Genomic DNA, 64,277 nt, shown 5'->3' on the forward strand with positions numbered 1-64,277 from the left:
GCTTCTTAAGGGAATTTTCACTTTAATTTTCATTCCATGTCTGATATAAGAGTGTGGTTTAAATTTATTTTTTTTAAAATTTATTTTTTATTTAAATTAAAATAATTAATTTATATTATTTAATAATTTTTTACAGAATTTTTAAATATTATAATTCACTAATATTTCGAGATGAATTTATTTCGTATTACGGATAATTGATTTCTCTCGTGATATTAATTTTATACGATTTTTATAATCAATTCAGTCCAAATTAATTCAAATAACTTTTAAATTTATTTTTTATTTAATTTAAAATAATTAATTTAAATTATTTAAGAGTTTTATATTAATTATTATATATAATTGTTTTTTTATAAATTAAAGATGTGAAACGTGATAATTTATTTCTCTTTTATTATTTAAATATATATAAAAAATTATTTTTTAAAAAAATATATTCCTAAAATTTTTCTTAAAAATTCATTCATATTAATTAGCATTTAATGATACTATAATAAAATCATATATTTTAAAAATAATTTAGAATGATATTATAAAATTATTATTTTAGTACTATTTTATAAACTTAAATTCTTATGTTTGGAATTAAAATTTCGCAAGATTTCAATTTAATTAATTTTCTTTTTATCAATTCCCTTGTTTAAAATGAAAAAATTAATTTTTTTTAATTTAAAAAATTTTTATTTTATAAAAATTGAAATCTTCATAATTTTATTACGAGTTATTTAAATTTTTTATTATAAAATAAATTATGCTAAATAAAAAAAATAATATAAATTATATTTTATTATTTGAGTGTATATACTAAATACTTAATATATTTCCTTTCTCTCATATCATTTACACCCAAAGAACAGAAAGAAAGATACAGAAGTGCTTTCTTTATTGGTCCTATGATCTACCAAATGTACACAAAGTAAAATACAAATTAGGACTGATTATTCTATTTAATTTCTTTATTTTGTGCAATTTCATCCCTACCCAGTTTCTCTATATAGCTCCAAATAATAATTTATTTTAATTTTCAAACAGAAATAGAAAAAAGAAAAAATAAATTACAAACCAATATTGGTCATCCCACTATAGAAATGGAACCCATGTGAATGGGCACATAAATTAAGTTAATCAAAGAGGTGGCTGCCACAAACAACAGCTTCAGCATCTTCATCCATCCACTATCGGAAGATCTATATTCACAGCCCGGCCATTTTGTCTCAGACTGCTTCTTCTTCCTCATTAAGTTTAGTTTCAATTTGGAGATTTTTTTAACCCTCTTCGCCATTTCTTCATTTAATTTATAACCTTGCTGTAAAAAGAGAGGTTTAACAATGTCGTTACTGATTTTTCTGGTAAGAATTAAGCTTCCAGTGCCTTGTCTCACTCACCATTGCCCAGTGAAGTTGCAGGCTTGCTTGCTACTACCTCAAAACAACTTCCTCCTCCTCCCTCATCTTCTTCCTCGGTGTCTCCGTCGTTGTCATCATCGTCATCTTCAATATCGGCGTCGAGATCCATTAATATTTTCTCCTGCTGTTGAAGAGGCCACTGCTGCTCCGGCCGTGCAATTAAGGGCTCCATTGTGGTTATGGGATGATGAAGTGAAGCGTGACCACCATAGTTGGACAAATTATTACTCTCATTAGGCTTGCTTTTTTCCTTGTATAGAGCATCGAGTTGGTGGAAATATGGACATGTTTTAGAATCTTCTGGCCTCTTCTTGTTGCTTTCTTTCACTTTCTTGAAATACTTGTTTATATTTTCCCATTTCTCTTTGCATCTCTTTGAACTCCTGTTATATCCAAGCTTTTTCATCCCAGATGAGATCTCTTCCCATAGATTTCCTTTAGGACCATTTTCTTGATACTTAGTATCAAGATTGGTTCTAAGATTAATCAGAGCTTCAACTTCAACTTTCGGCCACCTTGAAGATCTTAATATATCATCAGTCTGTCCATTATCCTTCTTCATAACATCCCAATAATCCATTACTACTGATACACAAGGAGCTGGTGGTGCTGGCCTAGGCTGTGGTGGCGCCGTCGCGTTTACGTGTGTCGGTGCCGGCAACGGAGCTGGAGATGGAACTGGTGCCGCTACTGAAGTTGGTGGTTGTGGAATATCTAGAATTTGTATCGAGTTTTGTTGTCCCGATATCTTTTGCAAGAATGCAATAACAGCAGCATCTTTAGCAGCAGCAGTGGTCCGTTCATGGACGAAAATTTCATGTTCTCTAATAATTCTTGACATCTCTTGCATTCTCCAAGCTTCCTCGCGTGCCATTCTTTCGAGTTCGTGTTTCTCTACTGTTTCCAAAAACTTCCTCTGCAACTCTTCTTGCTTCTTGATAACATCCTTAGTTAGCCTCTCGAAGAAATACTTCCATTTTCTCTTCTTCTTTATCTTTCGAGTTCCCTGAAACCCTTCGTCGGAAGCTGTGGAGGAGGAAGTAGAGCTAGAAAAAAGATGGGAAGTAAGGTTTTGAAAAGATGGGAAATTTGTTTGAGAAGGATTTAAAGGTTGTGATGAAGATATTGGCATAGCATTGATTGCAGGGTCAGGTGATGGAGCTGTAAAATTATTTAATGGAACAGTTGCATGAGAAACACTAGGAGGATTACTAGACCAAGGCAATGTAGCAGCTGCTATGATCGGAGGTTGAGGTTTTGGCGGCGGCTGTGTTGGTGGTGATGGTAACTGGGATTGGTAATGGTGATTTTCGAGAGCCTGTAATTGATCGAAAAATTTATAAGTTTTGCCTTGGGATTTACCAGTTCGGCCTTCTTTGGTTCGCTTGTGATACTTGTACACATTCTCGAACTTCTCCTTGCATTTCTTGGCACTTCGATGATAACCAAGCTCAGCTAGTTTCCTGATCACAACATTTCAAGAACTCCATTTCTGATTTTTATTACAATGGCAAAAAGAAAATAATAATAATTCAATTGTAGAACAAGATCTAAAAACCATTGAGAGATAAAATATTCGAGAAAATAAAGAAACCCAAATAGAAAATGAAGATTTAAATGGGAAAGAAAAGATTATAGAAGACTTAACAAACTATGATGACATGTGAAACCACACCAACCATGTTGAGAGCAATACACATTTTATAAGCTAATTCCTTCTCTCTTCTAGGAATTAAACCGCAAAGAAGGAAAGAAAAAAAAATATATAAAATCAAAAATAGAGAAATTTCTTTTTTCTTTTATCATTACAGCTGATGAAGAAATCTAAATTGAAATAATCTTATTACACCACAAATTAACTTTTAATTTCACTTAATTTGGTGTCCATATTGATTGATCAACATCAACCCCATTTCTCAAATTAATTAATTATCTGTAAGAGATCCAAAGACAAAGAAAAAAGTAAATTGTCCCATCATGTATTAAAGATCCAAAAAAAGAAAAGAGAAAAAACCCAAAAAAAAAAAAATTCAGAAAAAGGTGAATTGAATTAGATCTCCATGCATGAGTAGAATGAAACAGCATGAACTATCAGCAAAAGAGATTAAAATGAATAAGAAAATGGAGAAGAAATTAAATTAAAGAAGAAAAATCCATCAATTAATCACCTGGAAACTTCTTCCCATAATGGACCTTTGAGGTTTGAGTCACGAAACACAGAATCCATATCAGACCTTATCTTCAACAAGGCCAAAGTCTCTTGTCTTGGCCACCGGTTTGAACCGTAGCTCATCTGGTCACCTTCATCAACCCTAATAATACTCTTATCTTCTTCACCTGATAAATTATTTGGAGCAGTGGCAGCAACAGCAGCGCCGACTTGGCCACCTTCATGGACCATAGTGGCGGTGACGACGACATGACCGGAGGTTGGTAACACAGTATTATTGGAGTCACCTTGCATAGGAGGAGTCCTCTATCTACCAAGAATATAAAATCTAAAGGAAAATAGAGCAAGATGGTGAATTCTATTAAGGGTTTTATGAAGATGAGTTGTGAAGTTAAACTTTGTTTAGTTTATTTGGTGGGATCTGCCTGTCAATATCCTTAAAAAAAAGGCTTATTTGAAGGAAATATTAAAAAAAAAAAAAGAATATGGAACATTATTAAGCTGTGGAATTTTTAGCTATCTATCTTTTTTTTTTTTTTTTCTTGGGTTAAAAATACATGTAAATTATAATTTAATTATAAAATTTAAAATGTAAAATAATTTTAATTTTTATATTACAAAATAAATATTGGATTTTTAAATTATGGCTAAGGCGAGGATCGCGACGATGGTGATAATAAAAGTTGGGCCCTGTAGGTCAGCTTTGCTTTTTGGAGTTCAGTGGCCAATGGTAGACTTTGGTTTTCTTCTTAAATTACCAAACTGCCCCCTTATTTAAATTTTATTAGATCAGGAGATTAATAATAGATTGCTACGGTAGCTAGCTTGGGTGTTACCTTTTTTAATGAAAATTCTCCATCTGGTTATTTTATTTTTGATTTGACCAAAATACCCCTCGTTATAATTATTAAAATACAGATAACATCTAGATTTCAATTTCATAAAAAAAAAAAAAATCTAGATTTCAAACTCAAACCGACCCATGGGGAGCAAAACCGTTGAGCCCGTGGAGCCACGCAGATAGAATGGACCAACTTTGAGGTCGATCATTACAGTTTTTGACAAGCTGTCTAATTGGCGAAATCACGAGTTTGACTCTTATTTACCTATTCTAAAACATTTATCTTTATGATGAGAGATAAAATAATATCTTTCATTGGTCAATTATATTCGATATTTTCCCTCATTTGAATTTTTTTTTTTAAAATGTATATAAATGTATTGCCTCTAAACTTTTTTAATATATATATTTCTTTATGTTAAACTTTAAATACTTAATTATTTATATTATATATGTAATTCTTTTTCCCAATTTAAAAACACACTATTCGCTATAGTTAAATATTATGATAATTTTAATTAAATTACTTAATTTTATATAACTCAATATAATTATATATATATAAAATATGACTTAAACAAAATATATAATATGATAAAACTGTACTGTGATTAAGAGAATGTGAGATAATTGACGCATACGATAATCACTATGACGCTCAAGTCAATAAGTTGAAAAGAATAGTGAGTGTAATATAATAATTTAAACTCAAAAGTAATTATGTATTTAATTTTTATATTGTCAAAAAATGAAGTTAGTTATCGCATTTTCTAAAAATTTAATTGGTGTCGGCTAATAGATAAAAAATTTCGCAATTATAGATGTAATAAAATATATTGTATTGCATTCTCTAGCGGTAATTTTTGATGAAGTCTCATTTCGTAGTTTGAGAAAACGAGTCTTAACGAAAAGTTGAGATTTAAAGTGTTTGAGTCATTTTTTCTATCGATGGAATAAATATATTTTGATCAGATGTCTACTCAACATTGAGTAATTATTATGGTACATCATTTTATATATATAAGAGGATGAGAGATTGAAGTATCGAATATAACAACAATCAACTGAATGCATTTATTATTTGTCTAAATTTATGATATTATTAATCGATATTTAATTTTTCTTAAATAAGTATTTCGGAATTATTTATTATAAATATATGAAAAACTTTAAGCAATAATATTTCTGATTATATGTTTTAAAAAATTTATAATTTAAAATTAAAAGGTAGAATAAAAGTGATGTGTACGTAACATAGGAATTAAAGTAGTTCGTTAGAGGAGGACGTATTTAGAGTGTATACAAGTTAGTGATAAATTAAATTTAGTTAGGTTGAGACCTACCATAATAAATACTATTCAAAATTTTATCACATTGAATTTAATTATTATATTTCTTCAATTTATTTTAAAACTCAAATAGTCACCATATATTTAATCCATTTTTATATTTAGTATAATTTAATTGGATCTTATTATTTTCGGGTCAGCGGGTGGATTTGTATTTTATCTACATATTAAATAATTTTTATAAATTAAAATGAATTTAACTTTTATAAAATTTAAAATATTAAATAATTTGTTCAAATAAAAATAATTTATTAATTAAATTGAATGATGTAATTATCCTTTATATTTTATCTAAAGAAAAAAAAAGAAGGAAATTAAAAAGGACTAACGTAGAGAAAAAGTATGTAAAGTCCAAGTTAAAGAAGTAACTTCTCCTAAAGGGTTAGAGGATTTAGGACGTAAAGTTACAAAGACAAGGATGATTCAATTATTGAGTATTGGAGAAAGAAAATGGATTGCCAACACATGACTGTGTGGGACCCAATATCAATCAACACCAATTTATTTATTTTTTATTTATATAATTATAATTACTAATAATTAGTTTCTGTAATAATATTTACTGAATAAAGACTAATCAGAGTTAATTTAGTAATTAAAGATATATTATCTCATTGACGTAAATTTACATTTCAAATTCCAAACCCAAAAGAATATTTGCAAAATTATTTAATGGTTCATTTTGATTACGGCAAAATTTGGTAATATTAATAGCATATACTTAGGCCATAATCAATAATATTAATTAATATAACACAATAATTATATCTGATAATATACGATTTCATTCGTAAAAAAAAAAAATTCAGATATTATAATTATCGATATGAGACGTTAGAAAAAATTATTGTTATAAAACATATTTCAATTGATTGCTATATGTTACACTTATAATCGTGACATTCTATAATCATGACATTCTATATTCATTAACAGGTGATAATAAAAATTTTAAGAGATTTAATAATTAAATTCACTTTCTTACCGCATAAAAACTCATGAATACAGAGGTTAAGATATACGATCTTATTTAACCACTCTTGAATTTAAGCAATTCATTATACTCACATTGTTTTTTAATTTATTAATTTGAGCGTTAGAATAGCTGTAATAGATATCAACTAATTTTATACAAGTAAATATTATAAAAAATAACTTTTTCATAATTTAGTCGCTTGATCTATAAAATTTAGGATTTTGATTATATTAAATATTATTTTTAAAATTATTATTTGATAATATATATATACATTGTACTAATTATTAATCAATATAGGGTTGGTAGTAACATGGGTTTAAAATAATTTATGCACCAAAATCAGAATACTAATCCAATGATATTATTACATGATTATGATGAATCAATAATACCTTATTTCAATAATAGACAATTATTGCTTGCAAATGGATGAGAATCAAAGATTAGATTTAGGTTAATCAATTACAACATTGAAGAATATGATTGAGTTAATAATTAATATTTAAAGATTTTCTCATATCATATGTTATGCATTGGTATATTTTTATGTAAAAATTTATTAAAAAAAAATAAAGAGTTAAATGATATATTTGATTGATTTTCTTATAAATATAATATTTAAACTTGTGCAAATAATAGATGCATGCTCTTCTCCTACTCTATCTCTTTAATTATTTTATCTATATAATAAATATTATCAGAATAATTTTTGTTGATAATAAATTATAATTGAGATTTCTAATTTAGTAATTTAAATTTTAAAATATTGATTGTCAAATAATATTTGCTTTTGGGGATTTTCATTTTAGATTATTTTTTAAATTTAGATTGAAAATTTTAATTAAAAATAAAAAATTTAAAAGCATCTTAAAATATGTTGAAATAATTGCTTCATATTCCTAATCAATCAAAGTGATCAACACCTTGACTTTCTTGGATTGGATTAGTAAATGGTAATTAAATATTGAATAATTTATCCATATCTTGTGAAAATTATATTATCCTAATTAAATTTTCTCTATCCTTCTAGTTTCTTGAATACCTTACCGAACTTTGACTTTTTTTTATGAATAAAATAAAATGAAATATAAATAAATTTGTATTAGAAAATTAATAATTAAATGAAATGAAAATGAAAAAATCGATAATTTAGAAATGGAAATTTAATTTCTTGATATTTATATGATTTTTTTTTTCATAATTATTATGCAGAGGGAGTATGAAAGAGAATACGTAATTGATGGTGATGAGAAAGGCCGAGTAGCTAAGTCAATCACTAGTCAAATTTTTTTTTTTTTATGATATATTTTAATTAAGATTTGTTTGTTTTCAAAAAAATACCTTTTGAATATTTTTTGGTATTTAAAATATTTTAAAAAATTAATTAATAAAAAATATTTTTTCATTAGATGAAAAATTATATAATTTTTTACCTTTAAAAAAATTTATTAAAATCTCTTTATATAAATTAATTAATATATTTTATTTTTTGAAATTAAATTAAATAATAAAAAATAAATTATTTTATTGAAATTTTTTTTTCAAATATAATTATTTTCTGCACTTAGTTTTCTTATAAAATAAAAAAATAATATGAAGGTGTATTTAGTTATAAAAAATAATTTTTTAATTTTTATCTCTAATTTTATTTTTTTGTTTTATTCCTTATAAAAAAATTGAAAATATATGTTCATTTCATACCATATTAAAAATTATTTTCAATTAAAAATTTATATTAATTTAAAATAAAAAATAAATTCATGCATACTTAAATATATACATATAATTATTAAAAAACGAATTTTATTTATATAAACTTATTTGTATATAGAATTTCGTGTTTTCCATTTTGAAAAATTAATTTTTTTAATTTTTTAATATAATAAACAAAACATAAAAAACAATCATTTTAATATTTTATATTTTTTTATAAAATTTATAAAACACAAAGTTTATTTTTCATTTTCTGATTATAATAAAAAAATAAAATAAACATGTTTTTTAATTAAAAAAATAAAAAATAAACATATTTTATACAATTAAACATGTTCTTATATTTATTGATTTATTTTTTTAATTTTATAGTCATGTAAATGAATTAAATTGTTTATGAGTTACTTAAAATTCGGTTCGATAAAATTTTAATTAAATTCAATTTAATTTTTAAATAAATTAAATTTGAATTTAATTTTTAAATAAATTAAATTCGAATTTAATTTTTAAATTTATTTAATAAATAAATTAAATTTGAGTTTTATAATATTCGGCTGTTTAGTAAATGAATTAAATTTGAGTTTTATAATATTCGGCTAGTTAGTGAGCTCGATTCATTTTTCGGTCTCGTGAACAGTCTCGTTAAACATGCTGAGATTAATATTATAAGAAAAATAAATTCAACCTATATATTTTCATCACATAAATTTAAATTTTTCAAAATTCAGCTTTACACAGTTAAATTACTCTTAAAATTTAAGAATATTCATATTGTTAAAATATAGCTAATTTATATATATTTATTTAATTAAAATTATTTAATTTTAAATTTATTAATTTTAAATTAAAATTCATTATATATAAATAAATTAAATTTTTCGTAAATTATTCAAGAATAAACTCAATAAAAATTTAATTCGTTTAAACTTAATTATTAAATGAGTCAAATTTAAATTTATTAATATTTTCAAATTCGAAAATTCGAGTTGGATTCGGGTTAAAAAACTTTCAGTAAATTAAATTTAATCTTTTCAAAATTTCACTCAATTCAGTTGAACTTACTTTTAATTTTAACAAATAATGTATATTTTTTTGAAATTCAAAATTACGTATATTGATCAAAGACGTTCACAAGCAATGAGAAAAAAAAAACCCTTTCCATATAAAATATTAATTTTCAATTTATTTTTAACTTATAATAATGAAATAAATTAAATGGCCCTAAATATAATATGTATAAGGAAATGTTTGATTTAGTTCTTGATATAATTAATAGCTAATTAATAAATATCTAATTAAATATATTAATATGTTTGAAAAAAAAATATAACAAAAACTGTAATTTATCAATTAAAATTTTATTAATTATAAATTTGTGGCTTCAAATTAATTCTTTTGGTATCAATAACTTATTTAAAATTATAAAAGCAATAAATAAATAAATAAACTATTAATATTAACAGAGAAAAGCCAAGTTGGTTAACATGGAGGACATGTGAAGGAATATATCAACCATGTGGGTTAAGCACCTGGAATTATCTGGCTCCCTCATATTAAAGCAGCCTCAACTGGATTATTTTTATTTTATTTTAATTATTTTTAAATATTTTTTTAATTTATAAATTCATTTTTTCGATTAATAATTAATTAAAATTATTCAATTATTAAAAAATAATTGTTAATAATTAGCAATTGACTGTAGCTATTCAATTATTGGGTATTCACTTTTTTCTTCAAATAATTTCAGAATAAAAAATTAATTGATTTAATTAATCTTTTAAGTAATAAAAAAGTATTTATTCTGTTATTCACATTGTCGGTAGTGTTAAAAAAATTATTAATAAGCTTTTTTGTTAAAGGAGAACACTTGGGTAGTGCTTTTATGGATTCTAAGCCGATCTCTGGATGGAACACAAAAGCAAGAGCACGTGCAACACATATGCCTTTATTGATTATTTGAAAAAAAAAAACAATAATTACAGACAGAGGGCATATGTTGTCTAATAATAATTTTTAAATAATAATAATAATAAATATGTGAATGCTTCTGGTATAAATGATACTAGGATGGATTGTGTGATAATTAATTGAATTAAATTAAAATAATTTATATTTTAAAATTAAAAAATAAAAAAATTATTAAAAATTTAATCATCGAGTCGAATCGAATTAATTTAATCTAAATTATTTTTTTTCTCTAATTTAATTTAGTTTGATTCATAAATTTTCGACTGAATGCTAAAAGAAATAAGTTCTTCAAGCCGTCGGGCAGACCAATCTGGTTGGGTAACGTCTTTTGGATCTTTTGTGGGCTCATTAATAAAACAATTGGGCCAACGAAGGATGAAAGCAAATACGACATTGCAACGTGGATAAATTTTATGCATTATTTAATCTTTGATTATCTTAAACGAAAATGAGGAAAATGGAGTATATTCTATTTGATATTTCAATTTTATCAAATATTTAATTATTTAATTTATTTGATTGGTGAAAAATATTATTGTAAATTACAACGTTTCGACTTTTTATTACAATTTAATAAAATTTAGAAAAACAATAGTTGTCGTTTTATTCAGAAATCAAAGGTTATTTAATTTAATAAATTTAATCATATTATTTTTTAAATAATATAATAATATTTTGAATTATATATATGTACATATATTCCCTTTTTAACTAAAATTTGAAATGGAGCATAATGCTACTTAAAGGCCCACAAGGTTTTTAATAAAGCCCAATTATCCAAGGATCAAAGAGCTAGGGCTGTAAATGAGCCAAGCTATTCGTGAGCTACTCGAGACTCGACTCGATAAAAACTCGACCGAGTTCGGCTCGTTTTTTAAACGAGCCAAGTTCGAGCTCAATTTTGAGGCTCGTCACTTAAACGAGCTGAGCTTGAGCTCCATAGTATTCGGTTCGTTAAGACTCGCGAGCTGGCTCGTTTTTAGGCTCGCGAGCTGGCTCGTTGAGAAAGCTCGCGAGCAAGCTCGTTGAGAAGGCTCACGAGTAGGCTCGTTAAATAGGCTCGTGAGTAATATTGTTTAAATAAATTGGTGAACCAATTCGTTAAATAAATTTATGAACAAGTTCATATATTATTAAAAAAATAAAAATAACTATAAAGTTATAAAATTTAAACTATTATAAATACTTGAAAATTATAGTATTGAAAATTACAAATAATTAAGATTAATTATTATAATTAATATTCTTTAAAATTAAATTATAAAAATCTTTTGTATATAATTATTATAATAAGATTCCATAAAATTAATGTATAATCACAAATAATCAATATTAATTATTATAATAAGTATTCTTTAAAATTATAGTACTACATGATAAATTGAGTTGTAAAAATTATATACATTTTAAAATTAAAATATAATTATAAAAATTTTTTTGTATATAATTAAGCATACAGTATAAAAGATGATAATAATTATCAAAGTATATTAATAATAATTAATTAAGGTTATATGGATGTTGAAGTTGAAATTCAAGTTAACTAATTGAACAAGCATGAAGATGATTATGAAGATAATTAAATTATATTAGCTTGTTTCAACTGTTGGAAGTTGGAATAAACTTTATTCGTTTGATATTAAACTTTGTGTGTAATCTAATTTTATTATGTCATTGAATTTATATTTATTTGTGTTATTTTAATTATAAATTGTGTTACGTAATTTTTTTTATGTACACTCTCTTTTTTTTATATTATTTAAATTAATGATGATTAAAAACTGATTAAAGTGTAATTATTAATTCGAGCTCGAGTCTGAACTTGAGCTCAAACCAAACTTTTTAATTTTGAGCTCGGTCTCGAGCTTTTTTAACGAGTTTCTTAATCGAGCTTTCCGAATTCGAGCTCGAGTTTTATTAACGAGCTTCTTAATCGAGCTTTTCGAGCTCGAGCTCGAATTAGGCTCGTTATTAAATCAAACGAGCCTTTCACGAGTCGAGCTCGAATCGAGCTCGATTATAATATTTAATTCTCGAGCCGAGCTCGAATCAAATATTAGAGCTCGAGTCGAGCTCGAGCTCGAGCTTCCAAACTTTTTTAATAAACGAGCTTGAGCTTTACAAAGCTCGGCTCGGCTCGGCTCGATTACACCCCTACAAAAAGCTATGAATCTAACCTTCCCCCAACTATTTATTTTCAGAAAAATAAAAGATAGTAATTCATTAATATAGAAAAAGATCAAAGGCTTGAAGCCTAAATAGGTATATGGATTAAAGATGAGTAAATCCAAGGAAAAATATGACAAATGAAAAATTATTTTAAATTATAAATCTGAATTAATAATTTAACTCGGTTAAAAATCTAAAAAAATAAATTAAAATAATATTACTATTTTTGATGTTGTAGCTATTTGATGAGAATAAATATGGTTTCTCCTAAAAGATATTGATCGAAAGAGTTAGCATTTAAACTCCCACTAAAGCATCAACGGAGACTATTACAGTATCTTTAAACCGCTCGCAATATAGAAAATTCTTATTTAAGGTTTCCAATGCCATAAAAAATCTAAAGGATCCACCTTAAAAAACGAGGCGTTCATTCTCATGGTCAAGATGGTAAGTTCACTCTAAGTTAAGGAGACTTTATATAGCCCAGAAGAAAACTCGTAGATAGATGTGATAACGAGATCTCTGACTTATTGACTTTAAAATGCGCTTCTATGAACTATTGTCTTATAAATACTCCTAAAAAAGAGACTATCAATGTGTCATGAGTTGAGAAATTTCTAGACCTATAATAAACAAAAAACAAATAAAATCAAATAAAGAGAATACAATACATCCAATAACCAAATCCCTTAACATTATGACTTGCTATCATAATCACCAAAATCAAGCTTTATTTATATCTCACCTAACTATGGAAGAGAAAACATATAATCGGGTAGAAAAGTCCTCTTATTGTTTAAAAGGATAGAAAAAAAGTCTTCTAAAAAGTCAAGAAAGAATATAATGCATCCAATAACTAAATCTCTTAACACATCAAAATCACCAAAATCAAGCTTTATTTATACTTCACCTAATGGTAGAAAAGAAAACCTATAATCGGGTAGAAAATGACCACTCATTATAAAAAAATCTTCTGAATATACAAGAGATGAACTGAATCTTAAAACAGAAGTTCTCTCTATCAAATATTCTTATTTTTGTTTTTCTGATCTTATAATTAGTGGTGTAAAGAATAGAAAATGTATAAGAGTGCGTATTATTTCATTTTCTTTTATTTCATTTATCAATTTTATAAAATTATATAAATATATTAATTTAACTATTATTGACTACTTAATTAATTATATTTAATTCCAATAAGTTTTAACTTGATAATATTAAAATGGTTTTAATAAGACTATAAAATTTTGAATTAAATTTTGAATGGATGTAATATGAAAAAAAAAACTTCTTAATACTATAATAATTTTAACACATTAACAAATTACATAATTTTTGTTTTTTCTTTATTTTTTTCATATATTTATTCTTTTACTATGTAATTAAATTGCGTTGAAAATCTAATGAGCAAAACAAACTAACTAAAGAATAAAACTAACAATCTAATGATCACTCAAAGTTTAGTCTGGTGGTAAGTTGTAGCAGTCAATTGTCTATTTCCATTGCGAAAGCCGTCCCACGTCGGAAGAATATAAAAAATCAAAATTATATATAATAACTAGTACGAAACTATTAAATAATTTGAATTAATCATTTTAGGTCAAGTGAAAAATGGGTTCAAAAGTTATTTGGGTCAGTTTAGGCCGAGTTGTTTCAATTGGTATCAGAGTCACCTTGAGTCAGACAAATTGTGCGGAACTAGTGGATCTGCGAGAAAAGGGCTACCCGTAAGAGACGAGGTGGAGCCGCCCGAGATATTAGCGAACCACAATACCCGAGAGTCCGGTCCTAATTAACAATCGTAACCGATTCAATTGTGACGAGTACGTCGCAAATTTAGTGGAATCGAGAGTAACAGTCGGATGCCTGCTTCCGTTGTGAAAGCCGTCTCACATCAAAAGATTATAGAAAATCAGAATTGTATATAATAGCTAACACGAAACTATTAAATAATTTAATTTAACCATTTTGAGTCAAGTGGAAAATGAGTCTAAAAGTTATTCGGACTGAACTGTTTCATAAATATATCTGAATAAATCTGAGAGGTGTCAGGTTTACCACTATTTATTACTTTCATAATCGGCTAAATCAAAGAACAACTCCTAGCAATTTATTCTCACCTAAAAATCGTCCATCGCCCTAGCATGTAAACCATTAATTTCTAAAAACCACCTAAACAATAAAAATATAAGGAAATTCCAATCTTCAGACTCAATCCAAACAAAAACTTGTTGCCCCCTTCACTCTTTGTCTCTCTTTTTTTCTCTCTCTAACTTTTCTCTCTATCGTCTAAGACTTTTGGCTATTCACAACTTTTATCAGAACTTGTGAAAGATGCCTAAGAGAGGTAACTAAGTAGGTGTCGTCATCATCATCATGATGACTATAATCAGACTTAGCCTTTAGGAAGCAATTACAATGGTAACTGGTAAGACAGAGACATGCGTATGCTAAGGATAGACTCCATTAATGCCACAGTTTGGGCTGTGGCCATTACTGTATTAGACTAGTCCCTTTCACTCAATACGTTCAAAGCCTATTTTCAACGTGACTTATTGTGGAAAATTTCAATATATTCCCAAAATTACTGAAAAAAAAAAAGCTTTTATATGTTAATTTAATTTCTTTTATACCCATTGTAACAAAGTTTCTTAATTTTATATAATTCTGTATATACTGTAGACCATCAATGTATAGTGAAAGAAAAACATGGGATTGCTCCCAAACACTCATACACGGGTTCAGCTGTTGTCTGACAATGGTAACACTTTTAGAGCACGAGGGAAAAGTGTTATATATATCTCTTTTATCTTTAAAAATAACTTTTTTAAAAAATATTTAATTTTGTTTTAACAAAAAAAAAATTACAAGACCCAATTGTCTTGGCAAATAATATAATTAAAAGAAAAGATATTGACTAAAAATCAGTAAAGATCAATCCAGATTAAAGTAAATTAAACAAACCAATCAAATCACCAATCCACAATAGTCCAGTACGTTTTGCTAGCTTATCAAGCCATCGCCACGAGGAGAAGCATCACCTATTCTAGCCACTCTGCAGGCGAGCCACTGTCATGATCCCATTCCACTGGATTGGGATAAGAATTGAAACACATTGTAAAATGCATATTGTCACAGCTGGAGGATTAGAATTCATGTTTCCATTCATTTAGAATGATGTAAGAGGAGTGGGAGAGATGTAGTACTATTGAAAATAGGAAGAAATAGTGGACCCACTGCAGGCACTCCTCCACTGTAATGGCAGGCCTCAATTTTCTCCCTTACATGTACAGTTGAGCACATGTACAAATGAAAATGAGATAAACCTGCAGCTTCTAATGTGGTAGGGCTTCATGATGCTGATTTCAAACAGCACACTACCCAAAAGTTTTCAAAAATGGCATTAACTTAAATTGATTTTTTTTTAAAAAAAAAAAAATCAGTGAGTTTCACATGTTTTTAAAGTTTCCTGAAATTTTCTATGAATTTTTTACAAGATTCTCATTTCAATGTACTTCCATAACGAGCAAAATATTTTTTTGATCGAAACCTTTTACCATATATTTTATAAAATATTCTCTCGAATAATAAAATATTTTTTAGATCGAGACCTTTTAATATTAAATGGAAAAACTCTAATACTATGTTAAATTTAAGTCAAATTTATTTCACCTCAAAAGTCAACTCAAAAGAAGAAGTGCCTGCAATACGTTACTTCGAATTCAACGAATATTAGGTCTAACTAGCCAATATCTTGGCTCCAATGGACTGCGACATTTTATCTGGTCTAATATAACAATGAGAGCACATGTTTATTTTCCAAGAAAAAAAAATGTTTTTTTTTTCTTTTCGTAGATTATAAGAATTTTGAGATCAGCCAACTGTGCATTCGTCAAAATCCATAAGAAAACAGATTCTCATCAAACCAAACAGCAAAAAGATAAAGACCTCATTCCAGGTATATGTCTTGTGTATATAATCATCCAATTAGTCATATCTAAATTTGTGATAATTACACATGTGATTATTCATAAATATCTCACTGCAATAACAAAAGAAAATTTCAATTATAACCTAAATTTTTATAAATCTTCATGATTTTTGTATTAGACTTCTAAACGAATGATGAAATTAAGACCGTTCAATAGTTAATTTGGATCAAATTTGAATCTAAACCATTAATCATTATAAAATTTGTTATTTGGATTTATAATCATAGTCTAATCCAATCCAATATCTCTTATTCTTTGGTTAATCATTTAATAATATCATATTCATTGACTATTAAAATAAAATTTATCTAATTATAAAATACAATAAAAAATTATTTATTCATATATTACCAGTAAATTTATTAAAATAATAAAAACATAATTGAAAAAATATAAATTAAAAAATATTATAATAATTAAATTTATTAGTTTGAATTGGTTGAATTTAATGAATTAATCTAATCTACGAACACTCTAACTGAAACGATAATATAGTTACGATAGTAAAAATTATATTGTAAATTTTTTGAAAGTAATTTTTATTTATACGGAGCAATATATCTATCTAATTAATATTTAGGTAAATTATAAAAAAAAATATTTTATAGTTTAATGTCTTTTTTCAAGTAGGAACGCATGATTCGATTAGTGATAAAAAAGATTTTATAATTTTACAGTATTAATAAAACGAGACGTTTTACTTTTTATATAAAAATCAAACAGACTCGAAAATTATTTTAAACCATTGTAAGAAGAAGTCAAGGCTAGTCAAGGCTAGGGGTGAGCAGTATTCGGTTCAAACTAAAAAAATCGTTCGAATCGAATCGATTTGAAAATTTAGTTCGGTTTTTTATATATTTCGGTTTGATTTTTAATTTTAAAAATTTCGATTATTTCGGTTCGGTTCGGTTTTCATCAGAAAAAACCGAAAAAACCGAACCGAACCGATTAGTGATATTAATATATTTTTTCAATAATATAGAGAAATTAAATCATATTAAGATTAAAATATTTTAATTAAATTTTAAAATATTAAAAATAAAGTGTAAAAAATAAAAAAATTATTAAAAATCGAAATCGATCAAACCGAATCGAATCGAACCGAATCAGACCGGTTCGGTTCGATTCGATTCTGATCAAAATCGGTTCGGTTTGATTTTTATAAACACTAAAATTTCAGTTTTTGATTTATTCGATTCGGTTCGATTTTAAACCGAACCGACCGAATGCTAACCCCTAGTCAAGGCTAAATTAGCTAGCCCATCAATAACACATTACTATTCTACAAGTTAGTATTTATGTCAGTTTCCAAAAACGCAATCTCTTTGCACTGCTTTTATCAAAGTTACCTTTGATCGTACTATCGAGCACTTAGTTACTTAGTTTTAAAGAAACTATAAATAATTAGTATTTATAAGCTATGGTGGGGTATAAATTATTAAAATATTTTTTTTAATGAACTTTCATTAAATTACACAAAAATTTAAGAAAAAGGCAATAATAATTAATGTGGATCTCAAAGTCTAGTCGCATGCTTTTCACTTTTGCGCGATTGATCACTCACATGCAAAGCAAAATGCCTGATCCTCTGAAGAAGAAGCTTAAACCAGACATAATTTCAAAGACAAGGGATATGCTCTGCTATATATAAAAGAACAAACTTTCACATGTAATTGTGAAGTGAAAGCACTTTGGATTGCCAAAGTTCCAACGTTGCACATTGTAATCTGTTTTGTTGGCTAAGCTCCAAGCATGACATTAAAGGAAGAGACCCCTCAAAAAGCTATTGTTTTGGTGGCCATTTATGAGATTCTTAAGCTGATATTTTGTTCGTACGTAGTGCAAACACACTCAACAAAGCTATAAGCTAGTGCTCGCCAACACCCAGCACAATACTTCACCACCTTAATTATAAACAGTGGGTTCTGCTAGTAATCTACAAATGTACTTCATGTCTTTTTCTTATCGTCATTAGCATAATCGAAAATCTTTGTTCATAATAATCTTTATTCAATGAAATTTTAATTTATAAATATAATAGTTTTAATTGAAATCTCAAATTTATTTACCGATTATGAAATAATTTTAATGTTTAAAATCAAATTATAATAAATAAATTATATATAAACTATTTTATGAGTAATTAAATGGAAAACTCAAAAGGAGTCTATTCACAAAAATATATATATACATATAATTTATTTATAATTTCTAAAAAATTATGGTTTAATGTCTTTATTTTAATAAAACAATAACGTTTAAAAAAAATTACTATTCAGTCTATATTTGACCTCAAAATTTATTGATTAGTTTTTTAGTTTTAAAAAATATATTAAAACGTTTTTAATGTTTATATATATTAATTAATTTTTTTTTGTTAATTTTAACTATTAAATATTATAAAAAAGTTTAAAATATTTTTGATATAGAGAAACTAATTAGTAGATTTTTTTATAAATATGAGAAACTAATTAATAAGTTTTCTAAATCATATAGAGTAAAGAGTACAATATTTAACGATTAAAATTAATGACGAGTTTAATTAATAAATTTTTTAAAACATAACAGTTAAAATATTTTTTAAATAAAAAAACCAATTAATTAACTTTTTTACAATATAAAAATCAAATAATAATTTTTTTAAAAAATGATTGTTTAATCTCTTTATTTTAATATATTAACTATTTAATCTTTTTATTTAAAAAAAATACATTAGCTAATTAATCTTATAGTTTTACTCCCTCTAATCCCAGTCTATTTTAAATCTTTTATGCTAGTAAAAATATTAAAAGAAAATAGAAATTATTATTATGAGTAATAATTTTTTTTTTTTAGAACTGACACTTTTCATCTAATAACCTTACTATCTGACTAAATATATGATTACAGTACTAATTTAAATTTAAACCCTACAAAATAAAGTATAATTATATTTTCCACATTATAGGGAATTGCATGAAATTCAAACTGTCACCTCAATGATAGAAGGGACTAAGTGAAAAAACCAAGATAAAGATTATGTAATTTACTTTTTCAAAATAAGTATTTATAAATATACTATATAAATAAAAAAACCTAAAATATAAGAAAGGCTTTCTCAATTTTTTTTTGTTTTAATAAATAAACCAATAATAAGATAAAAAAATTTCTACTTTGTGAAATCCAAAGTTACTATATTTTATTTTTCCATTTTAATTTGATCATTCAGAAATTTTCAAATTACAAATTATAATATATTAATTAAATCATGTATCATATATACTTCAAATATTTAATTAAATTGATAGAGAAAAAAATTAATTAAATTAAATTTTTTTAAAAAATTACACTTTAATATTATGTGGGACCAAAGAAAACAAAAGAAACTAAAGAAAAAAAAAAGAAAAAAAGAAAAAAAGAAAAAAAAAAAACTCCTCTATATATTGAAGAGTTTGTGATTCAAAAGAGCAGAGATTACCAAAAATAGACAAAACATAGTGAGATATGAGGAGCATAGTTGAGTATGCAAATGTAGTGGAGAGCCATAAGCTTTACATAGCAGTGCTCTTCATACAGTTTGTTTATGCAGGGATGGCTTTGCTCTCCAAGGCAGCCATTTCCAGAGGAATGAATCCTTTTGTTTTTGTTGTTTATAGACAAGCTTTTGCCTCAGTTGCATTGGCTCCCTTTGCTATCTTCCTTGAAAGGTTTGCTTCATTAATTAATTTGCAGCACCTTCTCTAAGCTTTCTGCCTCTCCATATGTTTGATTTCTCATCAATTCTTGGAGGATTTTCCTTGCAGAAAGAAGGCACCTCCACTGTCAAATGTTTTACTTTGCAAGATCTTTCTGGTTTCCTTTTGTGGGTATGGGCTACTTGAAATCATCTTTGCTCAGAGAAGAAGTTTTCTTATGTATGCATTAATTTTTGTTTTTTCTTTTTCAGATTAACTCTGAGTTTGAATCTCTACTATATTGCAATTAACAATACAACTGCAACATTTGCTGCTGCAACCACTAACATAATTCCTGTCATAACCTTTATAATGGCAGCCCTACTGAGGTGACTCTTTATTTTTTTTTTCTCCATATTAAAAAAATATTTTATATTTTTATATAATGTTATGATTCGTGGGTTTTAATAATATTTTCAGAATGGAAACTGTTTCTATAAAGAATGTCCCTGGAATTGCCAAGCTGATAGGTTCTGCTACAGCTGTTTCTGGTGCTCTAGTGTTTGCTTTTGTAAAGGGACCTCCATTGAAGTTCATGAACTTGAATCAATCCACTCCTGATGATCATATTCAAGACTCATCAATAAAGGGTTGTTGCTCTAGTGGAGAATGGATCAAAGGTTCTCTCCTGATGATCTCAGCCAATATATTATGGTCTTTGTGGTTTGTGTTGCAGGTGATTCTTCCTCCTCCCACTCAGACATGTAATAATATGTGTAAAGCTTTGTTAATCTTGTCTGTGTGTTTTAGGGTCCCATTGTGAAGCAATATCCAGCTAAGCTGCGTCTTACTGCTTTGCAATGCTTCTTTTGCTGTGTACAGTCAGCCTTTTGGGCCATGGCTGTGGAGAGGAATCCTTCAGCTTGGAAGCTTGGTTGGGATCTTCATCTTCTTGCTGTAGCCTATTGTGTATGTACTCTCACTCATCATAAGATATAATTTTGCTTCCATTTTTATAAAAATTTTCATTTTTGTTCAATTACAGCTGATTTTTTCCTATCAAATTATAAAAGAATTTCAACAACTCTATTGGAAATCTTGATTGATAGACCTGCACTGCATATCAAATCAACTATTGGGAATATTTAGCATGTAATAAGCATTCTGCAATTGCATGGCCACTACTTCCAAATGAACAAATTTTTTTTTTACCGTTTGGATGCATGGAATGTGATATTCACTAATCCATCAAAGTTTTTTCCAAATGAACAAATTCTATTTATTTTCTATCCAAACAAATTTAAAAATAAAAATAAAAATAAAAATTTATATCTCCCTTCTTCCCAAGTTTTTTTTTTCCAAGTATAGTTTAAGTGATAGGAGAATGTGATATTCACTAATCCATCAAAGCCGCATTTGCTGGTGTGGCCATATGATGATTTGGTGGTTATGAGCATATTGCTGCCTAATGCCCTATCATATCACCTTCTTCTTTTTTTAACTGACAATGAAGTGAAAACTTTTCAGGGCATAACTGTGAATGGGATTTGCTATTGGCTGCAAGTTTGGACAATAGAGAAGAAAGGACCAGTTTTTGCTTCAATGTTCACTCCTTTAGGACTTCTCCTTACTGCCATTTTCTCTGTGTTCCTGTGGAGAGAAACTCTTCATTTGGGAAGGTCAATATCTTTAACATTGTTTTAACGATATTTAACGGCAATTAATTTTTAAAAATTTTAAAAATATTTTAATATATTTTATAAAATGGAGACACTGATTAACGCAAATAATTACTGTTGCAGTATTGGTGGGGCAATTTTGTTGGTGAGTGGGCTTTATGGAGTGCTATGGGGGAAGAAGAAAGAAGAAAGCAAAAGCATGACAAATGAACACAATTCATCAGAAACTAAAGCAGAAATCAAATTGGAGTGTATTACACATCAGTAGTTGATGTGTTGGAAAGAAATTGTAGCCAATGGCCTTTCTCCACACACTCACTCATCACTTGCTCATCATTGTATTTATTATGTAATTTTTAATAATATAAATCAATAAGGATTAAACCAAAAGAAATTCCTAATACTATTAAAAAATCTAAATTATTTAGCTTTTGTAATTAAATAATTAAAAAATATAAATTATTTTTTATAAATAAAAAGATGGGCCATGCCCATGCAGGCAGTTGTCCAAAAGAAGCCCAAATATTGAAACATAGGAGAAAATAGGCCCAATAATTTCAAGCCCAATTGGATCTTTATTGATTCTCACCACACATTGCATTTATTTGGGATACATGCTCAAAGTCTATAATTTAATTCTCACATAAAATAGTTGAGTTTTTTTAATTAATTAAAAAAATTTCATTTTAAAATTAGTAGATGTTATATTATAATATATTTTTTGATATCCCTTTAAAGGTTGTGTTCTTGGAAGGGCAATGATGTAAGCATATGATGTCAACAAAGTGAAAAGTCCAAGGTTGTACAAATATTAAGAGACAAGTGGGATACTAACTTGGATTTTGTGATAGTAATTTTTTTAAAAAAAATTATTTTACAAATAAAATAAAAAAAAATAAAAAAAATCCCTTTACTTCTAAGTACTTAAAAATAAATTTAATTTTTTTTAAAAAAATTAAAATAATAAAATGGGATAAATCAAATTATTTGGTATGACTATTAGCAAGTGGAGTGTATACATTTTTCCCATATAAATTAAATTGGCAAATGACATTAAATTAGAAAAATTAACTGAATTAAATTAATTTAAAATTTTAATTTAACTTTTTATTTATTTTAATTTGATTCGATTTTAAATTTTAAAAGTTTTAATTATTTCGATTCGATTTGATTTTAATCAGAAAAAATTTAAAAAAATCGAATTAAACTGATTAGTGATAATAATATATTATTTTTAATAATATTGAGAGATTAAATTATATTAAAATTAAAATATTTTAATTAAATTTTAAAATATTAAAATAAAGTATAAAAATATAAAATTTATTAAAAATTTAAATCGAATTGAATCAAATCGATTCGATTTAATTCGATTTCTAATTAAAATCAATTCAATTCTATTTTTATAAATATTATAATTTTGATTTTTAATTTATTTAGTTCAAAACCGAACCAACCTAATGTTGCCCTACCTCCAAGAAATTCTTGATTTTTGGCAATCTAACAATATCATCTTCATCCAAATTACTATATCAAAATAAAGCTTTAATGAGGAAAAAATCAATAATGGAATTTTGGGTGAGCAGTCACATAGGGCATCTCAAAACAACATGAAAGTAGACAAATGAATTTTAGTATAGTTTCTCAATCTTCACCTATCCCCACTCTCTCTTGTTTACATCACTAATCATTTTCTTTTTTCCTTTTTTTAATTTTCCAAAGCAAATGTGTTGGCAATTTTACCAACATCAATAGCTCTGTAAACAAAGCAACCTCTTCTGTTTATTTTTAGTTTAGACACTTGGAGTGAATTTTACGAAAGGAATCTCAATTTTTTTAAATAAAATTACTATTTAATCCTTAAACTTTATTACTAATAATGAATATAAGTTGGCAAAGTTGGAAGTAAAATAGATATAAAAATGACATTATTGAGTTGTTAATTTCGTAATTGCCAAATCACACACATACTTTACATTACCAAATGTCTTAAGCATCCTTTGTTTGTTTGTTTGGTTAGCCTAGCTATGCCAAACACAACCCAAAAAATCACAAATCGACATAGCAATTCAATCATTAAATTATAAATTTAGTAAATTTAATGCTGAAATTACATTAAATTAGACTAGGAAAATATCACCTCCACCTACCAATATTACAATAATAATCGTCTAACAATGTTTAAAAAAAAGACGATCATAAATTATTGTTACGTATATTTAAATTAAAGTCAAATATTAAAGACAATCATTTAAAAATTATTATATTTGATCTACCGTTATACTATAGTGATATTTTTGTATAACAGATAAAATCAAACCGAATCAAATAATGACAATAATATATTATTTTTAATAATATCGAAAGATTAAACATAATTAATATTAAAATATTTTAATTAAATTTTAAAATTTAAAAATAAGATTAAAAAATAAAAAAATTTAACCGATCAAACTGAATCAAAACTGACTCGATTCAAATTGATTTCTATTTAAAATCGATTCCATTTGATTTTTACAATCCTTAATTATATATAAAAAATTAAAATTTTTATATAATTGCAGTTGCATATGGAGATTAGCTCCTTTTGAAGCAAGGTATCAAAGAGAAAGATAATATAATTGCAATTAAACTTGTTAATGTGATTTAAGAAATAATTAATGTGTTTGATTTTATTTTTTTTTACAAAGAAAATGTAATACCCGGCTAGATCAGGCATCAGAATTCCTACCGTCCGGTGGAATTCGAGGATGTCAGAAGTTTCTAGACGGGTAAGAGAAAGGTGTTCTAAAATAATGGTTTTAAGTATTTTAAAGGTTTTGCATGAGTTAGGATCGAGTTTTGAAGAGAAAAGACTATGGGGACAATTGCCATGTTCGGCCGCCGAAAGTGCCTTAGATTCGGCTTCCGAAAGCTCAAGTTCGGTCGCCGAACGTTGCATGGTTTTGCATGCGTTTTGGCCGCCGAAGCTGAAGCGGTCAGCCACCTATAAAGCACCCTCAGTCGGTAAAATGGATAAGTTTTGCCTCCTTTTCACAAACTGAGGTGAGGCCACGTTCTCCATGAGTCATCTTTATGGTTTTATCAAAGCTTGCAAAGTTTTAAAGAGTTTTGTTGTTGTTTTGAAGGTTTTAAGCTACAAAGAGAAGTTTTGAGGTTTGGAGAGTTTGAAGGAGAGTTGCTCCATATCTCTGAGTTCATATCGTTCATCTTCTTGTTTTCAAGAGGTAAGTGAAGATCCTGAGCTTCTTTTGATGATTTAGAGAGATTTTATGGAGGTTATGGGTAGAGTTGCATGTAAGCATGATTTTGGTGTTTTGGTGTTGAAAGCATGTTTATGTGTTGTTATGTGTCGTTTTGTTGGGGTTTTAGGTAGTTTTGGACCCCTTTGTACATATACTTGAGTATATGTGTGTTGAGAAGTTGTGGTATGCATGTTTTGAGAGTTGGAATGGATTGAAGAGCTTGGTTGCTGGCGAGGATGAGTTCTGGATGAACTCAGGTTCGGCAGCCGAAGGTCCATTCGGCCGCCGAACCCCTTGAAGAGGTGGCTTCAGTTGCCAAAGCTCACCCCCGAGAGATTTGAGTTTCGGCTCTGGAAGGAGGATTCGGCTGCCAAAGGTGCCGCCGAAGGTAGAAACCTTTGTCTCTGGAGTGTCTTTCAGCCCCCGAACCTTGCTCCCGAAAGGGTTCGGCAGCCGAAAGTAGAGATTCGGCCGCCGAAGGTGCTTGAGTTTCGGCTCTGGAGAGGACATTCGGCCGCCGAACCTGCCGCCGAAAGTGTTCTGTCCAGCTTTCTTTTGCATGCTTTATGTGATTGTTTTAGGAGGTTTTAGGGGTTCTTTGGGGACTTGTTTAAGAGTTGGTTATGAGTTCTTCAGAGTATGTTTGACACCTCATTCGAGTCCATTTGTGTAGGATTGGACCCGAGAGATCGAGGAGGTCGTCAGTATTGATAGTTGCAGAGTCAGTTCAGTATCTGCTAGAGGAGCAGAGGTGAGTGGAACTAAACTTAATCTTTTAACATGAAAAGGTAACTGCTTTAAGCATGTTTCATGCATCATGAGTATTATGAGAATGCAATAGGTTGATTGCATTAGTAGACGCGAATATGCTGCATTGCATTAGTTATTGTTGATGGGGATTGGACCCAGGCGACTCCAATAGCCCATGATCTGTTATGGCTAGATAAGACCTGTGGGAGCTCCATAGGAGGGGCCGGGCGCTAGTTCATGTAGTGACCTGGGAGTCCATAGGGGCCGGGCACCGACAGAGGGAGTTTTGGGGTCATGTCTAATCCGAGATGTGAAATGTTTGTGCTATGACGCATTTCATGAGAGCATGTAATTATTGACTTGTTTTCATTGTTCCTACTCACTGGGCTCTAGTAGCTCATCCCTTTTCCTTAACCCTAGTTTTGCAGGGACAGAGTTAGCCATGGTGAAGTTAGAGTCAACATGATGTCAGCTATGGTATTGCTTGTGTAATAGAGTAGTGGACATGATGTAAATTAAAGAGATGTATGTAAAAAGATGTAACAGATAGTAGATCGTGTGTATATAGTTTAGTATGTGCTTTGCCTGGTGTAGATTTAATCCCCAGTGTATGCATGTATCCTGTTTTACGTTTCTTGATGAGAAATGAGTCAAACCAGGCTTAATAGATGCTGTGTTTCGAAAACTCCAGTGAAAGATAACTGTGAGGGAAGAAAGGGTTTGATTCCCTTGACCCAAGACCACACCGTAAGGGAAGAAAGGGTTTGATTCCCGTGACCCTAAAACGGGCAGAAACACTGGTGTAAGCCCTGGGGGCTATTTCAGATTAGTATATCTGAGTGTTTTTAAGGTTAAGTCTGGTAGTTTTCCAGAAAAAGCTTGAAAAGCTAGTAGTCTAGTTGGATCATGTATGGGATATTTGGAGTTCAGGTTAGGCTTGCTACGGGTTTTGGCGGCCTTAAGCCTATCTGGATCCTAGCGCCGAGCAGTTTGGGCCGTTACAGAGAGGTATCGGTTTCCGAGCTGTTACAGAAAAGATGACAATAATTCAATTGCATTAATTATCCTTTTTCTCTCTTTTCAAAATAGTAGTTGCTCTTAATGCATGTGACGATAATGATTAATTAAGAAATGGTTGATGAAAATGTTTTTGGTTTTGGAAAAATATTTTTTAAAACACTCAAAAAATAATTAATTAAAAAAATAAAAAAATAAAGTTATTTTTTAAAAAATGAAATGGTTTTTTAAAATGAATACATTTTGTTTAAGGGACGGAGTATATAAATGAAGATGTTATAGAATTTTAACTTTTTTACAGAAGTATTTGTTTATTTTTTGAAATTTAAAAGCTAAATATTAATAGATCTAATGTAGTGATGAAAATAAGTTTGTTATTATTTTATACTAAGTGTATATATAAATATAACAAATTATGTTTGCATAAATATGACAAGCTTCTATTATTGTTTAACTTAGAGTGGATTTCGCAGTTAAATATATATGGCTCAGTATAATATATTAAAATTTAAGTCCCACTTATTAATTTTTTTTTATTTTAGAAAAAAATTATATTATATTTTTTTAGTTTTAAAATAGTTAATTTATCAATTTCTATATTTTTAAATTTGAACTCCCTTGTATTTTTAGTCCGTCTAAAAATCAACCCTTCTATTCACTAGTTATCATTATATGAGTTGAAATGTTTTTATTGCTCTCTTTTAAATTTAAGATGTTTATAAGATGAAAGTTTAATGTTCGAATTCTTCAAAAGAGCTCAGAACTTCTGGATAAAAATAGAGAGAGAACAAATGACCTATAGATGGTCTGGCAAATGATTAGACCTATAATGAGGTGTAACGATCTATTGATGGGGTGTTTTGCTAAAGGACCGACTTGCCAAAAGGAAGGGCATGCCTAATGAAAGAAGGGCTGGAGTGCCCAAAATACTCCCAGGGTTAGTGGAGCCCGGATGCTCATCAAGGCAAGCTAAGTGTCCAGAAGAGCTCGAATACTCGGAAGCTTGCAAGAAGGAAGGAAAGACCGGAGACTCGAAGATTCGCTTAGGCTTGAGAACTAGGAAGTCTGGAAGGCTGGAGGGCGAGAGTAGCTCGGAAGCCTGAAGACTCGTCAGAGCAAGAGTAGCTCGGATGTGAAATTTTAGAATGCCCAGAAGCTTAGAATGCATGGGCTCTTTAAAGTGGTCGAAACGTCTGAGAGGATTAAAAGGAACGACAACATTTTTTTTTTGCCTTCATTTAAAGAGATTTTTCAGTCTTTTCATGGGAGGTCAAGGTCGTTGAATCTGCTATTTAAAGAGCAGATGTCCCTCTATTTTTTAGTGTGAAAAGTGCATAAAGTGTAAAAGTGTTGTGATTGTTGTTTTCTGTCATTGTTGATCTGTAATCAAACTTGTACTCATGTGTAGTTGTTCTCTCTCTATAACTCATCATGAATAAAGAATTCCTCTTCTAGACGTAGGACGATCCTCAAAAAATCGACCCGAACTCGTAAAACTCTCTGTGTTTTATTCTTTTCTGTTTTTCCTTTCTTTTCTTTATTTTCTTATTTTCTAGTACGTCACTCAATGGTGATTGGATTTTAAGCCTCAAGCAATAACAAGTGGTATCAGAGCACAGTTTATGAGCGGGAAGGTTCATCGTCGGTCAATTTTTCTTGAAGTCAGATTGAGAAAAGAATGGCGTCGACGATGCAGAAATTTGATGTTGAGCAGTTTGATGGGAGAGGAGATTTCATGCTTTAGAAAGAAAAGGTCGAGATAAGTCTCGAGATCATGGGACTGTAAGATGCTCTCAATGATGATCTAAAAACATGAAATCTTGAGGAAGAAAATGAATCAAAGAAACTAAAAACTCTAGGTCAAAAAAAAAAAAATTCTTTCTTTAACTCATAAAACTACATAATCTTCTAGGGTTGCTTCAATCATCACCTCGGATCAAGAAGTGTAACGACCCGGAAACCGGTACCCCTCAGTAACGGTCTGAACCATCACTGGCACTAGGATCCAGATCGGCTTAAGGCCGCCGGGACCCGTAGCAAGCCGACTATACTCTCTGTGTACCTGATAAATCCCAGACATGATACAAATAGACTCAACAATCCTGTAAAACTCTGTAGGCTTAATTACTGCTACTCAGATATGTCAATCTGAAATGGCCCTCCGGGCCTATACCAGGGACTACTAGCTGCTGTGGGTCATGGGAATGAAACCCTCTGTAACACATTCCACTGGTATCACATCGAAGTCATACATTAAGCCTAACTCACACATTTCTCATCAAGAAACGTAAAACATGATTCATGTACAGGGGATTAAGCAAACATCACACAACAGCAAAAACACTAGGGAAAGCACAAGTCTATTCGTATATGACAGTACAGATCTATACATTACATGACAGTTAATCTTTTAATTACATCATGTCCACTACACTATTACAGCATACATTCAAGCACAACTTTCCTCTGTCCTCTTGCTGACTTTAATTTCCCATAGCTATCTCAGGACCTGCAAAACTGGGGTTAAGGGAGTGGGATGAGCTCTAGAGCCCAGTGAGGAGGAACAATAAAACAATTCATTAATTACATGTTCGCATGAAATGCATCACATCACAAACATATCAGCTCAAAGATGAACTTGTCACCAGTAGCCCTCAACTACATGTTAGAATACCAACAGTGCCAAGGAGACAATGTCATCACCTGGTCTTCCACTTATCTCTCTGATCTCAAACATGACCAATTGTGCCAGGGAGACGATGTCATCACCTGGTCTTCTCTTAACTCTGATCTGACAGCCCAGCTGTCTCACTCATAGTACCAGGAGCGACCTGGACTATCCAGGGGCGACCTGGTATGGCTATCTCATGCCATAAATCTGTATCTGCTCTCTGTCAAGGGCTAAGGATCATCCAACATTCATCCACAGGAACAACAACATATGCAATGCATCATATTCGTGAAGTCTAATGCACACAACCTACTATATAACATGGCAGTGTATGATGCATGGAGCATGCTAGAATCGTGTCATTTCTCAAATAAAATAGGAAGTTTAGTTCCACTCACCTCTGCTCCTCTGGCAGATACTGTACTGACTCTGATATCTCTAATGCTGATGACCTCCTCGAACTCTCGGGTCCAATCCTACACAAATGGACTCGAATGAGGTGTCACACATACTATGAAAAACTCTTAAACAATTCCCTAGAATCCCCTCTAAACCTCTGAACAGAATCACATAACTCATGCAAACGAAGGCTGGACAGAACACATTCGGCAGCAGGTTCGGCGGCCGAAGGTCCTCTCCAGAGCCGAAACTCATGCATGTTCGGCGGCACCTTCGGCGGTCGAATGTGCATGACAGATCCGAAAGTCCATTCATTCGGAGGCAACCTTAGGCAGCCAAGGGGTTCGGCGGCCGAATCCTCCCTTCGGCGGCCAAACCTGAGTTCATCCAGAACTCAGCTTCGTGCTTGAACAAGCCTGTCAAGCAACGCCACGCCACAAGAGGTTCGGCGGCCGAATCTTCACTTCGGCGGCCGAAGCTGGGTTCTCCAAAAGGCAGAACCTAGCTTCCTCTCACGCATAACTTCTCCAACACACTCTAACATGCATAACTCAACGTCTCAACTCACATATACTCTGGTATATGCACAAAGGGGTCCAAAACTACCTAGCAACCCCAACAATCAACACACATAACACATAATCATGCATAAACCATTAAAACATCAAAACTAAACCTACCAACATAACTCTACCCTTCACCTCGTAAAAAGCTCTCATAAATCATTAAAACACGTTTAAACACTTTCCTTACCTTTTGAAACTAGAAGCTGAACAACCTGAACTCAACGCTATGCACCAACACCTCTTCTTCTTCAACAAACCCTCAAAGCTCTCTTTTTACCCAAAACCTTCAAAAACACTTGAACAAAGCCAAACCTCTGCATGAGCTGATAAAAACTCTGCAGATGAGTCATGGGAGACGTGGCATAACCTCTGGAAAGATTTGGAAGCAACACATGTCCAAAACAGTGACTAAGGAGTGCCCATACATTGGCTGGCCAACTCAGCTTCGGCTGCCGATACTGCATGCAAAACCATGCAACTTTCGGGGGCCGAACATAACCTTCGGGGGCCGAACATTGGGCACTTTCGGCGGCCGAACTTAACCTTCGGGGGCCGAACATGACAAAAACTCCTTTGGCCAATTCTCCACGAAACTCAACTCGTTTTCTACGCTAAACCTTACAAAGTCTTAAAAACAGTTAGCAACTCTTTCTAATACCTGACTAGAAGTCTCTGACATCCCCGAATTCCACCGGACGGTAGGAATTCCGATGTCTGATTTAGCCGGGTATTACATTCTTCCCCCCTTTAAAAACATTCGTCCTCGAATGTTTACAATCATAATAACATAGATGCAAATAAGCAAGTACGGAAAACCTACCACCTTTTTCTACGAAGAGACACAGATATCCCTGGAGTAAAATTCCCGGGTTGGCTATATGTTCTGACTCTGCTGACCCTTAACTTCTTAATCTGTGTCCACACTCTACCTGGTTTACTGATCACTCTTGTCTGTACATAGTCCACTTGACTCTCTTTGCTACTTACTGCCTTCCCTTTCTCTTTACCTTTTCTCAGTTCTATGCACACTACTCTGGTTACACTCACCTTTGCTTCTCTGTACTCACCCGATCAGAGGAGCAACAGCTCTCAGGAACGGCTAGATGACGTGATTATAGCTTTCTCTATGGTGACACATCACGAGTCACACAGACATGCCCCAAAACCGAACTCAGATGACAGAACTTGGCCTCTATGCCGTGTTCTCCTACACCACTAGGAGATAAGGGGCATGCTTCTCTATTCTAATCTACACTTTTGCTGCGCCACTCTAATCTTTGCCTGCCTTTCTTCTTCATTTCTAGCCTGACCTGTTCTCTTTTGATCCTTTGACCTACACTGGACTATCTCTAGTTCTTTAGCTCTTTAGCTCGTCTCTCTAGGATAAACTGATAAGCGACTTTTAACTGAGGGCAGATAACATCTCATCTGCCTTTCCCAGTAAATACTATCTTGTATACGCAGAGTCGCTGAGCAGTGTTACCCCTTACCTTTGGTTTACTCATCTATTACACTGACTTTCTCTCTTATTCGCAACATCTAGTTCCCACCCACCTTGTAGATCTATTGTGGAGGCTAATCAGCTCCAACTAGCGGTCTCCACCGATCTGCGTGGGAACACCTGTCCTTGGTAGTGGCCTTGTGCAACTGTTCACAGTTGTGACAAAATCTCAAGGTTTCATCCTTCGGTTCTCACAATGATACTGGAACATTCCAGGATGTATGGTACTAAGTCGGATAGAAGCCTTCGCTACCAAGTGCACACTGCTTACTATCTCTCTCAACATGCTTTTCTAGGTCATACAGGTTTTCATCTCTTACATGCTATAGGTACCATTTCACAGGAAGAGATGAAGATAAGTCTAGGCTTTATCCTCATTTGACTTCCCGACTCTATTGGTAATCCTGCTAACGTGGCTGGACTATATCACTCTCTTTCTCTTTTTCTGTCTATGCGTACTGAGGCTGGTTCCCTGACCTGACTGTTATGCGTTCACACAAGAGCAAGAAAACCCCTGACTACCTTCCCAACGAAGTCACGAGCCTGTAGGGCTGATATCACACTTCTGGGAATACTACACTGTCCCCTCCTAAGGACTGCCTCTGATCCATCTTACCTTCTATACTTTCTTACCTTGTCTCTACAGACACAGGTAATACTATGAGTAGCTAGCCAATCTGCCCTAGAATGACATCACACAGTCAACTCTAGAACCATAAGGTCAGCTGGATCGCATCTACTCATAACGAACTATGAACTGCACTGACTGACTGACTCTGCCACAAATGGATCACACTCGGGTCTACCAACCCAAAGAGAGCACTCTAAGCCCAGAAGATATTAAACCCCCCTCTATCAACGGCTCTCAAAACAATAGGGAAAGAAACATCAGGGTCCACGATAACCTATACATCTGAACACCCTCAAGTGCACGTCTCTGACGTCACCGTGTTCGATGTATTAGCCTCCTACTGAGTCAGGAGAAAGATCCAAGCTAAAGCTCTTTCCTTGGGAACCGACCAAAAAAAAAAAAGAGAACTCTCTCCTCCTACCTTAACCACTGTCCTGTGACATGGCTAGAGCTACAGGCTGAGTTACACTACTCGCAGTCATCTGCTGGGACTGTGCCAATCAGGGCCGCAGTAGGATACTCACATAAAGTGAGTCCTTCCTGCTCGCATCTATGCATGCCGTAGTCCCATATCAACAGACTACTTTGTGTACACTCCACACCTCACGTATCCAGAACTATCTGAACTAAAGCTCAATCGCCATCTAATCCCATACTAATTGAAATCTCTTTCTACACTTTCGTACTACTTTACATTATTCTACTCTGTTCTTTCTCTGCTTTATTCTACCTCATTTACTCTTCTCTTTGCTTACTTTTCTCTTCCTTACTTTTATTCTTTTTCTTCCTCTTCACTTTCTTACGCTATTCTCTACTTGAGGTCAAGTATACTTGAGGTCTCTATTCCGGGATGAGAGATCACTCTCTCTCTAGCTGGATTGATAACATCCACGGCTATAGCTCTCAAGCTCTTTCCTGGCTCACTAAACTTTAACGATGCACTCGTTCTCTCTGACCATCTAACTCTCTTACACTTTACTATTATCATATCAACTGATAGTCTACTAGTGTCCAGAAAACCATACACATCAGAACACTCAAAAGTGAGCTTACCTGGCACCACTGTGTTCGGTGTGTCTGTCTCTGGCTGAACCTGGGTGAACATCCGAGCCGGAACTAACGGACTTCCACTTAAGGAACCTCCTGAAGAAGGGACTACTCCCCTTTCGCTATCTCTGGTTGGAGCTTCTGGTGGAATGATATGATCTGAGGATGTCTGTGGGAACTGTGCGGATACGGTCATAATGGGACACTCTCGTGCCATGTGCCCCTCCTGTCCGCACCTGAAACATGCTGTTGTCCCAGCCCGACAGACTCCTTTGTGCCTCCTACCACACGTCGCACATCTAGCACTATCCCAACCAGAACTCGAACCCTCACGAAAACCCATGCCAAACTTTACCCTATTCCAGAACTCTCTTTTCTTTGACCCTTTCAGGCCTCTCACTTTCTTTTTATTCTTTGCAGCAGCCTCACCCAAAGGGAAACGATCACTATTCTCTAGGTCAGTTTCTACACTCATATTTTCTGTCTGCCCTGGCTGCTCACATTCACTCTCTTTACGCTCCCTTACGCTATCTGGACAAGCCCATCCTGCAAACTCTGAAGTAAACTGCTCCCAGGATAAGCTTTCTACCCTCGGGTCCACATACTGGGTGAACCATTCCCTTGCCTGCACACAATTCAATGTGCTCCCTGCCATCTGAATGGCTCTACTCTCACTGGCTCCCAACTCATCTGTTATCATCTTGACCATTCTAAGATACTCCAAAGGGTCATCACCAGTCTCAAATTTGGGACCATCCAACCTCAAATAGTCTGTCATCTGCACCATACTTTCCCCAGGTGAACTAGGCTTGGGTGTTTGGACAATGGGGGCTACTGGTTCTACTGGTGGTGGAGGAGGTGCAACATTCCCCGGGTTAGGGTGTACTGACCCTGGGTAACCAAAGACGGGTGGAAACATGGGATACTGTAGATATGACGGGTAAAAGGAAGGATAGGGCATAAAGGTGGGATATGGGTTATGCCTAGGAAACTCTGATGTACCTCTCATCGGGTACTCTGCCCCCCACTGGTAGGGTGGATACTGAGGTGGAACAAACCTCGAGGCCTGAGTGCCTCCTTGGGACTCACCCATATCTCCTCCCAACCTACTCCTGCCAAAACTACCATCTCTACTCTGCTCATCCTCCTCTATTTCTCTCATAAACCCTGACATACCACTCTGGACAACTCCCCTTCTACTCTCATCAACAGACCTTCTAGGGTCCCTTGATGTACCTTCTCTGCTTATACTATCTGATGTTGCCCTTTGCAGAACGGGGAGATGAGCATCCATGTCCTCATCCTCCGGCGGAGCTCCTGTCAATCTAGCAGATCGACGAGTTCCTCTCATCCTGCCTCTGAAAAGCACAACATCACACACAATATCATCAAATGATCCATGTGAAAACACATGCATCCTTAACACATATCAAACATATCAATAATGCACATGCAACTCATCATGGCATTTCACATCAGCATGCAAGACAGGACTCCACATCCTATCCTAGTGGACATGAGTTTAACTTATTGTGCTTTCCGTCCTATACAAAACACCACCTCTTTCCGATGTGGGATATCTCAACACACCGTACTCTTGAGGCCCTATGCTCTGATACCAATCTGTAACGACCCGGAAACCGGTACCCCTCAGTAACGGTCCGAACCATCACTGGCACTAGGATCCAGATCGGCTTAAGGCCGCCGGGACCCGTAGCAAGCCGACTATACTCTCTGTGTACCTGATAAATCCCAGACATGATACAAATAGACTCAACAATCCTGTAAAACTCTGTAGGCTTAATTACTGCTACTCAGATATGTCAATCTGAAATGGCCCTCCGGGCCTATACCAGGGACTACTAGCTGCTGTGGGTCATGGGAATGAAACCCTCTGTAACACATTCCACTGGTATCACATCGAAGTCATACATTAAGCCTAACTCACACATTTCTCATCAAGAAACGTAAAACAGGATTCATGTACAGGGGATTAAGCAAACATCACACAACAGCAAAAACACTAGGGAAAGCACAAGTCTATCTGTATATGACAGTACAGATCTATACATTACATGACAGTTAATCTTTTAATTACATCATGTCCACTACACTATTACAGCATACATTCAAGCACAACTTTCCTCTGTCCTCTTGCTGACTTTAATTTCCCATAGCTATCTCAGGACCTGCAAAACTGGGGTTAAGGGAGTGGGATGAGCTCTAGAGCCCAGTGAGGAGGAACAATAAAACAATTCATTAATTACATGTTCGCATGAAATGCATCACATCACAAACATATCAGCTCAAAGATGAACTTGTCACCAGTAGCCCTCAACTACATGTTAGAATACCAACAGTGCCAAGGAGACAATGTCATCACCTGGTCTTCCACTTATCTCTCTGATCTCAAACATGACCAATTGTGCCAGGGAGACGATGTCATCACCTGGTCTTCTCTTAACTCTGATCTGACAGCCCAGCTGTCTCACTCATAGTACCAGGAGCGACCTGGACTATCCAGGGGCGACCTGGTATGGCTATCTCATGCCATAAATCTGTATCTGCTCTCTGTCAAGGGCTAAGGATCATCCAACATTCATCCACAGGAACAACAACATATGCAATGCATCATATTCGTGAAGTCTAATGCACACAACCTACTATATAACATGGCAGTGTATGATGCATGGAGCATGCTAGAATCGTGTCATTTCTCAAATAAAATAGGAAGTTTAGTTCCACTCACCTCTGCTCCTCTGGCAGATACTGTACTGACTCTGATATCTCTAATGCTGATGACCTCCTCGAACTCTCGGGTCCAATCCTACACAAATGGACTCGAATGAGGTGTCACACATACTATGAAAAACTCTTAAACAATTCCCTAGAATCCCCTCTAAACCTCTGAACAGAATCACATAACTCATGCAAACGAAGGCTGGACAGAACACATTCGGCAGCAGGTTCGGCGGCCGAAGGTCCTCTCCAGAGCCGAAACTCATGCATGTTCGGCGGCACCTTCGGCGGTCGAATGTGCATGACAGATCCGAAAGTCCATTCATTCGGAGGCAACCTTAGGCAGCCAAGGGGTTCGGCGGCCGAATCCTCCCTTCGGCGGCCGAACCTGAGTTCATCCAGAACTCAGCTTCGTGCTTGAACAAGCCTGTCAAGCAACGCCACGCCACAAGAGGTTCGGCAGCCGAATCTTCACTTCGGCGGCCGAAGCTGGGTTCTCCAAAAGGCAGAACCTAGCTTCCTCTCACGCATAACTTCTCCAACACACTCTAACATGCATAACTCAACGTCTCAACTCACATATACTCTGGTATATGCACAAAGGGGTCCAAAATTACCTAGCAACCCCAACAATCAACACACATAACACATAATCATGCATAAACCATTAAAACATCAAAACTAAACCTACCAACATAACTCTACCCTTCACCTCGTAAAAAGCTCTCATAAATCATTAAAACACGTTTAAACACTTTCCTTACCTTTTGAAACTAGAAGCTGAACAACCTGAACTCAACGCTATGCACCAACACCTCTTCTTCTTCAACAAACCCTCAAAGCTCTCTTTTTACCCAAAACCTTCAAAAACACTTGAACAAAGCCAAACCTCTGCATGAGCTGATAAAAACTCTGCAGATGAGTCATGGGAGACGTGGCATAACCTCTGGAAAGATTTGGAAGCAACACATGTCCAAAACAGTGACTAAGGAGTGCCCATACATTGGCTGGCCAACTCAGCTTCGGCTGCCGATACTGCATGCAAAACCATGCAACTTTCGGGGGCCGAACATAACCTTCGGGGGCCGAACATTGGGCACTTTCGGCGGCCGAACTTAACCTTCGGGGGCCGAACATGACAAAAACTCCTTTGGCCAATTCTCCACGAAACTCAACTCGTTTTCTACGCTAAACCTTACAAAGTCTTAAAAACAGTTAGCAACTCTTTCTAATACCTGACTAGAAGTCTCTGACATCCCCGAATTCCACCGGACGGTAGGAATTCCGATGTCTGACTTAGCCGGGTATTACAAGAAGCAAGATCCAAAGAGAAAGCGATTGAGGAGCCAGTCAAATGGTCTAGAAGAGAAAGGAGTAAGAAGGTCAGGAACTTGATAGTTCTGTGTCTCTCGAATCAGATTCTCAGAAAAGTGATCTATGAGAAGACTGCCTTTGAGATCTAAAGACTTATGGAGAAACTCTACCTTGAATAATCTTTACCTAACAGAATGTACCTGATGCAAAGGGTTTCGAGCTTCAAGATGGACGAGGATAAGACCATTGAGGAGAACTTGAACGTTTTCCAGAAGATGTTGTCCAATTTGTAGAATCTTCAGGTTAAGGTGGAGGAAGAATTCCAAGCAGTATATCTATTGAATTATTTGCCTCCCCCTATAAACAGTCAGTGGATATTGGATTCAGGTTATACATTCCACATGACCCCGAGAAAAGAATGGTTTACCACATTTGAAGAAAAAAATGGAGGTAGAGCCAACATGGAAAATAACATAACTTGCAACATCAAAGGAGTCGGAATAGTACTGATCATGATACATGATGGCACAACTGTGATGTTAACTCAAGTGAGGTATATTTCTGAACTCAAAAGAAATCTTACTTCTCTTGGTGCACTTGAATTGCAGGATTGCTGGACGGTTTCTGGTGCAGCAAATCCATCCGAGACTACTTAGGATCAAACTTGCCTTTGGCATAGCAGGCTTGGATACATGAGTCAAAAGGGAATGGAGACTCTAGCAAGAAAGTGTCTACTGCAAGGTATCAATCTATCATCTCTAAGTTTCTGTGAAAACTGTGTCTTTGATAAATCTCATAGTTTGTCCTTTGAGATCGGAAAGCATACAACAAAAGGAATTCTTGACTACATCCACTCATATCTATGGGGATCACCAAATATTCCTTTCTCTCTGTCAAAATGTCAATATTTCATCTCCTTTATTGATGATTACTCGAGAAAGTTTGGAGTCTTTTTCTAAAATCAAAGGATGAAACTTTTGAGAAGTTTGTGGAATGAAAAATGCTTAGTGGAGAATCAAATAGAAAAGAAGATCGAGACATTGAGGACAGGCAATGGTTTTAAATTCTGTAATCAAAAGTTTGATTTATTTTGCAGGAAGCAGGGAATCCAAAGGCACAAAACGTGTGCTTATACACCATAGCAGAATGGTATTGCAGAAAGGATGAATAGGATAATAATGAAAAAGGTCAAAAGCTTGCTCAGTGAGTCAGGTTTATCTCAAAATTTCTGGGCTGAAGCTGCATCTACATGTGTGTACCTGATCAATAAGTCCCCATCTATTGCTATTGAGTTGAATGTTCCAGAACAGATGTGATTAGGGACTGAGCCTTCCTATTCACACTTGAAGAGGTTTGGTTATGTGGCTTACATTCATACAGATCAAGATAAACTATTACCAAGAGCAAGAAAAAGGATATTCATTGGATATCCTCAAGGAATCAAAGGTTACAGGATCTGGTTGCTAGAGGAGAAAAAGTGTGTCATTAGTAGAGATGTCAGATTCAATGAAGAACAAGTATTCAAGGACCTGCAGGAAGCAAAAAGGGAAGAGGTTACAAGGCAAAACTCAAGTAAGGAGACTATTACCCTTCAAGTACCTACTGTGCAGATCAAGAACATTAAGTGGACTAAAGATCAAGGTGGAGTTTCTTAGAGAACAATCAAGAGTTCATCCGGATCTAAAGAGAAGGACATCTCTTCAAATAATGAATCCAAGAAGGTTGAAGATATAGAATCGAAACAAGGGCCAGAGGAAGAGGTGGATTTTGAGCAAGAAGATCTTAGTAATTACATGCTTGCAAAGGATAGAGGTAAAAGAGAGATCAAATTCCCTTCAAGATATAATGAGGCTAATACTGTGGCTTTTGCCTTCACGTCTGCAGAGAAATCAAAATCGAAGAAACAAAGTCATATTAAGAAGCCAAATAATCTAAAGACTGGAAAAAGTGGAAAGAAGCAATGGAGGAAGAAATAAAGTCAATGAAGCAGAATAACACTTGGATTATCACCAAGAAACTTGAAAATAAGAAGGTTATAGGGTGTAAATGGGCTTTGAAGAGAAAGTTGGGCATTCCAGGTGTGGAACAACCCAGATTCAAAGCAAGATTAGTTGCTAAGGGTTTCTCGCAGGTAGAAGGAATAGATTATAATGAAATCTTTTCTTCTATGGTAAAACATGTTTCAATCCGGGTTATGTTATCATTAGTGGTGTCTCAAAATCTGGAATTGGAACAAATGGATATGAAGACTGCGTTCTTATATGGAACTTTGGAAGAGCAGATTTTCATGAAACAATCAGAGGGTTTTGAGGAAAAAAGGAAGGAAGACTGGGTTTATCAGCTTCAAAGGTCTCTTTATGGTCTAAAATAGTCGCTTAGACAATGGAACTAGAGATTTGATTCTTTTATGCAAGACAATGCATTTCAGAGAAGTAATCTTGATTCTTGTGTCTATTTTAGAAAGTTTGAAGATCAGTCTTTAATATATCTAATGATATATGTAGATGACATGTTGATAGCAGCAAAGGATTAGTCAGAAGTTAAGAGATTGAAGGAAATTGTAATGACCCGAAAATCGGACCGCTACCGGCGCTAGGATCCGGGTCGACTTAAGGCCGCCGGGACCCGTAGCAAGCCTGACATAAAACCTGTGAACCTGTATAATCCCATACATGATCAACAACATGCACAAAAATTAAAACTTTTCTTTTCATAAACATCAACCAAACTCAACCTGTGCATAAACATAAACATAACCTTGATCCCTCTGTGGGATCTCATCTGTGCCCTCAATGGGTGGCATATCATCTGTTGAGTTGGTTTACATAAACATCATATGAATCTCTAAGATCATGTATAAAAGGGATACAACAATCTATGGTCAAGCACACACTAACATCCATAAAACTCATTACATAACTATACTGTACTTTTACATTACAATTTGATCATGTCCATTGCTAGCTATTACATAAACATGACTTCTTTACTCTATCCGGACTCCCGCACTATACTGTACCTGCAAGCCTGGGGGTAAAGGGAGAGGGGTGAGCTAAAAGCCCAGTGAGTAGGACTATAAAACATATTAACACTATGCTTTAATGAAATGCATCATAACACAGACAATTCACATAAGGGTTGGGTGAACTTGTCACCAATTAGTCCAAGTTAACTCTGTGCCAGGCCTGTAGAATGGGGTCCTGGTCTTTCTTGTCAGAACATACTTTACTTACCATTTCCCCAGGGCCTCCTCTGAGCTCCTGGTCTTCGAGTCCCGTAACCGTGCTAGACCATAGGATGGGATCCTGGTCTTTCCTTACTCTGTGCCAGGCCTGTAGACTGGGGCCTGGTCTTTCTTACTCTGTGCCAGGCCTGTAGCATGGGGCCTGGTCTTCCTGTCATGGACTAACTGGGTCATCCGACATTCACCCACAACAACAACAATTTATGCAATGCGGCATATTCGTGAAAACTAATGCAATCATCCTATTGCATTATCATGATGCATGAAACATGATAAAGCATTTAATTTAAAAGATTAAGTTTTAGTTCCACTCACCTCTGGCTGACTCTGACAACACCGAAGCAGCTGAACTCACTGCTGGGGTCCTCGGTTCCTCGGGTCCGAACCTACACAGGTGGACTCAAATGAGGGACCAAACATACTTGAACATAACTCTAAAATATTCCCCAAAAATTCCCTAAAACATCCTGAAAATATCACATAGAGATATGCATGAAATGGCTGAACAGGGCACTTTCGGCGGCACCTTCGGCGGCCGAAAGTCCTGGACAGATCCGAAAGTCAGGCACTTTCGGCGGCACCTTCGGCGGCTGAAAGTCCCAGACAGAGACGAAAGTCTCTTTTCGGGGGCAACTTCGGCAGCCGAATGCTGCCTCCACAAAGGGGGTTCGGCGGCCGAAACTCCCTTCGGCGGCCGAACCTGGTTTCTGCCAGAAGGGCAGAAACTTGGTTCACATGAACCCCTTGCCTCCCAAAACCTCAAATCAAGCATATATCTCAACCAAATCATGCATACAAGTTCCTAGGGGCCTCAAAACATCAAATACCCCAACTACAACACTTCAAACATACTCAAACAACACACATTGTTCAAAACATCAATATATACCCATAACTCAACATATACCCTAACATGCATTTCTACCCATAGATCTTGCATAAAACTTATTTAGAACACATAAGGAGCTTAAGATCGGCTCTTACCTCTTGAAGATCGAGAGGGAGACGACCTAAACTTGGAGATCCACGAAAATGAGCTCCTGAGTTCCCAAAGCTCCAAAACTTGTTTCAAAAGCTTAAATCTTCAAAACCAAGTGAAAACAAGTGAAAATCTTGAAAGATTTAGAGGAAGAACATCAAAAATGGGTGAGAGACGGCGGAGAGCTCACCTTGGCCGAACCTGGGTTTTCCTCCAAAGACTTTTCATGCAAAAACTCATTTTATTTAATACTTAAAAATCATAAAACACATTAAAACATTTTGGATCCTAGCGCCGGTAGCGGTCCGATTTTCGGGTCGTTACAGAAATGCTCGAAGCAGAATTTGACATGAAGGATTTAGGGTCTGCAAAGAAAATATTGGGAATGAATATTCAGAGAGATAGAATTGGAAACCAATCAACTTTATCTCATGAGGATTACGTGCAAAAGGTTTTAACAACATTTGGAATGGACCAAGCAAAGGCTGTGAATATTCCATTAGGGCCTCATTTCAAGCTAAGTTCGAGCAAGGATTTAGAGGAGTTTGATGAGTCATTAAAAGAAATGGTCCCATATTCAAATGTTGTTAGTAGCATCATATATGTTATGATCGGAATAAGACTTGATTTAGCTTATCCAGTCGGAGTTATTAGCAGGTTTATGAACAAATCAGGAAGAGATCACTAGAATACTGTGAAATAGATACTCAGGTATATTAGAGGAACTCATAAGCTAAAACTCAATTATGTCCAGAAATCAAGTCTAAAAGTCAGAGGTTTTTGTGATTCTGATTATACAGTTGATTTGGATAAAAGAAGGTCCGTGTTAGGGTATGCATTCACTGTTGATGGAAATGTTATAAGTTGGAAGTCAGGTCTGCAACATGTCGTAGCTCTTTCGACCATAGAGGCCGAGTATATGGCATTAACAGGAGCCATTAAAGAGGGAATCTGGTTAAAAGGTCTGATGGAGGAGCTCAGATTTAAACAAGAGACAATATAGGTGTTTTGTGATTCTCAGAGTGCCATTAGTCTCTCGAAGAACAACGTGCATCATGAAAGAACCAAACACATAGATATCATATTGCACTTGGTCAGAGATTTGATATCTAAAAGCATTGTCAAGATTTCGAGGATCCATACAGAAGAAAACTCTGCCAATGCACTCACCAAGACTTTACCGATTAATAAGTTAAAAAGAATGCTGAGCTTGTTGAGACTGATCGAAGAATGACGATGGTCAAGTCGAAGAAGGAATGAGGATTCACATGAGTCGAAGAAGTTCAAGCAAGGTGGAGAATTAAAGGTTTGATACTCGAATTCTTCAAAAGAGCTCAAAACTTCTAAATAAAAATAAAGAGAGAAAATAAATGACCTATAGATGGTCTGATAGATGATCAGACTGTAACGAGATGTGACGACCTGTTGATGGAGTATTTTGTTGAAGGGCTGACCTACTAGAAGGAAAGGCCGACCTGTTAGAAGGAAGGGCAGGCCTAATGAAAGAAGGGTTGGAGTGCCTAGGATGTTAGCAGAGCTGGTGGAGCCCGGATGCTCATCAAGGCATGCTAGGAGTCTAGAAGAGCTTGGATACTCGGAAGCTTGTAAGAAAGAAGGAAAGTCTGAAGGCTTGAAGATTCGCTAAGACTTGAGAACTCGGAAGGCTGGACGGCGAGAGTAGCTCGGAAGTCCGAGGAATCGTTAAGGCAAGAGTAGCCCAGATGCGAAATTTCAGAATGTCCAGAAGCTCAAAATGCACAAATTTTTTAAAGTGGTTGGAACGTCTGAGAGGATTAAAAGAAACAATGATATTTTATTTTTCTGTCTTCATTTAAAAGATCTGAGGGGTTTTTTAGTCTTTTCATGGGAGGTCAAGGTCGTTGAATTCGCTCTTTAAGAAACAGATGTCTCTTTGTTTTTTAGTGTGAAAAGTACGTAAAGTGTAAAAGTATTGTGATTGTTGTTTTATGCCATTGTTAATCTGTAATCGAATTTATGTTCATGTATAGTACTGCTCTCTCTGTAACTCATCGTGAATAAAAAATTCTTCTTTCGAAATAGAGGACGATCTCAAAAGATAAATCCGAACTCTAAAATTTGTAGTGTTTTTTTCTTCTTTATTTTTCTTTTTTTTTTCTCTTATTTTCTCTTACGCTGGTCACCAAAAATCAGACTTTTAAGTCTCAAAACAAATTAAATAAATATTAAATACTTTAATACTCCATCTAACATTGTATAATTGTACTCTAGTTCATGATAACATCATTATCATAACATCAATCGAAATCAATATTATCAAATTCAATTTATTTTAAATATTTTTACTTTTCGATTATAATTTATTAAAATATTTTGATACTTAATAAATTAAATAAATGAAATAAAGAGTATTTGAAAAAAAATATTTTTTTTTTTATATTTGACCATCCCTTGATCATTAATTTAATGTTTTAAATAGATAAAGTAATTAATTTTTAAATAATATGAAAATACATAAATTTAAGTATTTAATTTTAAAAATATAAAAAAATATTTTATTAATTATATTAAAATTTAATAAATAAAATATAATTTATTCAAGAATTTATATCATTAATGAAAAAAAAAAAAAGCGTAACCCTAAAGAAAAAGATCATTCATAAAGGAAACAATAATTAAAAAATTAAGAGAGAAAAAAGGCAAGATAGTTATCTATGCGTTGACTTTGTTCCCTAAGGTCTAATCCATATATTGGAAAGGCGAAAATGAATTATTAAAAAAAGAAACAGATTATTCTCTGGCCACCTGGCTCTAAGCAATTTGTTTGATTTATTCCATAAAGGCTTTTCCTTTATATTTATTTTCTGTCATTATATTAGCACATTTCTTAAAAATAAATATGGGAACATGATTTTAAATATAAATAGAAAAATTATTCCAAATTTGTCAAAAATTTAAGAAATTACAAAAGAGAATAATGATTTTAAAAAAGGAAAAAAAAAAAGTCAAAATGGAAGGGTTGCCGGGATGATGAGGATCAGGAGGAGATGCATGTTAATGCCATGGCCTACGTCACAGCGTAACTTATCAAGAGGGATTTTTTTAAGTAATAATTTTATAATTGATTATATAATCTATTTAACACTAAAATTATAAAAATTATAAAAATTAAATTTAAAAAATTATATTATTAATAATTTATTAAAAATAAAATTTAATTATTTATAAATTAATAAAATTAAATAAATATATTTTTATTATTTTATAAAAATTTAGAATTTAATTAATAAAATTTTGAATACAGTTAATCATAAATTTAAATTATTTATAGATATTATAAAAAATTTAAAATATTATTAATATAAAAATAATAAATAAATTTTTTAAAATATCAAAATTATTTTAATATATATATTTTTAAAATAAAAAAATCAATTAATAAAATTTTCAAGATAAAAATTAAACTGTTAGTTTCTTTTATATATATAACTGGGAAGCTTCGGAAACACGTTACCTCCTAAGCTCCTGCGAGTATCAAGAGCCGAAAAAGGCCCGGCGGTCGTCCTCGCCGGCGCCCCTTGTAGAGTATATCCAAGTGGGGACGCGTCCGTTATTTATCTATTTATTTTGAGGGTAAAATAGTCATTTCGGTCCACCTTTTTCTGCATCATTGCATCGTGGCCCATGTCATAATTTTGCTCACATGACCTACCTGTATTCTTTTTCTTTTTTCTTTAAATAAAATTATTTGATAATAAATATATTTTTTTATACCTATGTCGCAAATCAAATACAAGTTATATAATAAGATATAATATTCTTATTTCTTATTATAAATATAAATAATCATACGGAGTATAATCATATTTATTTATAAGTATTTCGTGGAGTATGATATCACTTGACACATACGGAGAATTATCTTTCTTTTTTTTAACTATTCAATAGTTTTGAATAGTTTTTTTTTGAATTAAAAATAAAAATTTCTCAAGTAGTTTTAAGATACGCTCTGTCCATGTAAAATGATTTTTTAAAATATATTAACAAACTAAAAAAAATTATACTTCATTCTTATCAATTAGATTAATAAATAATTAATTTGATATCAAAGACATAAAAGTATTTTAAAAAATTTTGTAATATTGATGCCGCCTGAAAATTTTTATCTATTTAACTAAAAAAAATTACCTGTAATACTATCTCTATTTCATAAACATATTTTTATTTTTTTTATTAAAAAAATTACTACTTAATTTATATGATACGAAAAAATATTTAATTAATTAATTTTTAATTTTAAAAAATATATTAAAATATTTTTTATATTTTAAAAAATTTTCTAATTAGTTTTTTCGTTATTTTAATTGTTAAGTATTGTAAAAAGTTTAAAATATCTCTAATACAGAAGGATTAATTAAAAATTTTTTTAACAATTTGAGAGATTAATTAATAAAATTTTCAAACTATAAGAACTAAATAGTAAAATATTTAACGGCTAAAATTAATGAAATAATTTATTCGTTGACTGTTTAAAATATTAGTAACATTTAAAATAGGATGATATTTGGTTCTCTCTCAATATGTCGAGAGCTTTTTCTCTTGCTCTACGTTAGCAAGTTTTTCCAATCTTATCATCTTCTGATCTACGATTTCCCTTTTTTTCTTCTATTTTTTTCTTTCTAATCTTTGCAATCTGTTCCTATGGGTAGTGCGGAGGATCGGTTGGTTCAGGAGGTTTATAGGAAATTAAATATAGGAACCAATGATGGGGTGCTTACTTATAATGACCCTATTCAAGCTCAACAACAGGAGGATTCGGAGGCTGGGTGGCAGAATTGTATAGTGGGACGACTATTAACGGAGAAAGTTATAAACTTTCAGATTTTTCAGAATATGCTAGCATGTATTTGGAAACCGGGGAAGGGTGTAATACCCGGCTAGATTCCGGCATCGGAATCCCTACCTTCCGGCGGAATCTCCGTTGGAATATGGAATGTTGATGATGCCAGAGTCTTCTAGAGGGGTAAAATGTGTTTTCTAAAATGATTTTTACTGATTTCATGGTTTTAAATGAAAAAGATTTGAGTTTTGAAAAGAAAAGACTAAGGAGGTTTTTGCCAGGTTCGGCCGCCGAAAGTGAAGTTCGGCCGCCGAACATGAGTTGGTTTCGGGAGCGCCTTTGGCCTCCGAAAGTCTTGATTGAACAAACCAGGTTCGGCCGCCGAACCTCAAGTTCGGCCGCCGAACATGGGGGTGTTTTGCATGCACGTTAGGCCGCCGAAGGAGGTTTGGCTGGCCACCTATAAAAGCCCCTCAGACCGGAAATGGGCGAGATTTCTCCCCATTCTCGAGTTCAGGTGTGTTCATGTCCTCCTCTAGTCGTTTTCTTGCTCTTTCTTCAAATCCTTCACGTTTTATAAGTTATATGGTTGTTTTGAAGAGTTTTAAAGCTTGGATCAAGGTTTGGAGAGCTTGGAGACTTTAAGAGTTTGGGTTCTCCACATCTCAAGCTTTGGGTCGCACCAACCCTCGATCTTCAAGAGGTAAGTGTGGATCTATGTTTTTCTTTACGTTTCATGAAGTTTTAAGATGGTTTTGATGGGTAGATATGCATGTTAGGGTTTATGTGGGTTTTATGCCCAATGTATGATAATGTATGTTCATGTGATGTTTGTGTTGGGGTTTAAGTTAGTTTTCAAGCCCCTTGAGCATATGGGAGAGAGTATGCATGATTGGGAGAGAGTATGTGAGGTTTGGGTTGTTTTGATGGTTTTGGCCTATGTGGGTCATAAACTATCTATGTATGCTTTAGATGTTGTTTTTGGGAGTTTAAGCTTGTTTGAGCTCCCTTGTGCATGGTTGAGGATGTATGCATGTGTTTGAGAAGTCGGATGCTTGTTTTGGGGTGTATGGAAGGTTTGGGAGGCTTGAAATGCACAAAGGCTGAGTTCTGGATGAACTCAGGTTCGGCCGCCGAAGGTGGTTTCGGCCGCCGAACCTGCCTGAGGATGCATGGTTTGGCCGCCTAACCTTGCCCCCGAAAGTTGAGTTTTGGCTTGAAAGCAGACTTTCGGCCGCCGAAGGTAATGTTCGGCCGCCGAAAGTGCCTGACTTTCGTCTCTGGAGAGAAGGTTCGGCCGCCGAAGGTGCCCCCGAACCTGCCTGTCTTTCGGATCTGTCTGGGACTTTCGGCCGCCGAAGGTGCCGCCGAAAGTGCCTGACTTTCGGGTCTGTCTGGACTTTCGGCCGCCGAAGGTGCCGCCGAAAGTGCCCTGTCCAGACTTTTCTTGCATGTTTTCATGTAATGTTTTCAGGATGTTGTAGGGGGTTTTTGGGTAGTCTTTTATGAGTTGTTTAGAGTATGTTTGGCACCTCACTGGAGTCCACCTGTGTAGGATCGGACCCGAGGAACCGAGGTGTTTAGTAGTGTCAGCCGTTGCAGAGTCGGCCCTGAGCTAGTCACAGGTGAGTGGAACACAACTCTCTTATTTTAAAGTAAATAAATCAAATGTTAAGCATGTTCATGCATCATAAAATGCCATGATATGTAGTAGGTTGTATTGCATTAGTATTCACGAATATGATGCATTGCATATTATGTTGTTGATGTGGATGGATATTGGATGATCCTTAGCCCTCAGTATGAGATGAGATAATATGATATGATATGCCATGGTATGATATGAGATAGAAAGACCAGGTCGCCCCTGGTACTATGTTTATGTAAGCGAACGCTAGGTGAGGCCTAATCGCCCCTGGTGTAGTCGGACATGTTATGATATGAATTATGCAAGCGAACACTAGGTGAGGCCTAATCGCCCCTGGTGTAGTTGGACATGTTATGATATGCAGAGGGCTAGTGGTGACAAATTCATCCTTTATGTGATTAAATGTGATGTGTTGCATTTCATGAAAGCATGTAAAGTAAAAGTTATGTTATTTAATGTTATTAATAAAATGAATAATAATATACCTAAAAAGTGTGGAATTAAAGTAAATGTTAATAATAAAATGAATAATAATATACCTAAAAAGTGTGGAATTAAAGCAAATATTTTTAGTTTCTGCTCACTGGGCTTTTTAGCTCACCCCTCTCCCCTATCCCCAGGTTTGCAGGGTCAGAGATAGTCAGGAGATCAGCTGGATACGTCCATGGTCATGCTTATGTAATAGAATAGTTGTGGACATGATGTAATCTAAGTTTATGCATTGATGTAAAAAGAGTTGTATTGTAATATGACCTTATGTTATGTTCAGAGTTATAGTATTGTGCTTGGCCCGAGTTGGATAATCCCCTTGTACATGAGTTTTATTTTATGTTGTTTCTTGTGATGGACCGAGTTTGACATAGGGTATGCTGACCTTAGAGGTTCTATGAGATTCAGTCATAGTGCATACACAGGTCAAACGGGTTAAAGAAAAAGTTTACAGTTTTATGTTTTAAAGTTTATGCTTATGTTGGATCATGTTTGGGATTATACCAGCTGTACAGGATGCATAGTAGGCTTGCTACGGGTCCCGGCGGCCTTATGCCGATCTGGATCCTAGCGCCGGTAGCGGTCCGGATTTCCGGGTCGTTACAGAATGGTATCAGAGCCCTAGGTTCACATGGTCGGACCTATAGTGCGTCGGGCTCATAAAGGTTATAGTAGGGCAAGCACAATAGGAAGATCATGTCCACTAGGATAGGATATGGAGTCCTGTCTTGTATGATGATGTGAAATGCCATGACGATGAGCATGTGCATTAATGCTATGATATGTATGTTATGTATGTGATGCAGGTTCATGTGTTTCCACATGAACCATAAGATGCTAATGTTTATGTGCTATGTTATGCTTTCAGAAGTCAAGATGAGAGGAACTCGTCGATCTGCGAGATTGACTGGAGCTCCGCCAGAGAATGAGGGCATGGATGCCCATTCCCCTGCTCTGCAGAGAGCAAGATCTTGTAGGACGATCAGGGAAAGTACATCAAGGGACCCTAGAAGGTCTTTTGATGCAGGTCGGAGGAGATCAGTTCATGAAAGTATGTCAGCGGATGTGATGGAAACAGAGGAGGATAACCAGAGAAGAGATAGTAGTTTGGGCATGAGTATGTCAGTAGAGGATATGGGAGAGTCCCAAGGAGGCACTCAGGCCTCGGGTTTTATTCCACCACAGTATCCACCCTACCCGCAAGGGGCAGGGTATCCGATGGGAGGTACGTCGGATTTCTTCAGCTATAACCCATATCCCACCTTTATGCCCTATCCTCCCTTTCACCCACCGTACCCACAGTACCCCATGTTTCCATCCTCACCCTTTTTCTCAGGTCCAGCTAACCCTAACCCAGGGAATGCTGCACCTCCTCCTCCACCAGCAGAACCAATAGTCCCTGATGTCCGGATACCCAAACCTGGTTCATCAGTTGGGGGTAAAGTAAAGATGACAGATTACCTCAAGTTGGATGCCCCCAAGTTCGAAGCAGGCGATGACCCTTTTGAGTACCTCAGAACGGTAAAGATGATAACAGATGAGCTAGGAGTAAGTGACAGTAGAGCAATTCAGATGGCAGGGTTCACATTGAAATGCAAGAAGGCAAGGGAATGGTTCAAAAACTATGTGGACCCAAAGTTGGAGAGCTTATCCTGGGAGCAGTTTGCCAATGAGTTTGCAGGATGGGCTTTTCCGGATAGTTCCAGAGAACTGAAGATGCTTGAGTTTGAGCAGCTAAGGCAGACGGAAGAGATGAGCGTAGAGGAGTTTACGGACAGGTTCCTGGAGCTGTTGCCGTTTGCAGAACAAGGTCTTGACACAGACCTGAAGAAGTCTAGGAGATATGTTATGAAGCTTCACTCCAGGTATTCCTCGTTGGTTCAATCAGCAGAAAGGGAGAGCTTCCATGCTATAGTGGATATGGCGCGGAGAATGGAGGCTAGTGCCATTGTCCAAGAGACAGTTAAACAGTGCGTGGCACAGTCTTCGGGTTCCAAAATCCCGGGGACAAGTGATGTTGATCTCTCCCCTCTAAGCGAGGCTGTCACAAAGAGTAAGAAGGGAGGCAGAGGCCTCAGAAGATCGAAGAAGAGCAAGTTCTGGGATCAGATAAAGTCTAGTATGAGTTTAGGTGATGGTTCGAGCTCTGGTTCAGGTAACTCCAGATGTACACGGTGCGGTAGGCAGCACAAGGGAGTCTGTTTGATTGGGACAACAGCATGCTTCAGGTGCGGACAGGAGGGACACATGGCACGTGAGTGTCCCACCGCGACCTTGGTGGCACGGTCCCAGCAGACAGTTTCGGGCAGTGTAGCTCCCCCAGTAGCTCCATCCATGTTTCAGGACAGTGGTAGAGGCGGAGACAGGGGGACAGCCCCTTCTTCAGCAGGTTCCCGTGGGGAAGGTCCATCAGCTCCAGCGCGGATCTTCGCCATGACTCAGCAGGAGGCTAACACATCGAACCCGATGGGATCAGGTAATCTCACTCTGGTATGTTCTGGTGTGTCTGTTTCATGAACCCTGATGTTTCTCTTTTCTTTGTTTGTTTGTGAGCCCTTGTGAGGATGGGTTGATAGCTTATGGGTTAGAGTATCCCCTTGGGGTCAGTACACCCAAGTGTGATCCATCTGTGGCAGAGTCAGTCTGCCGGTATAGTCAGAGTATGTGTTGTGAGTAGATGCCTTCCAGCTGACCTAGCGGTTCTAGATTTGACTGTTTGACGTCATTCTAGGGTTGGATTGGTCCTTCTACTAGTGGTACTACCTAGTCTGCAGAGACAAGGTAGTCAGGTTCAGAGGTCAGGATGGATCAGAGGTAGTCCTTAGAGGGGACAGAATAGGGATACCTAGAGGTTCAGTATCAACCCTATAGGCTCTTAGGTTGTTCAGGAAAAGTTGTCAGGGGTTCTAGCTCTTGAGAAAGAGTATAGCAGTCAAGTCAGGGAGCCCGCCTCAGTGCCCGTTGTTAGAGAGTTTAGATGTTTCCCCAGACGAGTTCCCAGGACTACCACCTGTCAGGGAGGTAGATTTTTAAATAGAAGTAATGCATGAAATTGGAACAATCTCTATCCCTCCCCACAGGATGGTATCAACAGAGTTAAAGGAGTTATAAGGATCAGTTGTAAGAGATGGTAGACAAGGGTTCCCATCTGACTGAGCACTTCGCCTTGGGGTGTTCCAGCGTTGTTATGAGGATGAAGGATGGATTCCTAGGACTTTGTGTCGACTACTAGTCGTTGAACAAAGTCGCTACCCAGAACAAGTATTTGTTACCTTGGATCGACGATCTATTTTAAGCCAGCTAGCAGGAGCTGGTTGCCTTTCCAAGATAGATCTGAAGTCTAGGTACCATCAGTTAAGATCAAGGAAGAAGGTGTACAGAGAGCAGTGTTTAGAACCAGATATGGGCACCATGAGTTTCTAGGAGTGTCGTACGGGTCAATGAACGCCCCTACGGCATTCATGGATCTCATAAGCAGAGTTTTAGTCGGTTTCTGGATCACTCCATTATTGTCTTCATTGACGGTATCTCGGCGAGTTCCAGAAATGCAGAAAAGTATGCCCATCATCTGAAATCAGGATTGCAGACCCTGAGAGAACATGGCTTGGATGCCTAGTTCTCCAATGTGAGTTCTGGTCGAGGAGCATGTCCCTCTTGGGTCATGTGTGACGGAGAAGGGAAAATGAAGTAGACCTGAGAAAGTTGAAGTTGTAGCCGACTAGCCCAGGCCCATGGTAATGACAAAGATTAAGAACTTTTGGGTTAGGCAGGTTACCTAATGGAGGTTCATCTAGAACTTTTCTAGAGTTGCCGCTCCTATGGCCAGATGGATCAAGAAGAACCAGAAGGTGTGTGGTCTACTCAGAGTGATGAGGGCTTTGAAAAGCCAAAGGAAATGTTGATGTCAGCACCAGTGGTAGCTCTGTCCGCCAGTGATGGAGATTTCACAGTGTTCTGTGATGCGTCCCGTGTGGGACTAGGTTGTGTGTTATGTAAAGTGGATGTAAAGTGGTAGAAAGATTGCTTATGCTTCTAGGTAGCTGAAGAAGCATGAGTTGAATCATCTTACACACAATCCAGAGATGGCAATGGTAATACTTGCACTCAAGATGTGGAGGCGATACCTGTATAAAGTATGTGGACAGATCCTTATAGATCGAAAGAGCTTGCAATACATCTTGAGTCAAGAGGGGAAAATCGGAGACAGAGAAAAGGAGTAAGAGCTGTATAGTCAGAGGATGTGAAGAATCAGAACTGCTGTGAGTCAGCAGGAGAGTTATGAAGTTGTCCGCAAGAGGCATGTAGAGTTTCAGAAGGGAAGAAGAGTTTTGTCAGAGTGCGCAACGGAAGCGTGTTGAGGTTCTCGAGGAAATCGAGGTTTGCTGGAGGTGTCTCCTAAAGAGAGGGTGATTCGCTATGGGCGAAAAGGTAAATTAGCTCTCAGATACATTGGACTCTTTGGAATCCTGCAAAGGATTTGGGAATGCATCCCACGAGTTAGATTTACCTACTTCAATGGAAGAGATCCATTCGTTTTTCCATGTTTCCACGATATATGAGTTCGTGTCGGATCCGAGTGAGGTTCTGGAAAGAACCAGAGGTGGAGATCAGAAAGGATCTCACCTATGTTGAGCAGTTAGTACGGACCGCAGACACACAAGTTAGAAAGTGTGGAAACAGGGAAATCCCGATGGTGAAAGTCCCTTAGAATCACCTTAAGATGAAAAGTTCACCGGGGAGACCGAGAGTTTATACTCCAGCAATGACCGTGTCTCTCTTTTAGAAGAGAGGTTTTTAGGTTTTGCTTGCTTGTTGCTTGCTTGTTGATGTATGCTTGATACATGTTTGATGTTTGAACATTCGAGGACGAATGTTCTTAAAGGGGGGAAGAATGTAATACCCGGCTAGATTCCGGCATCGGAATCCCTACCTTCCGGCGGAATCTCCGTTGGAATATGGAATGTTGATGATGCCAGAGTCTTCTAGAGGGGTAAAATGTGTTTTCTAAAATGATTTTTACTGATTTCATGGTTTTAAATGAAAAAGATTTGAGTTTTGAAAAGAAAAGACTAAGGAGGTTTTTGCCAGGTTCGGCCGCCGAAAGTGAAGTTCGGCCGCCGAACATGAGTTGGTTTCGGGAGCGCCTTTGGCCTCCGAAAGTCTTGATTGAACAAACCAGGTTCGGCCGCCGAACCTCAAGTTCGGCCGCCGAACATGGGGGTGTTTTGCATGCACGTTAGGCCGCCGAAGGAGGTTTGGCTGGCCACCTATAAAAGCCCCTCAGACCGGAAATGGGCGAGATTTCTCCCCATTCTCGAGTTCAAGTGTGTTCATGTCCTCCTCTAGTCGTTTTCTTGCTCTTTCTTCAAATCCTTCACGTTTTATAAGTTATATGGTTGTTTTGAAGAGTTTTAAAGCTTGGATCAAGGTTTGGAGAGCTTGGAGACTTTAAGAGTTTGGGTTCTCCACATCTCAAGCTTTGGGTCGCACCAACCCTCGATCTTCAAGAGGTAAGTGTGGATCTATGTTTTTCTTTACGTTTCATGAAGTTTTAAGATGGTTTTGATGGGTAGATATGCATGTTAGGGTTTATGTGGGTTTTATGCCCAATGTATGATAATGTATGTTCATGTGATGTTTGTGTTGGGGTTTAAGTTAGTTTTCAAGCCCCTTGAGCATATGGGAGAGAGTATGCATGATTGGGAGAGAGTATGTGAGGTTTGGGTTGTTTTGATGGTTTTGGCCTATGTGGGTCATAAACTATCTATGTATGCTTTAGATGTTGTTTTTGGGAGTTTAAGCTTGTTTGAGCTCCCTTGTGCATGGTTGAGGATGTATGCATGTGTTTGAGAAGTCGGATGCTTGTTTTGGGGTGTATGGAAGGTTTGGGAGGCTTGAAATGCACAAAGGCTGAGTTCTGGATGAACTCAGGTTCGGCCGCCGAAGGTGGTTTCGGCCGCCGAACCTGCCTGAGGATGCATGGTTTGGCCGCCTAACCTTGCCCCCGAAAGTTGAGTTTTGGCTTGAAAGCAGACTTTCGGCCGCCGAAGGTAATGTTCGGCCGCCGAAAGTGCCTGACTTTCGTCTCTGGAGAGAAGGTTCGGCCGCCGAAGGTGCCCCCGAACCTGCCTGTCTTTCGGATCTGTCTGGGACTTTCGGCCGCCGAAGGTGCCGCCGAAAGTGCCTGACTTTCGGGTCTGTCTGGACTTTCGGCCGCCGAAGGTGCCGCCGAAAGTGCCCTGTCCAGACTTTTCTTGCATGTTTTCATGTAATGTTTTCAGGATGTTGTAGGGGGTTTTTGGGTAGTCTTTTATGAGTTGTTTAGAGTATGTTTGGCACCTCACTGGAGTCCACCTGTGTAGGATCGGACCCGAGGAACCGAGGTGTTTAGTAGTGTCAGCCGTTGCAGAGTCGGCCCTGAGCTAGTCACAGGTGAGTGGAACACAACTCTCTTATTTTAAAGTAAATAAATCAAATGTTAAGCATGTTCATGCATCATAAAATGCCATGATATGTAGTAGGTTGTATTGCATTAGTATTCACGAATATGATGCATTGCATATTATGTTGTTGATGTGGATGGATATTGGATGATCCTTAGCCCTCAGTATGAGATGAGATAATATGATATGATATGCCATGGTATGATATGAGATAGAAAGACCAGGTCGCCCCTGGTACTATGTTTATGTAAGCGAACGCTAGGTGAGGCCTAATCGCCCCTGGTGTAGTCGGACATGTTATGATATGAATTATGCAAGCGAACACTAGGTGAGGCCTAATCGCCCCTGGTGTAGTTGGACATGTTATGATATGCAGAGGGCTAGTGGTGACAAATTCATCCTTTATGTGATTAAATGTGATGTGTTGCATTTCATGAAAGCATGTAAAGTAAAAGTTATGTTATTTAATGTTATTAATAAAATGAATAATAATATACCTAAAAAGTGTGGAATTAAAGTAAATGTTAATAATAAAATGAATAATAATATACCTAAAAAGTGTGGAATTAAAGCAAATATTTTTAGTTTCTGCTCACTGGGCTTTTTAGCTCACCCCTCTCCCCTATCCCCAGGTTTGCAGGGTCAGAGATAGTCAGGAGATCAGCTGGATACGTCCATGGTCATGCTTATGTAATAGAATAGTTGTGGACATGATGTAATCTAAGTTTATGCATTGATGTAAAAAGAGTTGTATTGTAATATGACCTTATGTTATGTTCAGAGTTATAGTATTGTGCTTGGCCCGAGTTGGATAATCCCCTTGTACATGAGTTTTATTTTATGTTGTTTCTTGTGATGGACCGAGTTTGACATAGGGTATGCTGACCTTAGAGGTTCTATGAGATTCAGTCATAGTGCATACACAGGTCAAACGGGTTAAAGAAAAAGTTTACAGTTTTATGTTTTAAAGTTTATGCTTATGTTGGATCATGTTTGGGATTATACCAGCTGTACAGGATGCATAGTAGGCTTGCTACGGGTCCCGGCGGCCTTATGCCGATCTGGATCCTAGCGCCGGTAGCGGTCCGGATTTCCGGGTCGTTACAAAGGGTATGATGGTTAAGGAGTTGGGAAATAATTGCTATCTTTTTCAGTTCTTTCACGAGTTGGATGTTGAAAAAGTGATCGACGGAGGCCCCTGGAACTACCAGCAAATCCCAATCATTTTGCATGAACTACAACCCAATGAAAACCCTAGGCGAGTGGAACTGACAAAATTGTTAGTTTGGGTGCAGATTCATAATGTCCCGAGTGGATATCAATCTGAACAGGTGGTCAAGGATGTTGGAAATTTTCTAGGAGAATATGTTGCATCTGATCCTAGGAATTACATGCGCATATGGCGAGATTTTATGCGCGTTCGAGTTTTCTTGGATGTACGTGTTCCTATCAAAAGGGATATCATTATACAGAGACCAAACTGTCCTGATGTTTGTTTCAATTTCGAATACGAAAGGTTAAACACTTTTTGCTATTTTTGTGGTATAATCGGACATGGCGATAGAAACTGTAAGTTATTGTATGATATGCCGAAGATACCAAAGGAACGCTATCCTTATGGGCCATGGTTGAAAGCAGATTCGAAGAAAGTGAAACACTCTGGTGCTAAATGGTTGCGTTCTGAGAGAGATATATTACAGAGTAGCCGATCCCAAGCTACACCGGTGGATACCGCCGGATATTTTTTTCAACCAGGTCAAACGTCTGCCGGGCAGGGCAATTCAGATAAGGATAACCATATCCCTATCCCAAGTAATCAGGGAATCTTTTCCACAAATAATGCTAATCAAATGGGTAAGGAGGGCGATAATGGCGGGATTGCTGCTCATTTGAATATACAAACGGGTTCGATTTTACTTACGGATCCAAAACGGCGTAGGACTGATGACGTGGAGGATTTGGATACACAGTCTATGGAGGATGACGTCATACCCGAAACAAATGATTTGGGCTCAAAAAACTCTCAACAGGTGGGTTCCGCGTTTGGAATCCACCCAGCAATATGACGACTTTGAGTTGGAATTGTCGAGGGCTTGGGAACCAAGAGACAATTAGGGAGCTTCATGAGTTAGTTACATCTAAGAGACCCAATTTTATCTTTTTAATTGAAACAAAAATTAAAAAAGAACGTGTGTTTAAAATAAGGAAGGAGTTGGGGTTTGCTGGGGGTTTTGCAGTTGACCCGATTGGTATTGGAGGAGGTATTGCTCTTTTTTGGAAGATAGAAAATAGTGCACAGTTGCTGAGCTTTTCCAATCATCACATTGATGTTGAGGTTAAGCTAGATGGTTGTACGGGTTGGCGCTTGACAGGTTTTTATGGGTATTCCAAAACTTATCAACGAAGGCTAGGATGGAATTTACTTCGAACTCTGGAAAACAAGTCAACACTACCATGGTGTGTAATTGGCGATTTCAACGACATTTGTTTTCAATCTGAGAAGCAAAGTTCTACAGCTCATCCAACGTGGTTATTAACTGGTTTTCGACAAACTTTAACAGATTGTCAGCTGTATGACTTGGGTTTTGAAGGGGTAAAATTTACCTGGAATAATGGTCGGACAGATCTGACGAGGGAAAGACTTGATAGAGCTGTGGCTAGTAATTCATGGAAAAGCAAATTTCCTATGGCGAAACTGCATGTTTTACAGACAAGTGAGTCGGATCATTTGCCTTTATTTCTTTTTTTGGGCATTACAATTCAGAAATATGTAGCAAGGAGGTTTCGGTATGAAAATGCCTGGTCGTTGGAGATGGATTGTAAGAAGGTTGTTGAAGACGGATGGAGAGTAGAGCAGCATGCAGATATCGAGCATCGCATTTTTAACTGTACACAAACCATTCAACAGTGGGCGAAACATCACCAACAGGAATTTCGAACTCAGTTGAATGATGCAAAACGTCGGATGGACTGGCTTCAACGTCAATCAGCTCTAAATTCTTCAGAATTAAAAAAAGCACAGGAACGGTATAGTAATCTGTTGTTACAGAAGGAAATGTACTGGAAACAGAGATCTAAACAGTATTGGCTTGCTCACGGGGATGCTAATACGAAATATTTTCATGCTACCGCTTCCAATCGAAGACGAAAGAATATGTTCCAGAAGCTGAAAAATGACGATGGTAATTGGGTAGAATGGGAGTCGGGTCTGCCTAATCTGATTCTTGATTTTTACACGAAGCTGTTCACTTCTGAGGGTGGTGACACAGAACCAGTATTAAGATATGTACAGAAGCGGGTTACGGTGAGGCAGAATGAGAAACTGATGACTGATTTTTCTGCAGAGGAGGTCAGAGAAGCAATTTTTTCTATGCATCCGGATAAGGCACCAGGGCCTGATGGTTTAAATCCTGGTTTTTTCCAAGCCTATTGGGAGATTGTAGGTGAAGATGTTACAAAGGCTTGCCTAAAATGTCTTAATGAAGGGAATTCTTTGCCTGGAAAAAACGTGACGAACGTGGTGCTTATTCCCAAAAAGAAAACTCCAGAAGTGGTGGCTGATTTGCGCCCAATCTCGTTAAGTAATGTGGTGGATCGAATAGTATGTAAAGCCTTGGCAAATAGACTTAAATCTATATTAGCTGATGTGGTTTCTGATTCACAAAGTGCTTTCATACCAAATCGGTTAATCACGGACAGCATTATAGTGGCTTATGAATTGTTTCACACTATGAAGCGGAAGACCCAAGGGCTTACGGGTTTTTTATCTCTCAAAACAGACATGTCCAAAGCTTACGATAGAATTGAATGGGGTTACTTGAAGCAAATAATGTTGGGGCTTGGTTTTTGCGAATTGTGGGTGGAAAAAATTATGAGAATTGTAACTTCAGTTTCATATATATTTGTTCGAGGGGCAGAGGAGTATGGTCCGTTATTTCCACATAGAGGGTTGCGACAAGGGGATCCTCTGTCACCCTACTTATTCATTCTATGTGCTGATGGTTTATCTCAAATGCTGTCTAAAATGCAGGCTCAAGGGAAGATTCATGGGGCTCAAGTTTGTCGAAATGCTCCACCAATTTCTCATATTTTTTTCGCTGATGATGCCCTTTTTTTCACTAAAGCTACTGAAGGAGAGGCGGTACATTTAAAGGAAAGCTTGTTGGCATATGAAATTGCATCTGGTCAGAAGATAAATCTGTCCAAGTCATCAGTAATGTTCACTCCTTGTACACCACAACCGAAACGAGACGTTTGTTGTCATATTTTTGGAGTGCAGGCTGTAGATAATCACGGCAGCTATTTGGGGATGCCCTCAATTATTGGTAAGGATAAAAAACAAATTTTTCAGTTTGTGGTGGAAAATTGACGAAGAGGATTCAGGGCTGGAAAGCAAAAATTTTGTCCAAAGCGGGGAAAGACGTTCTTTTGAGAACAGTAGCACAAGCAATGCCGAATTACATCATGTCATTATTTCTACTTCCTATTGATGTTTGTAAGGAGTTAGAGATGGTGATGAATTCCTTTTTTTGGAACAATGGCAAGTCAAGCTCCATTCACTGGCTACGATGGAAAAGAATGGTGGTGCCCCAAGCCAATGGAGGTCTCGGATACAGGGACCTACGGCTGTTTAACTTGGCCCTTCTCGCCAAACAAGGGTGGCGGATTTTACGTCATCCAGATTCTTTGATGGCTAAGATTTTGAAACAACGGTATTTCCCTGATACTGATTTTTTCTCAGCTGAAGTAGGTGGAAATCCAAGCCAGATTTGGAGAAGTATATGTGCAAGTCGTTCAATTTTAATGGCAGGTTGTAGAAGAAGAATCGGTGATGGTCTCTCTACAAGGGTTCGAGAGGATCCATGGCTTTTAGATGACAACCCTTATATTCAGTCTGTTTTTTTGGATGATGAGATTCAGTTGGTTGCAGATTTAATTCAGGGTGGAAGATGGAATTCTCAATTCATTTTGAGTAATTTTCAAGCTAGAGATGTGGAGCTCATACAACAAATTCCTTTATCCATGCGCCAACAATCAGACATGTGGTATTGGAATCAGAACAGGCTTGGGGTTTACAAGGTGAAAGAAGGATATAGACTTGCTATAGATGAAGCGGACCCTCAGTTTTATTTGAATGATGATATGTGGGAACGAATTTGGAAGGTGAAGGTACCAGCAAAAGTCAATTTTTTTATATGGAGAGTACTTCGTGGGTGCTTACCTTGTAATTTTAATTTGAGGAAGCGTAAGGTTGAAGTACAGGATGCTTGCATTGTTTGTGGCTTATTCCAGGAAACCGAGTTACACCTGCTTCATGATTGTACTCACGCCCAAGCTGTGTGGGTGTCTTCCATAATAGGATGGGAACCCATACATGATCTTAAAATATGGTTTTCTAATCTTATTATGACAGGTACACATACCCAGAAAGAAGAATTATTTATGTTGTCTTGGAGTCTATGGCACAGCAGGAATCAATTATTATGGCAGCAGAAGCATGAAGATTCTTTGGTGGTTCTTCATAGAGCCCGGTCAACTTTACAACAATGGCAGAATGCTCAACTAAAGCCGAAGGAGAATGTAGTGGCATTGGCGCGTAATAGACAATGGATAGCACCAGAAATTGGAAAGTTCAAATGCAATATTGACATAGCTATTTTGACAAACAGCAGGTTCGGGTTGGGTTTTATTCTGCGTAATCATCAGGGGTTATGTGAGGCTGGAAAGATTGAAGCTATTTATGGGAATGCTGACCCAACGATAGGAGAGGCGTTATGTTTCAGAGAAGCACTAAGTTGGTTGAAAACATTGCCATATCATCATGTTACTGTGGAGACGGATTGCCAGGTAGTAACGAAAGCCTTGATATCTCAAGATAATGAGGTTTTATCTTATTTTCAGAGTATTATCGTTGATTGTAAAGCTCTATTAAATGAGCTACCGAATGTGAGTTTTCGTTTTGTGTATAGATCAGCGAATCATGTTGCCCATTGTTGTGCAAGAGCGGCTGGTTCCATGTCTGGTCTTTCTTGGGGGGTATGCCCTCCTAATTTTCTGTATGAGGCTTTGATGATGGATTTTAATAATATGCGCTAATAGCGCGAAGCCAAAAATTTTCAAAAAAAAAAAAAAAAAAATATTAGTAACATTTTAATATATTTTTCAAAATTGAGAAATCAACTAATAAATTCTTTTATATTATAAAAATTAAATAATAATTTTATCTTTATATAATTAATATTTTTTTTATCAGCATATCATAGTTCCATCTTTTTATTTGAGATGATGGCTTAATTAATAATATAACGACCCGGGAACCGGACCGCTACCGGCGCTAGGATTCAGATCGACTTAAGGTCACGGAAACCCGTAGCAAACCTAACATACATCCTGTACATCTGATAAAATCCATACATGATCATACATTTACATAAAAATTTTAAACTTTTCTTATACCAAACTTGACCTGTGCATGCACTAACTGTAAATATAAAACCCCTTACTGGAGCTCTCATCAAATACTCCAGTTGGGTCAACATCTCATATGTCAAGTCTGGTTCCTCATATAACATCAATAAACATTACGTAAAGATCATGTACAACAGGGATTAACCATACATTAGGGCCAAGCACAACACTAATCCTCATTACATTACATTATACTATGTTACATTATATGTCCACTACTAATATATTACACTTAACATAACTTTCAACCTTGACAACTTCCCGGTCTATCCTGAACCTGCAAACCTGGGGGTTAGGAGAAATGGGTGAGCTACAAAGCCCAGTGAGCAGAACAATAAAAACAGTTTATTAACATATGTTTTCATAGAATGCATCACATCACAAATAAATCACATCAAGGATGAACTCGTCACCAATGGCCCTCTACATAATTTAATGTGCCCAGCCCACAACGGGAGCTCCTCAGGACTTTCGCTTAACATATCATAACATAACATATCCATATATGCCAGGGGCGTAGAATGGGCCTCGACCTGGACTTCCATACCATATCATATCATATCATATCAAGGGCCAATGGGTCATCCAACATCCATCCATATCAACATCATATTATGCAATGCGTCATATTCGTGAATTCTAATGCAATACAACCTATTATATACATGGCATTCATGATGCATGAACATGATTAAAAGTTTAATTGTTTTGAAATAAAAAGAGTTGTGTTCTACTCACCTATGGCTGATACTCAACTGACTCTGAAGCAGTTATCTCACTGCTGATCTCCTCGGTTCCTCGGATCCAAACCTACACAGGTGGACTCAAATGAGGGACCAAACAAACTCTAACATGACTCTAGACATCTCCCCAAAACCCCCCTAAAACATCATAAAACATGCATAAAAAACATGCAAGGGAAGGCTGGGCAGGGGACTTTCGGCGGCAGGTTCGACGGTCGAAGGTCCCTCCAGATCCGAAAATCAGACACTTTCGGGGGCAGGGTTCGGCGGCCGAAAGTCACTAACCTTCGGGGGTAGGTTCGGAGGCCGAAACTCCCCTCCAGAGCCGAAAGTCCAACTTTCGGGGGCGAGTTTAGACGGCCTAAAGCTGCCTCCACAGGCAGGTTCGGCGGCCGAACCTGGGCTCTCCCAGAGGACAGAACCCGATTTTGCCTCTCACATCCAGCCACCTAAAACTTCACAACATGCATTCAACTATTCTAAAACATGCATAAACACTCATTTCAAGCATATAGGGGCATAAAACTAGCCTAAACCCCAATAAACATCAACATATCATCTCATAAACATACATTCATCATTTAACTAACATAAACCCTAACATTTTACAACTAGCCTAAACATGCATCAAAACCCCTTAAAACTCACTTAAAACTCACTTAAAACTTAAAAGAAAGGAGGATCTACACTTACTTCTTGAAGATCGAGAGGAGATGCGATCCCAAACTTGGAGATATGGAGGAACGAGCTCCGGGGGTCTCCAAACTTTAAAACTTTGATCTTAACTAAAAAATCTTTAAAAACAAGATAGAAACTTATAAAAATCATGAGAGACTTGAAGGAAAAGCACAAGATCAACAAGGGGTGGCGGAGACTCACCTTGCCCGGAAATGGAGAGAGAAAACTCGCCCGGAAATGGAGAGAGAAAACTCGCCCATTTTCGGACAGGGGCCCTTTATAGGTGGCTGGCCAGACCACTTTCGGAGGCCAAAAGTGCCTCCGCTTCCGCCCTATGTTCGGCGGCCGAATCTGAGTTTGTCTCCAAGCTCTTTTCTTTTTCAAAACTCAATTTCTTTTTTTAATAAAACCATAAAAACATGTAAAAATATTTTATGAAAACCTTATTTTACCTTTCTAGAAGGCTCCGACATCCGAGAATTCCAGATTCCAACGAAAATTCCGCCGGAAAGTAGGAATTTCAGTGCCGGGGTCTAGTCGGATATTACAAATAACTTGTAATATGCTTGAAAAGGAAAAAATCATTAGTTTTAAGTATAATTTAATAACATGAGTTATTAAGTTTTTATTGAAATAAAATGAACAGATAGTATATTTTAAAAAAGTAAATAGAATATGAAAAAGAGAAGGCCTACTGATTTAAAAACTAAACCACCAAAAAACAGAAAAAACTATCTCCAGTAACGAGTAGAAAGAGAGATTCAAATTGGTCATGGTTCTAACTCAAAACCTTTTAATGATTATATTTGATAAGAAGGATATACTTCAATAACAATGCAAATATTTTGTAAATGGAAAAAATAAAGAAGGAAGAGGGCTTTTTTCTATTAATTAAAGAACAGGGAGCCGAAAGCAAAATAATAAAAGCAGCCGTTGGTCAGTCGAGAGTGCTGTAGCGGGGCTC

At 35.4% G+C, this 64,277-nt stretch overlaps 3 protein-coding genes across 3 annotated transcripts; 2 read left to right on the top strand and 1 right to left on the bottom strand.

The window, feature by feature from the left end:
- Positions 1–922: 922 nt before the first annotated feature.
- On the bottom strand, positions 923–3,980 carry LOC110606341 (trihelix transcription factor DF1). Its single transcript, XM_021745101.2, has 3 exons — positions 3,578–3,980; positions 1,389–2,872; positions 923–1,309 (listed from the first exon to the last, which is right to left on the bottom strand). Exons 1-3 carry the CDS (start codon positions 3,871–3,873, stop codon positions 1,299–1,301), a joined length of 1,791 nt encoding a protein of 596 aa, XP_021600793.1. The 5' UTR covers positions 3,874–3,980; the 3' UTR covers positions 923–1,298.
- Positions 3,981–20,038: 16,058 nt separating this feature from the next.
- Positions 20,039–22,306, top strand: LOC110609861 (WAT1-related protein At1g43650). The gene is made up of 7 exons (XM_021749685.1): positions 20,039–20,276; positions 20,373–20,435; positions 20,516–20,632; positions 20,724–20,979; positions 21,054–21,212; positions 21,771–21,922; positions 22,046–22,306. The coding sequence occupies exons 1-7, from the start codon at positions 20,074–20,076 to the stop codon at positions 22,188–22,190; spliced, it is 1,095 nt and encodes a 364-aa protein (XP_021605377.1). The 5' UTR covers positions 20,039–20,073; the 3' UTR covers positions 22,191–22,306.
- Positions 22,307–56,539: 34,233 nt separating this feature from the next.
- Positions 56,540–57,490, top strand: LOC122723058. The gene has a single exon (XM_043953799.1). The coding sequence runs from the start codon at positions 56,540–56,542 to the stop codon at positions 57,488–57,490; it is 951 nt and encodes a 316-aa protein (XP_043809734.1).
- Positions 57,491–64,277: the final 6,787 nt, after the last annotated feature.

Source organism: Manihot esculenta, chromosome 2 (genome assembly GCF_001659605.2).
Source record: "Manihot esculenta cultivar AM560-2 chromosome 2, M.esculenta_v8, whole genome shotgun sequence".
Classification (NCBI taxonomy): Eukaryota; Viridiplantae; Streptophyta; class Magnoliopsida; order Malpighiales; family Euphorbiaceae; genus Manihot; species Manihot esculenta.

Excerpts from the sequence above, each read along its gene's own strand:
- LOC122723058 (XM_043953799.1), top strand. The coding sequence starts at position 56,540 with ATGGTTAAGGAGTTGGGAAATAATTGCTATCTTTTTCAGTTCTTTCAC.
- LOC110609861 (XM_021749685.1), top strand. The coding sequence starts at position 20,074 with ATGAGGAGCATAGTTGAGTATGCAAATGTAGTGGAGAGCCATAAGCTT. Across the intron at positions 20,277-20,372 it reads TTTGCTATCTTCCTTGAAAG|AAAGAAGGCACCTCCACTGT; the intron begins GTTTGCTTCATT and ends TTTTCCTTGCAG. Across the intron at positions 20,980-21,053 it reads CTTTGTGGTTTGTGTTGCAG|GGTCCCATTGTGAAGCAATA; the intron begins GTGATTCTTCCT and ends TGTGTGTTTTAG.
- LOC110606341 (XM_021745101.2), bottom strand. The coding sequence starts at position 3,873 with ATGCAAGGTGACTCCAATAATACTGTGTTACCAACCTCCGGTCATGTC. Across the intron at positions 2,873-3,577 it reads TTATGGGAAGAAGTTTCCAG|GAAACTAGCTGAGCTTGGTT; the intron begins GTGATTAATTGA and ends TGTTGTGATCAG.